This window comes from Miscanthus floridulus, chromosome 5 (assembly GCF_019320115.1).
Source record: "Miscanthus floridulus cultivar M001 chromosome 5, ASM1932011v1, whole genome shotgun sequence".
Lineage (NCBI taxonomy): Eukaryota > Viridiplantae > Streptophyta > Magnoliopsida > Poales > Poaceae > Miscanthus > Miscanthus floridulus.
In genome coordinates this window covers 68,257,459-68,329,547 of record NC_089584.1, presented here as the reverse complement: position 1 = coordinate 68,329,547, position 72,089 = coordinate 68,257,459, and the positions used below count along the sequence as shown (strand labels likewise).

The following is a 72,089-nucleotide window of genomic DNA, read 5'->3' as shown; positions in this document are numbered from 1 at the left end:
GGCGGTGGCTCGCCGGGGAAGAAGGAGAGGCCAGCGGCGCCATGGCCGGTGCGACTGGAACTTGGGCTACGGCTTCCTAGGGCGCCAAAGCAAGATCTAAGGGCACGGAAAGACAGAGGGGCTCACCGTGAGTTGTCTAGAGGGGAACGCGATGTCCGGGAAGGCTCCGAAGCTGGTCATCGACGGCGGCCGTGAACTGGAGAGAGAAGAGGCACGTAGGTGAGGATGTAGCCAGGCAAAACAATGCCAAAACGCGAATTGGGGAGTACCTACGGGCGCGGGGAAGTCCAGTGGTGCTTCGGGTGGCCTTGGCGTCGGCGTTCGCGCTCGGGAGGGGGGGTTTCACCGGCGGCGGTGGCTCATGGCAGCGGGCAAAGGATGGAGAAGGGCACAGGGGAGGCTCAGCCTTTATAGGTGGGCGGCTGCGGCGTGAAAGGAAGGGAAGCAGGGCGGGTTCGGCACTTTCCAAACGGGCGCTGGTGGCCTTCCATCGGAGCCGCGCCATTGACGGGCAGAGAAAGGAAGGGTGTCGGGGAAGAAAGGAAGGTGGACGATGCAGCTAACAAGCGGGGCCAGCATGCAGCGAGGGAGAAAGGAGCGGTGCATGTGGGCGAAGCCGAGGCGGGCTGCAGCCTAGCTAGGCTGCGCTGGTGGGCTGGCTCGGTGATGAAAGCGGCCGAGCTGATGTGCGCGCGGGGTGCGGGCCAGCGTGTCAGCGCGAGGCAGCCGCCGGGTGGGCCGCGCCAGGCAAAGCAGGCCGGGAAGGGGGAGGAAGAAGGCCGGGCTGGCTGGAGTTGGGCCAGAAGGTGACTTTCTCTTTTTTTCAAATAAAATGTTTATCCAATTCTATTTTCTCCATTTTCATTTTTAAGCCAAATTCAAATAAGTTTTGAATGCAAATTTCAAATCATCTAGCCCTACACTCAATCAAAACCCATATGACTCGGCATGAATGCAACAAACAAGTTTCTAAACTTATAGTTTATTTTATTTATACAATATTTATTATTTGGCCTATGTTACAAATACCTAGAAAATGTATAAATAGGGCAAGAATTTAATTGCTAATTGTAGTAGAATTTTGGGTGTTACAAACCTACCCCCCTTAGGATGAATCTCGTCCTCGAGATTCGGATGGTTCAAAGAGATTGGGATAGTCAGTTCTTAGATCTTCCTCTCTTTCCCAAGTTGCCTCATCCACTGAGTGTCTGTTCCATTGAACCTTGCACATTCTTATTATTTTGCTCCTTGTGATTCTATCCACTATTTCCAGGATTCTTACTGGATATTCTTTGTATGATAGATCCCCTCGGATATCTAGTTCTTCCAAAGGTAGTTGTTCCTTAGGTACTCTCAAACATTTCTTAAGTTGTGACACATGGAAAACATCATGAACACCTGAGAGCTGCTCCGGTAACTCTAACTGGTAAGCAACTTCTCCTCTCCTGTTGATGATCTTGAATGGTCCCACATACCTGGGTGACAACTTTCCCTTGGTATGGAATCTCTTTACTCCTTTCATAGGTGAAACTTTGAGATAGACAAAATCACCAATTTCAAATGCCAAATCTCTTCTTCTTATGTCCGCATAGCTTTTCTGTCGGGACTGTGCAACCTTTAGGTTTTGCCTTATTGTTTGCACTTGTTTTTCTACTAGTTGCAAAACATCTGGTCCAAAGACTTGGCTTTCCCCCGTTTGATTCCAAAACAATGGTGTTCTACACTTCCTGCCATACAATGCCTCAAACGGTGCCATCTTAAGACTCTTTTGGTAGCTATTATTATAGGAGAATTCGGCATAAGGTAAACTCTTATCCCAACTTGTCCCATACTGCAGAGCACAAGCTCTTAGCATATCCTCTAAGATCTGATTTGTTCTCTCAGTCTGTCCATCTGTTTGAGGATGGTAAGCTGAGCTAAAGTTCAACTTTGTATCCATTGACTCATGCAATTTCTACCAAAAATGTGATGTGAACTGTGTACCCCTATCCGAAACAATCTTCTTTGGTACACCATGTAAACATACAATCCTTTCCATATATAACTCTGCCAACTTTGCACTCAAATAAGTTACCTTGACTGGAATGAAATGGACCACTTTTGTCAGACGGTCAATAATCACCCAGATAGAGTCAAATCCTCTCTGTGTACGAGGTAATCCAACTATAAAGTCCATTCCAACTTCTTCCCACTTCCACTCGGGTATCTTCATAGGCTGTAGTAAACCTGCTAGCCTCTGATGTTCTGCTTTCACTCTTTGGCACGTATCACATATAGCCACATGTTCAGCTACATCTCTTTTTAGTCCATACCACCAGTATCTCTCTTTAAGATCAAGATACATTTTAGTACTTCCTGGGTGTATGGAATAGGCTGAGTCATGAGCTTCCCTCAAGATAGACTCCCTAATAGATTTTACTTCTAGCACACAAATCCTTTTACCAAACCATACTGTCCCTTGATCATCCATATGGAATCCTGGGGCTTTACCAATCACTATACGCTCTGCAATATCCTTGATCCTCTCATCACCCAACTGTCCTTTACGAATCTCTTGTTCCAGAGTGGATTCCACCACTAACTCCATGGTGTTGGCCACAATACCCAAATTCAAGTATTTGAACTCCTCACATAACTCTTCAGGTAGTTGAGTTGTATAGGCCATGTTCACATAACTCCTTCTACTCAAGGCATCTGCTACAACATTAGCCTTTCCCGGGTGATAGTGGATATCCAAATCATAATCCTTGATTAACTCGAGCCATCTACGATGCCTCAGATTTAGATCTGACTGCATGAATATATACTTCAGACTCTTATGGTCCGTATAAATCTCGCACTTATGACCAATCAAGTAGTGCCTCCATATCTTAAGGGCATGCACCACAACTGCCAATTCCAGATCATGAGTCGGATAATTTAACTCATGTTTTCTCAGCTGTCTAGATGCATAGGCAACAACTCTTCCTTCTTGCATAAGAACACCTCCTAGACCTTGCCGTGAGGCATCACAATAGATAGAGAAACTTTTGGTGAGATCACGTAAGATGAGCACTGGAGCAGAAGTCAGTCTCTTCTTCAACTCCTCAAAACTGTCCTAGCATTGTTTAGTCCATACAAATTTGTCATTCTTCTCTAACAACACAGTCATGGGCTTGGCTAACTTAGAGAATCCCTCGATGAATCTCCTATAATACCCAGCCATACCCAGGAAACTCCGAATCTCACTAACATCTTTGGGTGGCTTCCAACTCAACACATCTCTAACCTTCTTGGGGTCTACTGCTACTCCTCCATTAGAGATTATGTGACCAAGGAAAGATACTTCTTTTAGCCAGAACTCACATTTGCTGAACTTGGCATAAAGTTGATGTTCTCTAAGCTTCTGCAACACCAATCTCAAATGTTCTTCATGCTCTTCTTCATTCTTAGAATACACTAGTATGTCATCAATGAACACGACGACAAACTTATCAAGGTACTCCATGAACACTTTGTTCATCAGATACATAAAGTAGGCAGGTGCATTTATCAGACCAAAAGACATGACTGTGAACTCATACAGTCCGTAACGGGTCACAAAGGCGGTCTTGGGGATGTCAGTACGCCTTATCCTCAATTGATGGTATCCAGATCGAAGGTCAATCTTGGAAAACACACAAGCCCCTTTCAATTGGTCAAATAGGTCATTAATTCTAGGTAATGGGTACTTGTTCTTAATTGTGACCTCATTAAGTGATCTGTAGTCTATGCACATCCTTTGTGTACCATCCTTCTTTTCTACAAACAGTACTGGTGCACCCCAAGGTGATGAACTAGGTTGAACATAACCCTTGTCTAACAATTCCCTTAATTGTTTCTTAAGTTCTGCTAATTCATTCACTCCCATTCTATAGGGTCTCTTAGCTATGGGTGCAGTTCCAGGTAAAAGTTCAATTATAAACTCAATGTCTCGATCAGGTGGCATACCTAGCAATTCCTCAGGGAAGACATCCGGGTACTCATTTACTATCCTTATATCTTCTATGGTTGTGCCTTCCAACTGATTAACCCAGCAGATTTCTGCAGCTGACTGAGTTGCCACATACACCACTTCTTCTCTAGTTGAAGTGATAAGATTCACATAACTATTACCACAGTTAATAACTGCTTTCTGCAACCTTAGCCAATCCATACCCAAGATGACATCGATACCAGTGGAATTTATGACTACAAGATTTGCTTGAAATTCTACCCCCTTATGCTGAGACTAGCAGCGAAGCATATCCACTCTGCTTTCATTACCCCACCAGGTGAGCTTACTAACATGTGTTTCTTCATAACACTTACTGGAATACCATGCTTCTTTATGAATGTATATGTTATGAAGGAATGCGAAGCACCAGAATCAAAAAGTACTGTAGCTGAGTTTGAGTTGACCGGAAACGTACCGATCACCACATCCGGTGCCTCCTGAGCTGTTTCAGCGGTAACATGGTTCACCTTTCCCCGAACGTAGTTCTGCTGTGAGTTAGTCTTCTTGGGGCATCTATTGGAGTAATGTCCTGGCTCTCCACAATTGAAGCACTTGTTGTCATTAACTGCATTTGGCACTTTTGGTGTGCCATTCCTCTACGGAGCATTGGGGGTATTATTCCTCACTAGTATATTGTTGGGTTGCTGCTGGCGCTGAGCTGGTGCCTTGTACTGCTGTTGCTGCTGTTGTGCACGCTGCTGCTGCTGGTTGCGGTTGGGACCTGTCTGACCTTGATAGCGCTGCTGAGGTTGAGTTTGTTGAGGGTTAGTATGGAAGCGAGAGTTGCTCCCAGATTGCTGTCCTTGAAATTTCCTCTTCTTGTCCTCCATCTGGCGGCGCTTGTTCTCAATCACTAAAGCTTTGTCCACCAGCTGCTGGAAGTTAGCAAAGGTATGTGACAACAGCTGGTACTGGAGACCATCATTCAAGCCCTCCATAAACAGCTCCTACCGCTTTCCATCCTCGTCTACCTCAGTAGGTGCATACCGTGACAATTGTATAAACTTGTCACGATATTCAGCAACAGTCATGCTCCCCTGCTTGAGAGCCAAGAACTCCTTCTTCTTCAGCTTCATCAGTCCTGCAGGTACATGGTGAGTGTGGAAGGCACTGCAGAACTCGGCCCAAGTTATGGGATTAGCTTTAGTGCGGCTGAAGCAGAATGAATCCCACCAATCCTGTGCAGCTCCCTGCAACTATCCAGAAGCATATAAAACTTTCTCCCTATCATCACATTGGGCAATCTCCAGTTGCCTCTCAATGGCACGTAGCCAATCATCAGCTTAGAGTGGATCGGCAGAGTGCTTGAATACAGGTGGATGTCCTTTCAGAAATTCTCCCCTCTTATCTCTGACATGAGGGGGTGCATTCCCATTCCCTTGCCCCATGTTCTGCATGTTTTAGGCCATCTGTTGAAGCAACTGGGTCTGCATCATCATTAGTTGCTCCATAGTGACTGGGGGTGGTGGCGGCGGTTCCTCGCCTCCCTGGTTGTTCCTCCTGGTGTTCACCATCTGTAGAGGCATCATATAAGTCTCACATGTCCAAGCATATAACTCTTACAAGATACTGGTGTAACAAGAGTAGGTGTAGACAAGAGATATATGTAGGGTATGCAAGAAGATATTTGTTCTGAACTTTTCCAGCAAGTTGGATAACAGCTGTGCTGTAAAATGAGCATATCTTACTCTCTGATTGTCATATGACTGCATAGCATACCTTTCTGGAAAGCTTATGATATTCTCTACAACTTTTGTTTAGAACACTTTTTCAGATTCTGATGTTTACTTAGTCAAATACAAACGATAAGTAGTACTGTTCCAGAATCCTGACAGCGCAGAAACCTCAACTTACAACAGCTGTATCTCATAATTTACAATAGATATTGAGGTGATTCCAGAGCCAAAAGAAAGATGTTGAAGTCTACTTATCTCCATAAAAATTTCATGACCTTTCAGTATCTAGATTACGAGATATGAACTGATAAAGACAGACTGTTCCGAATGATACAGAATGGACAGCATGATAAAACGAAACCCAACTATTTATTCATAATATCCTTAAACCTTAACCTTAACTAAATGACCGTGGACATGCCCACAAGTCATCACAATCATATCAAAGATCCAAATCAAACATTATTCATAATGATAAACATCCAACCATGCAACTAACACTTGTCCAACCATTAAAAGAAAGAAACTAAATACTCTCTCGCGTAGCTACGCGTGCTTATTACATATTTTTAAGACTCTCCTATGGGTACGGGTCGATGGTGGTGCTGGTGCTGGGGTCTCCAGACTCTCCTCTGGTCCTCGGGGGCGACTGAGCGGGTACTCCTGAATCTTCCACATCTGGACCTCCTAGTTGCTGCTTCAGTGTAGCGTTCTCACGAGCCAGCTGCATGTAGGCCCTCCCCATGACATCGAGCTCATCCAGGGCCTGATCCAAGTCAGTGTGGGTCTCGGCCAAGCACAACAGGGTAGGCCTTAGCCTCAGGTTTGCCTCTCCAAGTGGTGTAGCGATGTTGCACGTAGATTGTCCGCTCCGACGGCGGGGAAGATAGCGGCATCCTCCCAGGCGATGTCGTCGAAGTGACGGTCGTGGTTGACCATCAACGCCTGTCGAGCTGCATCCCTGATGACGGCCGCACGTGTGAGCCGTGCAGTGGTGGCACGGTGGATGTAGCGCACCCGAGTCCCCTCTCGGATGTACACTTCTGTCTCCCAGAAGCCAGTGTAGTCGAGGTGGGTCCAATGCTCCGTCCTGTACTGTACAGTGCCTCCGGGGTGGTAGCGATGCACAAGTGCGAGAAGCCTAGGGTGGTAGTAGCCATCACCCTCCAAGTCATAGTGGATCTCCGCAGTCCATCCCTGAGCCAACGGTGCATTGTGATCATCATCATTGTCATCATCCCCATCGTCTCCACCGTCTCCATCGTCTCCACCATCTCCACCATCTCCACCATCATCACCTCCATCAGCATCAGAATCATCAGAACCATCTCCATCATCAGGGTCACCTGCTCCATCCTGGCCACTTTGTTCCTGCATTTCCTCGGGATCTTCCTCAGACTCCTCTATCTCAATGGGTCCCTCGAACATGGGTCCCTCCTCTGTTTCTTCATCCATTGGATCCTCCAACAAGTCCTCCAGAGGTTCCCCCATGGGCACCTCCATAGGTGGTTCCTCCTCTTGGTTCCTTAGAGCCTCCACAAGGTGTGCCGGGACACGCTTGCCCAAAGTGAACCTGGTCATCCTAGTGGGCATCAGGATGGTCCTCTTGCGTGGGGTCTGCTTGGTACAGGCCATCTACAAGAATGAAAAGGTTGAGTGTTAGAACAAAATAATTTTGGCAACAAATAAAGAACAGAATATAGGCAAAAATTTTATAGCAAAGTAAAAGTAGTAAAATAAAGATAATGAAATCCTAAAAACGTCCATTTCATTCTAGGTTGTTCGTCCTATAGTCAGTTATAGCTTTGATACCAATTTGTCGCACCCAATTTTGCAAAGCAAAACCAAGTACTCATATATGTGCGCCCAGGATGTCCAAACACACACATATATCACAAATTGCAATAGTATCAAAGTAAAGTACTTATTACATCGCATATCTCATCATAAAGTTAAATACAAAGTTTGCTCGAAGGTAATATTATTACAATCACAGCGGAATATCTAGCCCAACTGCCACAGGGACTCCAACTGGTGAACGTCTCCGTAGTAGTCCTAGACATCCTCCAGAAACTCTTCATATCCATTATCTGTTACCCATCTGGAATTTTCATTGGATGTAAAGCAAGTGTAAGCTCACCATGCTTAGCAAGTATATCAAAGGGGTCTATGAGGCTCAAATAGGCTTGACACTGTTTGACTGCGGTTCGCAATTTTAGTTGATCAATTTTTAGCAACCTGAATTACTACTTTAATGAACAGTCCCAATTCCCAAGTGGTATTAAAGTATCATCAAGCTTTATCTCAATTCCCAACCATCCATCACCCACAGTAACCACTAATCTCGAAGGATCCAGACCGCTCGTATCCGTGAGCACGGCTGTTATAACAGGTTAATTATTTCTGCAGAAATTGTACATCTTTACCCATCGAGCCATGATTCCCAATGCCGGGGTTCACGAGACCCACTACACCTCTTCCTAGGAAGTGTGGCAGAGTTTCACTATGAAACCCTTAGCTAGTTGCACTAACAGATCGTAGCTACAAAGGAATGGCACACGTGGGCATCGCAGCACGGTGCACACCCTAACAGAAAAAGGAAAGATACCCTCTTACCCCTTACTAGAGCTACAGACGAGCTAGTACAAACTAGATAATAGGTTAAAGTCAGAGCCATTTGACACTCGGGGTTGTACGGTCCCTCCTGGGTTGCCGCTTTAGGATTAAGTCCTTATGGAGAGGCACTAGAGTACTCAACCCTGTACTCCAGCCCCCTATCTATTGTTAAAAGGTTCCATTTTATCACATTGCATATAGTCTTTAAATATGTTTAACAATTACTTCATGTTAAGTACTGCAGCATCTATCCAAAATGCCTACCCAATAAACCCAGGTATCAAGGATATGTGGTACAAAGAATCATCTAGGTAAAAGTCCTTAAAGGCAATTCAAATTAAACTCATGCATGAATGTAAGTGGTAGTAGTTCATAGGTAACAAGGGGCCTTTGGTACACTTGCCTTCCTCAAAGTCGTCCTAGGAGTACTGCTGATCCTGCTGGGGGTCCTAAGTCACCTCGAATGGCTCACCCTCTAATCGTGATCCAATCATCAATCAAGCATCATTCCAATCATTACATGCATACAAGATAGAACTCCATTAGAACAGTACACCAAATAGTGAAAACATATGTTGAAAAGCTTACAAATCTGTTCTACGCATTGCTACGAACACATGAGCAAAAGAATCACTCAAATCAGACTTAAAACGTGAAAGTTATGCATGAAATAAGATGTAATGGCAATTTTGTAAATAAACTAACCTATTTTTGAATTAAAATAATTAAAATCTGAATTTAAATGAAATTTGGACCGGGCATACTATTTCTGGAAATGTCAGGGTTCTAAACGAATAAAAACAGGACTGAATAAAAATTAATTTGAACTGGACTAGACTGCGGTTTGATTACTGGAAAAAGCGGGGGCTTTTCTGCAAAACGTGCTCGGTTGACTAGGGGTTTGACCCGACGATTGACCGGGGCTACTGACTCATTGACATGTGGCGGCTGTTCACTGGGCGTGGTGCACCACGTGGGCGTGGGCGTGGGCGCGCTGACGCGGCACGGTGCGCCGAGTCCATGGTTCACCGTGGACCGGCCACTTAATCCCCGAAGGGGTATGCAATCGCGTCCGTTCGTTCCAAAACCAACAGCGTAGGGGTGAGGGCCGGGCGGTGGCTTGCCGGGGAAGAAGGAGAGGCCGGCAGCGCCATGGCCGGTGCGACTGGAACTTGGGCTACGGCTTCCCAGGGCGCCAAAGCAAGATCTGAGGGCACGGAAAGATGGAGGGGCTCACCGTGAGTCATCTGGAGGGGAACGCGACGTCCGGGAAGGCTCCAAAGCTGGTCGTCGATGGTGGCCGCGAACTGGAGAGAGAAGAGGCGTGCGGGTGAGGATGTAACCGGGCAAAACAATGCCAAAATGCGAATTGGGGAGTACCTACGGGCGTGGGGAAGTCCGGCGGTGCTTCGGGTGGCCTTGGCGTCGGCGTTCGCGCTCGGAAGGGGGGGTTTCACCGGCGGCGGTGGCTCACGGCAGCGGCCAAAGGATGGAGAAGGGCAGAGGGGAGGCTCGGCCTTTATAGGTGGGCGGCTGCGACGTGAAAGGAAGGGAAGCAGGGCGGGTTCGGCACTTTCTAAACGGGCGCCGGTGGCCTTCCATCGGAGCCGCGCCATTGACGGGCAGAGAAAGGAAGGGCGTCGGGGAAGAAAGGAAGGTGGACGACGCGGCTGATAGGCGGGGCCAGCATGCAGCGAGGGAGAAAGGAGCGGTGCATGCAGGCGAAGCCGAGGCGGGCCGCAGTCGAGCTAGGCTGCGCTGGTGGGCTGGCTCGGCGATGAAAGCGGCCGAGCTGATGTGCGCGCGGGCGGCAAGCTGGGCCGCGCGGGGTGCGGGCCAGTGCGTCAGCGCGGGGCAGCCGCCGGGTGGGCCGCGCCAGGCAAAGCAGGCCGGGAAGGGGGAGGAAGAAGGCCGGGCTGGCTGGAGTTGGGCCAGAAGGTGACTTTCTCTTTTTTTTAAATCAAATGTTTATCCAATTCTATTTTCTCCATTTTCATTTTTTAAGCCAAATTCAAATAAGTTTTGAATGCAAATTTCAAATCATCTAGCCCTACACTCAATCAAAACCCATATGACTCGGCATGAATGCAACAAACAAGTTTCTAAACTTATAGTTTATTTTATTTATACAATATTTATTATTTGGCCTATATTACAAATACCTAGAAAATGTATAAATAGGGCAAGAATTTAATTGCTAATTGCAGTAGAATTTTGGGTGTTACAATCCTTTGCTTTCAATGCTCACTACATGCTTAGAAAAGATTCAAGTGGAAAGATGAAAGTCATGTTCTTAGGACCCCCAACAAGAGTAGACCTATGAAGATTTGGGTGGCTAAGTCACTTGTTGAGAAGGTGAAGGGTTCTCAACAAGTTTGGATTCCTAAAGTTTGAATCTCATGTGTGTAGGTGAACTACAAGACCGGTGGAAGTCATTGGGTTATTGATAGTGGTTGCACTCAACATATGACCGGTGATCCTCGTATGTTCACCTCACTTGATGAAGAGGTAGATGGGCAAGAGAAAATAACATTTGGAGATAACTCAAAGGGCAAGGTTAAAGGATTGGGCAAAGTGGCAATATCAAATGATCATTCCATCTCCAATGTGCTATATGTTGCTTCATTGAGCTTCAACTTGCTATCCGTTGGGCAATTGTGTGATCTTGGCTTTCAATGCTTATTCACCGAGAAGGAGGTTGTTGTATCCAAGGTAGATGACAATCAAGTGATATTCAATGGATTTAGATACAACAACTTATATCTAGTTGACTTCACCTCCGAAGATGCAAACTTGAAGACTTGCCTATTCACCAAAACTACACTTGGGTGGCTATGGCATAGAAGAATTGCTCATGTTGGGATGAGCTCACTCAAGAAGCTTATGAAGAATGATTTGGTGAGAGGGTTGAAGGATGTGAAGTTTGAGAAGGACAAGCTTTGTAGTGCATGTCAAGCCGGCAAGCAAGTTGCAAACACTCATCCAACCAAAGCTTTCATGTCAACCACAAGAGTGCTAGAACTCCAACACATGGATTTATTTGGACCAACAACATACAAGAGTTTAGGAGGAAATCTCTATTGTCTTGTGATTGTGGATGACTATTCAAGGTATACATGGGTGTTCTTCCTTCATGACAAATCCGAAGTTGCCTCTTGCTTCAAGAAGTTTGCCAAGAGAGCTCAAAATGAATTTGAAGTGAAGCTCAAGAAGATAAGAAGTGACAACGGCAAAGAGTTTGACAACACAAACATAGAAGCTTATTGTGATAAAGTTGGAATCAAACATAAAGTCTCCGCAACTTATACTCCTCAACAAAATGGTGTAGTTGAAAGGAAAAACCGGACTTTGATCACTCTTGCAAGGACAATGCTAGATGAGTACAACACCCCCGAAGCTCTATGGGTGGAAGCAAATCAACACCGCATGTTATGCATCCAACCGCCTATTCCTTCAAAAGTTCCTTGGCAAGACACCTTATGAGTTGCTCAATGGGAAGAAGCTGGACGTCTCATTCTTTAGGGTGTTTGGTTGCAAATGCTACATCTACAAGAAGCGGCAACACCTAGGGAAGTTTCAAAGACGTTGTGATATAGGTTTTCTTGTTGGTTACTCATTGAAGTCCAAAGCATATAGAGTATTTAATCATGCCACCGGCTTGGTTGAAGAAACATATGATGTGGAATTTGATGAATCTAATGGCTCCCAAGGAGCACATGAGAATCTTGATGATGTAGGTGATGAACCGTTGAGAGAGGCTATGAAGAATATTCCGGTGGGAGACATCAAGCCAAAAGATGATGAAGATGATGTACAAGTCATTAACCAACCTTCTTCATCAAGTGTACCACAAGATAGTGAAAAAGATGGGAGAGTAGAAAATGAAGATACTCATATCTCCCATGAGCAAATGGTGGTACAAGCATAAGATGTTGATGCTCCACAACCTCCTCCTCAAGTGGTCAATAGAAGAAATACACCTCTCCTACAAGATCATCCACAAGATCTCATCATAGGGAGTCCATCAAAGGGTGTAATGACTCGATCTCAAAAACTTACTTCATTTATTGCTCATCACTCTTTTGTCTCTTGCTATGAGCCTACCAAAGTAGAAGAAGCTCTTAAAGATTCGGATTGGATCAATGCCATGCATGAAGAGTTGAACAACTTCACTCGCAATGAAGTTTGGACTCTTGAAGAGCGACCAAAAGGTGCAAGAGTCATTGGAACAAAGTGGGTGTTCCGCAACAAGCAAGATGATCAAGGTGTTGTTGTGAGGAACAAGGCTAGACTAGTAGCAAAGGGGTTCTCTCAAGTTGAAGGTTTGGATTTTGGAGAGACCTTTGCACCGATTGCAAGATTAGAAGCCATCCGTATCCTTCTTGCATATGCATCACATCATGAAATGAAACTATATCAAATGGATGTGAAAAGTGCATTTTTAAATGGCTTTATTAATGAACTAGTCTATGTTGATCAACCTCCCGGGTTTGAAGACCCTAGATATCCTAATCATGTTTATAGGTTGTCCAAGGCACTATATGGGCTTAAGCAAGCCCCAAGAGCTTGGTATGAGCGCCTTCGAGACTTCCTTATTGAGAAGGGCTTCACTATTGGGAAGGTCGACACCACACTATTCACCAAGAAGCTTGATGGGCATATCTTCATTTGTCAAGTATATGTTGATGATATCATCTTTGGATCATCAAATGAAGACTCATGCAAAGAATTTGGTGAATTGATGTCGAAGGAGTTCGAGATGTCAATGATTGGTGAGCTTACATTCTTTCTTGGTTTTCAAGTCAAGCAAATGAAAGAAGGCATCTTCATCTCTCAAGAGAAATACACAAAAGATCTTCTCAAGAGATTCAAGATGGATGAATGTAAGCCAATCAAGACACCAATGCCTACCAATGGACATCTCGACCTAGATGAGGGAGGTAACCCGGTTGATCAAACTCTCTACCATTCTATGATTGGTAGCTTGTTATATTTAACCGCATCTAGGCCCGACATCATGTTTAGTGTGTGTATGTGTGCTAGATTTCAAGCTAGTCCTAAGGAAACACATTTAATTGCCGTAAAAAGAATCCTTAGGTATCTTAAGCACACACCAAGCATTGGCCTTTGGTATCCCAAAGGAGCTTTATTTGAATTAATTGGCTATTCCGATTCGGATTACGCCGGATGCAAAGTTGATAGAAAAAGCACATCCGGAGGGTGCCATTTGCTTGGTAGATCACTTGTGTCTTGGTCCTCTAAGAAACAAAATAGTGTGGCTTTGTCCACCGCTGAAGCAGAATACATTGCCGCGGGTGCTTGTTGTGCACAAATATTATACATGAAACAAACTTTGCTAGACTATGGAGTAGTTCTAGAGAAGGTACCTCTTTTGTGCGACAATGAAAGTGCCGTAAAACTTGCAAATAATCCGGTTCAACACTCTCGCACCAAGCACATAGATATCCGCCATCACTTTCTAAGAGATCATGTTGCTAAAAATGATATATCACTAGAAGGTGTAAGATCCGAAGATCAATTAGCTGATATCTTCACTAAACCGCTAGATGAGGCTACATTTTGTAGATTGCGGAATGAGCTCAATGTACTTGATTTTAGCAACTTCACTAAAAATTGAGCTTGTGTTGTCCCTTGCATTCATTGTAATATACAACATGTTTAAATTTGTGGCAATGCATATAGGGCTTGTCTAACATGGTTAAGATAACCGCTGAAAAGCGTGTGAAGAAGCTTAACCTTGGATCAAACTTGATAAGCAACTAGATTTACTTACAAGTATTGCATATGCATGAATGTTGTTCTGTCGTTTTGTTCCATTTGCCCTCTTGTTGCCTATTTTCTTAAAAAGAATTATAGCCTAAGGCAAAATATTTTGAAAAATATGAGGGTTTGAGAGAGGTCACTCACATCAGTCCCAATTGGTGCTTATTTGGATCTCATTCAAGTTGGGACTTGATTGGGAACAGGCAGCGCAAAGGAACTTTGAAGATTTGCTGGAAAATGTGCATCAGATGCTGCACCGGACACTGCTGTCCAGCGTCCGGTCAGTTCACAGGAGGTGAACTGCTGCCGAAGGAGTGACCGGACGCTACGTTTGTGCGTCCGGTCAGGAGGGGATCTAGCGTTCGGTCGATCGAAGGAAGAATAGGCTGTACTGACCGGACCCTGCCTGCGTCCGGTCATGGACCACCGGACGCGTCCGGTCCCGATTCTAGAGGAATTGGACCTCTCTGGAATTGACCGGACGCTGGGTGGTAGCGTCCAGTCGCTACCACCGGAGTGTCCGGTCAGTGGATCTCGCGCGATTTCAGGACTCTTTTCTCCATTTCCTTCTCTGTCGCGTTTGGGACCCTCATATAACCACAGCCTTCGGGTTCTTTCTCCATGACCTAACCCACGCCGCCAAATCCCGCCATGCCCATGCCAGCACCGCTGCTCCCGCACCTGAGCTCACCGCGCCGCCGCAAACCTCCGTGCCGTGCTCCTTGCGTCAGCCACGCTCGCCACAGTGCTACCGGAGCCGAGCTCGCAGCCGAAGTCGCCACCTCGCCTGCCCTTGCCCGAGCTCGCCCCTGCTCCGCTGCAGAGCCGTGTGACGCCTGAGTCAAGACCGAGGGGGTCTCAAGGCCGATTCAACTGATGCCGTTGGTCTCTCTACCACCAAGGGCAGTTGCTTTGCCCTAGCTTCCCCCATTCGATTGCTAAGTGCCGATCCGTTCCTCCACAAATTTCTTCGCACATGATCTAGTTCAAAGTTCAATGCACTGACCTAAATCATTTAGGGCCGCCAAATTCTTTGAAGCGGTTCGCGATCCCTAACCCTAGTCGGTTCCGAGGTTCCCCTCACGACGTCTTTTCTTTTCTCGGATCACCGGATCGTCAGGTAGCTTGCCCGTCGTCTCAATTTCGTACCTACATTGCTTGCTTCCTAGGCTTTCGCATCTAGTAGATATATTGTATTTATTCGTATATCTATCTATTCTATCGTGCAGCGAGTCGGTGCTGTTGTGGTTCTTGTGGCAGTTGGTAGTCAACTCGGAGCCAAGCTCGCGAGTAAGGATCGAGGCCAAGCCTCGAGAGTGTCAGTTTGTCTGTTGATCTTCATCAGCGGCAGTTCACCCTCTTGTCAGATCAGATGGCTCGCACCAAGAACGTTGGTGGTGGTCCAGGTGATGATGATTGGAGGCCCCTGCCTCGCCAGCCTGCAGGATTGAAGGGCAAGTCAACCAAGCAGGTGACATCCAAGAAGCGCAAGTATCCCGACGCAGAGACAGCAAGAGCAGCAGCTATTGCAGAGGCCGCAGAGCATGCTGAGAGAGGCGGTGCCCGCAGTGGAATCATCATAGCAGATTAGCTGGCACCAGATGTGCAGGACAGACTGAGGGAGATTGAGCGGCTTCATGGTAGTCCACCTGGGACTGTCATGATGGCAGGACATCGTCTAGTCATTGAGGAGCCTCAGCATTAGGGGGAGTCCTAGTAGGAGGCACAGTAGCAGCCCCCACCAGCAGAGCCTCAGCCAGCCCAGGAGACTCAGGGGAGTTAGCAGACCGAGGAGACCGAGCCGGCACACCAGCTACGCCGCTCAGGTCGTACCAGTGCTATAGTTCCACCAAGGCCAGCTACACAGCGCAGGGGGTCACGCCCTCCGCCTAGACCACAGGGTCCACCTCCAGTGGTACACCTCGACTTGAGGGCCACTACAGCCAGGCAGGTTCGCTAGCTGCGCTTTGTTGAGTTCGACGTGTGGTTCCCTCTGAGGAGGGATGAGAGAGCAGCTGAGGGGTTCTATACACTGCTCCAGGAGGACTTCTACAATGCCTATATCAACAGTGGGGCAGTATTCAGATCTCAGAGGGTCTGTAGTTTGGAGTCTATTGTGGCAGCAGCTGGAGAGCACATCCGCCCCTACTTGTCATATTTACCGGGGCTTGCAGATCTAATTGGCCGGACAGGAGTATATGTACCATCTTGGGTCCGGTAGTTCTATGCTTCACTCTATGTTGATCCGCATCACAACTTCATTCATTTTGCATTCAATGGCAGAGATTATCGGGTGAGGAGCTCCAGGGCCCGAGAGATACTATGGCTACAGGATGAGCCTATCAAGCTGCATGAGGTATGCTATGGACAGCAGGAGCCTCCCAAGCGTCCTCATGGAGGGTTGGTGCCCCCTACAGATTTAGTGCGACATTGCTTCAAGGAGCCCTTTGGTGAGGGGTCAAGCAAGAACCCCAGTGACTTGACTCCTACAGCGAGAGTGCTAGAGGCCATTATCAGGAGGACACTGCTTCCCAGGTTGGGATACAGAGAGGGCCTGACTCGCTTACAACTCTGGCTTCTTAATGCCCTGATGCAGCAGACCGTATTTGACATTTGGGACCTCCTTCTATCAGAGATGGAGGATACTATTGCTGAGGGTTTCAAGGGTCGCCGACAGCTTCCTTATGCACATTGGGTCACATTCATGATGCTCAAGTGTGTGCAGGTCAGGACTCCTAAGCTAGTTGCTGAGTACAGGGCTACCACCACAGAGTTTCCAGCATACAATATGGCACAGAGGATCAGGCACAGCACTCCACAGGCACCAGCTCGGCCCAGCCGTCGTCCAGATGTCCCCGAGTCAGCAGCTCAGCAGGACGAGATCATTAGAGGCATCGCCGCTACAGAGGAGGAGCAGCTTGAGGCACAGCAGGAGATGACCGAGTCTAGTGATAGCTTGGATGATGACTATCTGCCGATTCCTCAGATGCCTCCACGCAGACATGATGCAGAGGCCGGTAGTTCCAGCTCAGCTCCACCAGCACCGCAGATGGACCCTGCATTGATAGCTATTCTTGAGCGGATGCAGCAGGACCAGGCACAACAGGCACAGGAGACCGCTGCCAACTTCGCACAGTTCCAGGCTCGTCAGGACGAGTTCTAGAGGCAGCAGTAGCTTCTCCAGCAGCAGCAGTAGCAGATGCATCACTAGCAAATACTTATGCAGCAGCAGCTTATGGGCTTCATGCAGCATGTCGTGACAGCACTTGGGGCTCCACTGCCACAGTCTTCGCCCTAGCTTGCTCAGCCTGCCTCCACCACGATGACTCCAGCTATACAGCCCAGTGGGCTTCAGAGTCAGGGACAGCCTCCAGCTCAGTTTGCTTCACCTACAGTTCAGGTGTCCCAGTGGTTGTCCTCACCGGTGGTTGCCCCGCAGTTCACTCCATATCACACGGGCTTCTCACCAGAGCAGTCACCCTCGCTATTTGTGCCTGACATGTCAGTCTCCAGGAGTCTTGGAGCATCTTTCAGTGAGCTGACCGGCATGCCTACACCACCTCATATGCATGTCGCTGGTCCTTCTACAGCAGCCCCAGTCGCAGTGACTACTCAGAGGCTTCCTAGCTCAGTCGCATCATCAGATCCTACAGATGTACTAGCAGCTTCACAGGCAGCACCTGTCCTAGCTCAGACCCAGACCGCTTCAGCGACACTTCCTACCACAGAGGGTCAGTCAGTTCAGAGCTCAAGGTCAGATGATGATGGTGCCCAGTTCTAGCTTGCCCCATGTACTTCAGCGCCCGACTCATCCGCTGTAGCCCCACCGACCGACCCTTAGTTTTTGGTGTTTGACGCCAAAGGGGGAGAGGGTTCGAGTATGTAGACTCAGGGGGAGCGTGATCTAGGGGGAGCTAGTTATATAGTATTAGCGTATTATATACATTTGGAGTTTTATTTGTGAGATACACTTACTTATGCATTCATGTGATTACTTTCATGCATATTATTATATCTATATGACAGTGCTATCTACGTGATTGTGATATATGACCTGTGTGCTCTCTACTTTACATTATTTATGTGTCATATCACTTGTGTCATGCTCATTTGCCTTTGCTTCCGTAGTTTTACTCTGATGCAAATGAGCTTTGTTACTCGTACTCATGCTTAATTCATATTCTTTGAGTACACTATGTTGGCTTGGGTCATATAAGCTTGACTAGCACTTTTGTTCTTATCGACAAAAGCTTATATGAACTAAGCCCGTCAAAAATCTCACTCTTTCACATACTCGAGGTGGTATTGTCATCAATCACCAAAAAGGGGGAGATTGAAAGCATCTAGGCTCCTAGTTGGGTTTCGGTGATTAATGACAACACAAGATTACTATGACTAACGTGTGTTTTGCAGATGCAATTAAGTTAGGTCATGGTAATGGAGATCGATCGGGCAATCAAAGTTGTCATGCCCCTACGATGGAAATCGTTTCGGTTTTCAAAGGATGGATGACAAGGTTAAGGATGACTAGTTCTAAGTGTCGATTGGAGTTGGAGAGACACTTAGAGTAGTTTAGGACTTTGTTTTTCCTTTGGCCATACTATTAAGGGGGGTATGGACGGGTAGCTTGACCTAGTTGAGCCTAGTGAGTTAGGTGTGGTGCACACTTGTTAAAACTAGCTCTAGGTAGCTCCTATGAATGCCTAAGATCCTTTGGAGCAAACTTCATTCACATATGATCGAGAGTTGGAAGTGAATGGAGGGTCAAATGCTGACCGGACGCTGGCCGCAAGGTCCGGTCAGTTTATTTGATCAGCTATCTGTGTTTGGTGCGACCGGACGCTGAAGGGGTCATGTGACCAGACGCTGAAAGGTAGCGTCCGGTCGACTCCAGTAAGGTTCCAGAGAAGGGAATCTGTGACCGGACATGTCCGGTCAGTGCTGACTGGACCCTGAGGGTTCAGCGTCCGGTCGAGTCCAGTAAGGTTCCAGTAAAGGTTTTATGCGACCGGACCCTACCAGCGTCCGGTCAATACATTTTTACTGGTTCACGGGTTGAACTGACCGGAGCATCCGGTCAACACGACTGGAGCATCCGGTCACCCCGCAGAAGCTCATAACGGTTCATTTTTTAGGCTGCCTTATAAATAGAAGCTCCACTCGTGTGTGGAGTTACTTTTGCTCATTCCAACAGCTGAGAAACACGTTTGTGAGTGCCAAGAAGAGCAAGGTCCTAGTGAGGTGTTTGTGATTTGAGAATCCAAGAGTGAAACCTCATTAGTGAATCAAGAGTAGACAAGTGTGCATCCATCTTCTCATTAGGCTTCGCGTGGTCAAGTGAGAGTTCATGCTTGTTACTCTTGGTGATCACCATCACCTAGATGGCTTGGTGGTGATTGGGAGCTTGGTGTTCACTCGGCGGAGCTTGTGGGTGACCCAACTCAAGTTGTGAGCGGCTTTGGATGATTTGCCACGACGGAGTGTCAAAGAATCAACCCGTAGAGAGCACTTGATCCTTGCGCGGTGCACACCTATTTTTGTGTGCGTGATTTAGCCACTAAGGGGCCATGTTCGATGTGCCACCGATAGCCATTCCGATGCCACTCAGGCAGTAGCACCAAGTGCAAAAATGCCTCCTTCTTAACCTTGTTCAACACCTTTGCAAATGTGCTAACACCACCAAGTGATCAACAACTTGTGCATGTGTGTTAGCTTTTCACAAACATTTTCTCAAAGGATTTTTCTCTTTTCACCACACCACTTGATCCTAGTAATGTATGCAAAGTTAGATTGCTCAAGTGGTACTAGATGACTGATATGCAAATAAGTTTGTCCTTCTTGATAGTACAATCATCTATCCTAAATCCGATCATGCACTCTACACAACTTTTGACCAGTGAAATGAAATGTCCTACAAGTTATACCTTTCTCTTGCCCATTTCATTCCAACTTCTTCAATGTTGATGCCACACAAGCACCAACCTCCATCAAGCCGCTTGATTATAAACCCATGTCAACACTTGGCTTGATCTACCTTGAATGATATGATTCACTTCATATGATCATATGACCTTATTGATTCATCAATCTTGACATCACTTGCTCTTCACCGTTGCTCTTGTCCATCGATGCCAAGTCCTCACTCAAGCTTCTCTGCCACATACAGTGTATCGCTCCAAAGCCTCTTACTTGCCCTTCACACTTGCAATCGGTCCATCGGCGCCAAGCCTTGTCTTGATTTTCTCCACTTAGCCACATGACTCCATGTCATGCATCATATGCAATAAGCTCCTTCATCACATGTGTGATCATTGCAACATATCAAGCAATTTCCACCACTATGGCATGGTTGCTCACACTAGTGTACATGTGGACTAATTCACATATGTATCTCACATAAGCACATATCAGTCCACCTATGTTGTCACTCATTTACCAAAACCAAACAAGGACCTTTTAGTATGCACCACCATGGCCAATGTGGTTAGCGCCGCATCAACCTCACACAGCGCGCTCACACATCCTCAAGGTGCAATGCTATTGGACCTTGCTATGAGTGTAACGGTTATGGACATTTTGCCTGTGATTGTCCCAATAAGAAGAAGAAGAATGCCCCACGAGCACCAGCACAGCAGCAATAGCCATGTGCAAACCAAGTCCCAAAGAAGGGCCGCCTTAACTATGTCACCACTGAAGAAGCATACATTGATGAACAAGTGATTGCTGGTAAGTTAAACAATTTTGTGTCAGAATGAGTACTTTTTTATTCCAAAGCATCGCATTCATTCATACATGAGGGCTTTGTTTGGGAATAGTTTGTCGATTAGAGAGGTCAACCATGCTTTTCAAGTAGTTGCACCAAGAATCACACATGAAACTAAGTGGATAGTTAGCCAAGCGAAGATGGAAATAGTAGGCTTGGATTTTTAGGCCAATCTGCTTATTTTGAAGTTGGGATATTTAGATGCAATTCTAGGAATGAATTTGATGTCCGAACATCATGTAATTCGATGTGCACCAAAGTCAGTAGAGTTGTAGCACCCTTTAGGCCAATCCGTTGTTCTTTATGCTTCTAAGAATCACCACATAGCCTTGCATAAGGTTAAGGTGTCCAGAGGAGTAGAGTTAGTGCCAGTGGTATGATAGTTTTCATGTCTTTCCTGAAGAGCTCACAAGAATGCCACCTGAAAGAGACATAGAGTTTGTAATTTAACTTGAACCAAGCACCGCACCAATCTCCAAGGCACCATATAAAATGGCACCCAAAGAATTAGGAGAGATGAAGAAGTAGTTGTCAGATTTGTTGGACAAGGGCTACATTCATCCTAGTTCCTCACCATGGGGATGTCTAGCTTTATTTGTGACCAAGAAGGATCACAATTTGCGTATGGTTATCGATCACCGACCTCTCAATGTGGTCACTGTAAAGAACAAATACCCCCTTCTAAGGATTGACATTTTGTTTGATCAACTCAATCAGGCCAAGTTCTTTTCAAAGATTGACTTGAGGTTGAGTTATCATCAAATCTGTATAACAAATGAGGACATACCCCAAAAATAGCTTTCTCAACCCATTATGGTTCTTACGAGTACATGGTCATGTCATTTGGGCCTACAAATGCCCTAGCATATTTCATGTATCTCATGAATTCCATATTCTTCAAAAAGCTAGATGTGTTTGTGATCATCTTTGTTGATGACATCTTGATCTATTCCAAGACCGAAGAAGAGCATGTAGAACATCTGAGGAAGGTATTACAAAAGTTGAGAGATCATCGGTTGCATGTGAAAGCATCTAGGCTCCTAGTTGGGTTTCGGTGATTAATGACAACACAAGATTACTATGACTAACGTGTGTTTTGCAGATGCAATTAAGTTAGGTCATGGTAATGGAGATCGATCAGGCAATCAAAGTTGTCATGCCCCTACGATGGAAATCATTTCGGTTTTCAAAGGATGGACGACAAGGTTAAGGATGACTAGTTCTAAGTGTCGATTGGAGTTGGAGAGACACTTAGAGTAGTTTAGGACTTTGTTTTTTCCTTTGGCCGTACTATTAAGGGGGGTATGGACAGGTAGCTTGACCTAGTTGAGCCTAGTGAGTTAGGTGTGGTGCACACTTGTTAAAACTAGCTCTAGGTAGCTCCTATGAATGCCTAAGATCCTTTGGAGCAAACTTCATTCACATATGATCGAGAGTTGGAAGTGAATGGAGGGTCAAATGCTGACCGGACACTGGCCGCAGGGTCCGGTCAGTTTATTTGATCAGCTGTCTGTGTTCGGTGCGACCGGACGCTGAAGGGGTCATGTGACCGGACGCTGAAAGGCAGCGTCCGATCGACTCCAGTAAGGTTCCAGAGAAGGGAATCTGCGACCGGACGCGTCCGGTCAGTGCTGACCGGACCCTGAGGGTTCAGCATCCGGTCAAGTCCAGTAAGGTTCCAGTAAGGGTTTTATGCGACCAGATGTGTCCGGTCAGTGCTGACCGGACTCTACCAGTGTCTGGTCAATACATTTTTACTGGTTTGCAGGTTGAACTGACCGGAGCATCCGGTCAACACGACCGGAGCGTCCGATCACCCCGCAGAAGCTCATAATGGTTTGTTTTTCAGGCTGCCTTATAAATAGAAGCTCCACTCGTGTGTGGTTACTTTTGCTCATTCCAACAGCTGAGAAACGCATTTGTGAGTGCCAAGAAGAGCAAGGTCCTAGTGAGGTGTTTGTGATTTGAGAATTCAAGAGTGAAACCTCATTAGTGAATCAAGAGTAGACAAGTGTGCATCCATCTTCTCATTAGGCTTCGCATGGTCAAGTGAGAGTTCATGCTTGTTACTCTTGGTGATCGCCATCACCTAGATGGCTTGGTGGTGATTAGGAGCTTGGTGTTCACCCGGCGGAGCTTGTGGGTGACCCAACTCAAGTTGTGAGCGGCTTTGGGTGATTCGCCGTGACGGAGTGTCAAAGAATCAACCCGTAGAGAGCACTTGATCCTTGCATGGATCAAGGGGGAGCTACACCCTTGCGTAGGTGCTCTAACGAGGACTAGTGGGGAGTGGCGACTCTCCGATACCTCGACAAAACATCGTCGCGTTCCTCTCTCCATTTACTTTGAGCATTTACTTTAAGTATTTACTTTGAGCAATTCAATACTTATCTTTACATTCATAGAATTGCCATGCTAGAGTAAGTTTGGAACATAAGTTGCAAGTCTTTTGTGCGTTAATTTGATAGAAACACTTTTCTAGGCACAAGGGGTTAATTGGGCCATCCGTTGGATTTGATTATTGCAAGAAAATTTAGAATTAGCCCAATTCACCCCCCCCCCCTCTTGGGCATCTTGATCCTTTCAGCATGCCAAGTTCAGCAAGTGTGAGTTCTGGCTCATAGAAGTTTCATTCTTGGGCCATATCTTGTCTCACAATTGCGTATAGTCAATCCAGGCAAGATCAAGAATGTTGTTGAGTGGGTAACACCAAGGACTATGAAATAGGTCTGTGGTTTCTTGGGATTGGCGTGTTACTACCATTGATTTGTTCCTAACTTTTCTAGGATAACCAAGCCACTCACATAATTGACTAAGAATGATGTAAAGTTTGAATGGACACAAGCTTGAGAAGAGGCTTTTCAGACCCTCAAGCAAAGGCTTGTCACAACACTAGTTTTGGCTCAACCCGACACCACCAAGCCTTTTTATGTGTATTGCGATGCATCAAATGTGGGTTTGGGTTGTGTGCTAATGAAACATGGACACGTCATTGCTCATGCCTCAAGGCAACTAAAGTCCAATGAAGTGAATTATCCTACTCATAATCTTGAGTTAGATGTTGTGGTTCATGCTTTGAAGATTTGGAGGCATTACTTGTTTGGGCAACCATGCAACTTTTTCACCGATCACAAGAGTTTAAAGTACTTCTTCACTCAGTCAGAGCTGAATATGGGACAAAGAAGATGTGTTGAGTTGATAAAGGCCTATGACTTGAACATCCAATATCACCCTGGGAAGGCCAATGTAGTGGTCAACGCACTTAGCCGTAAGGCTAGTTGTGATTGCCTAAAGGTGGAAAGGAACATGGATTCCTTGTGTTAGGATAGGCAAAGGATGAATATCAAGGATCGCTATCCATGTTGCAAGTGACTTCTTACTTGTTAAAGGACATCAAGCTTGAGGGCTTGCTTTGCTTGTAGAGGAGTGATAATCCAAGGACTCACCTAAATGAGAATGTAGGTTGCCGGCAAGCAACCCAACCTTGGGATAAATTCTTGCATCGCTTGCCCTGTTGGTTTTCCCTCTAATACACTTAAGCTATTTAATTTTTTCTTGTGCTTGTGTAGCTTGGCTAGTCTAGAAGTGTAATTCGATAAGTTGTTTTTTATGTAGCTCGATTGGTTAAGTAGCATAATTTGAGTAGCTTGAGTGCTTTAGTTGGTAAGTAGTTATTCCTCTTTCTACTAAAATTATGTAGAAAAGGTTTGCTTGTTTGTGTTAGGCTAGGCATGTAGAAATATTAGGGATCACCTCCTTTACTAATATTGTGCCTAGTTGTATCTTTGTCTTTGAAGGAAATTTTATTAGGCTATTCACTGCCTCTCAAGCCATCCATAGATCCTTTTAGGAGTTTTGTATCACCCGATTAATTCTAGTGGAAAGCTCAAGTTGAACTTCGTGGTCACTCGAGATGCAAGGAGGTGAGATAGACTTCAACCTTGGTGATCACCTCGACAATGAGGATGTAGGCACTCCTTTCTGGTTTGGACAAACCTCGGGATAAATCTTTGTTTCCTGCATGCTTGTTGTTGTTGTGATTACTTGCAATTACTTGGAGCTTCGGAACATTAACCTAGTCAAGTTGTTTTCACATGATCAAACCCATCTTTTCGGTGTGTACCAAAGAGATTGCACTGGAGCTTTGAAATAGTGCATTTGCAGGGGCGACAATTTCAAAATCATGCAACGGAGTTCTCTGGTGTGGCATTGGGCAGGTGCATTGGAGAGTGACAACAGAGAGGGTGTTGTTATAATGGCTACTCATAGTACAAGTTATAATTGGAAGATTTCTGCTATGCTTATTAGAGCTTTTCGGTGCATGTGTTTTTTGCTCGGTAAAGGCATAACGGCTAGTTGAGTGCTTGGAGCTATTGTATAGATTGACTCTTACAACTTGGCTAATAGTCAAACACTTGGCTCTATTATTGGACTTGCTTTTACAACTCACCTCTCTTCTCCCTCATCTCTCTCCACCTTATAAAGTCCGCTAACAGGCCCTTGTTATACTTGCTCTAAACCAAAAGCGAACAATTTTGCTTGGATCTTTCATAATTTCTATTGTAGTTCTGAAATGAAAATTCTTCCCAAAATGTTATCTTTTAGTTTTTGGCTAAGTCGTTTAGCTCCAAAACAATTTCTAGAAATCTATGAAAAACAAACTCTAAATCCATGATTTGAGAGTATTTTTTTATCAACAAAATGTCCTGGTTCTAGCATATGTGTTGTGGTGAAGTTTAAAGTTCCTTAACATGCACATGCTAAAAGAATAAGGTGTTTAATTGATTAATCTTTCAAAAGCAGTCAAACCTAGATCAAAATTGCCAAACGCCATTGTAACCCTCTATGTAGAACTGATGAGTACAGGCCCGATCTTCCGAGAGGTAGCCGGTAAGTTCGATTTATGGAGATCTCGACGTTGGCGATCCGGCTTCAAATCAGACACGATTCGAACCCTGCAACCATTACACCACTGCTCCGTTGGTTATCAACCAAGCACAACTTGATTGACCTCGCCAAGAAGGCTTTTCCTGCAAGCGAATCGAAGAGCACAAGCAAGAAGGTAAAACACGCAATCTGAAATTGCAAATATGAATGACGCGAATATCAATAGAGGGTTCAAGAACTCGGTTCCAAAGGACTAATCGACACAGTGGAGGAGATCAAGAACGGGGGCCCTGGATCACTGTAAAAGGATTTGTCACCACAGTTACAATGAACGATTCAGTTTCTCGATGGAAAACTAAACTCTAAACAAAACCCAATTGTGTAGCAGCGGCGGCGGCTGTGTTTATAGTCTAAGACTCGACCTAGGGTTGGGGACGGCCAGGGGTTGGGCGCCCACAACTTGGGCTTAAGGCCCGACACGATACATGGCCAAGTTGGCCCAAATAGGTGATGCAGCACCTTGCCGTGGTCACACAGAATGATCCACAGACCTTCTGGAGCTGGGACCAGATCCAAAACGACGGCGTCGTCGTCCCCTTTCCAACGCATCCAAGAACGGCCCGTTTCGATGTCGTATGAGGAAGTTATGACCGAAACAGTGACGACGTGTCTGCTGAATCCGAGGGCGACGTGGCAGCTGAGTTGGGAACGAATTGGAACTTGGGGAAGACCATGGCGTCGGTGTGTCCAGCGTGGCGATGTCCTCATCATCCTCCCCTTCTCGAATTGGAGTCGTCCTCGACTCCATCTTGGCGATGTCCTCATCAAGAACCTTGCATGAAACAGACTAATAACCTAGCGCCACGACGTGAACACGCCACGGAGGCATAGACCGCACAGACGCATGGGGCATGGCCTTGTTCCTTGAATAATATTTGTTACGAAAACTAACTATAGATGTTGTTGATGCTTCGCTAGGCAATCCAGAGTAGCGGCTTAAGTACAATCAGAGTAGTGTGTTATAGCCTTAATAGTTCACCCCCGTGACGCATCATGTCGCGATCTGGGCACGGTGTCAAGTGATCCAGGATCGGGTCGTCGCATCCTTAGTGGCACGCTACATCGGCGCCCGGGTGTAGTGAAAAATGAGCAAGGGTCTTCACATCTGATTCGATGGGTGCGAAGGGTAAGGAAGCTAGTCGAACCAACTAGGATCCGTTTAGGCAGTTGGAATGTAGGGTCGCTTACAGGTAAGTTAAGAGAATTAGTTGATACCACGACTAGGAGGCGTGTAAATATATTATACGTTCAAGAGACTAAATGGAAGGGTCAGAAGGCGAAGGAGGTGGACAATACAGGTTTCAAGCTTTGGTACACAGGGATAGTTGCGAATAGAAATGGAGTAGGAGTTTTGATTGATAAGAGCCTCAGGAATAGTGTGGTGGGAGTGAGAAGGCAGGGAGATAGGATTATCTTAGTCAAGCTTGTCATTGGTGATATGCGTATGCCCCCCAAGTAGGCCTCGACGAGAGTGCTAAGAGACAGTTCTAGGAAGACTTAGATGGCCTGATTAGAGCTGTACCCAGTAGTGAGAAGCTTTTTATAGGAGGAGATCTTAATGGGCATGTAGGTACTACAAGCATGGGTTTCGAGGCAGTTCATGGAGGTTTTGGGTATGGTAGTAGGAATCAGGAGGGGGAGGAAGTTCTAGACTTCACGGTAGCTTTTGACCTGATGATAGCCAACACTTTCTTTAGAAAGAGAGAATCTCATCTAGTGACCTTCAGTAGCGGACAACACTCTAGCCAGATTGACTTTGTCCTCACAAGAAGAAAGGACAAACGAGCATGCTTGGGTTGCAAGGTGATACCAGGGGAGTGTGTTGTTTCTCAACATAAGCTTTTGGTGGCAGACTTTCGTTTTCAGGTGCGTGCCCGTAGGGATAAACAAGCTAAGATTGAAAGAACAAAATGGTGGAAACTGAAAGGAGAGACGTCAGAGGTATTCAGGGAAAGGGTTATCAAAGAGGGCTCTTAGAAGGAAGAAGAAGACATAAACAACATGTGGGAGAAGATGACAACCAACATTCGGAAGGTGGCCTCAGAGGTGTGTGGAGTAACCAAAGGAAGCGGAGGCGAGGCTAAAGATACTTGGTGGTGGAACGAGGAAGTCCAAAGGGCTATTAAGGAGAAGAAAGAGTGTTATAGACGCTTGTACCATGATAGGAGTGTGGACAACATAGAGAAGTATAAGGTGGCAAAGAAGACTGCAAAGCGAGCTGTAAGTGTGGCAAAGGGTAGAGCGTACGAGGATCTTTACCAACGTGTGAGTACGAAGGAAGGAGAGAAGGACATTTATAGGATGGCTAGAGTTCGTGAGAGAAAGACAAGGGACTTCAACCAAGTTAAGTGCATTAAGGATGAAAGGGAGCATCTCTTGGTGAAGGAGGATGAGATCCGACATCGATGGCAAGAGTATTTTGACAAATTGTTCAATGGTGAGAATACGGACACAACCTTTCAGTTGGATGACTCTTTTGATGACACCAATAGGCGTTTTGTGCGGAGAATCCAAGAATCTGAGGTCAGAGAGGCATTGAAAAGGATGAAAGGAGGTAAGGCGATGGGACCGGATGGTATCCCAATCGAGGTGTGGAGATGTCTCGGGGACATAGCTATAGTATGGCTAACCAAGCTGTTCAACTATATTTTTCGATCGAACAAGATGCCTGATGAGTGGAGGAGAAGTATATTGGTACCAATCTATAAGAATAAAGGGGATATTCAAAGTTGTACTAATTACCGGGGAATTAAGTTGATGAGTCATACTATGAAGCTATGAGAGAGAGTTATCGAGCATCGCTTGAGAGCAATAACGCGGATCTCTATGAACCAATTTGGTTTCATGTCCAGAAGGTCAACCATGGAAGTCATTTTCTTAATAAGACAAGTTATGGAGCGGTATAGGGAGAAGAAGAAGGACCTACACATGGTTTTTATTGATTTGGAGAAGGCTTATGATAAAATACCAAGGAATATTATGTGGTGGGCTTTGGACAAACATAAAGTCCCAACAAAGTACGTCGGGCTCATTAAGGCCATGTACAACAATGTTGTGACTAGAGTTCGAACAAGTGATGGAGACACGGATGACTTCCCGATTAGGATAGGACTACATCAAGGGTCAGCTTTGAGCCCTTATTTATTTGCCTTAGTAATGGATGAGGTCACAAGGGACATACAAGGGGACATCCCTTGGTGTATGCTTTTCGCGGACGATGTAGTGCTAGTTGATGAAAGCCGAACAGGAATAAATCAGAAACTGGAGTTATGGCGGAAGACTTTGGAGTCCAAAGGTTTTAGACTCAGTAGAACTAAAACTGAGTATATGAGATGTGACTTCGGCACTACTATTCGGGAGGAGGAAGATATTAGTTTGGAAGGTCAAGTAGTGCCTAGGAAGGATACCTTTCGATATTTAGGATCAATGCTACAGAGAGACGGGGATATTGATGAAGATGTTAGCCATAGAATCAAAGCAGGGTGGATGAAGTGGCGGCAAGCATCTGGTGTCCTATGTGACAAAAGGGTACCACAGAAGCTAAAAGGCAAGTTTTATAGGACGGCGATTAGACCTGCTATGTTGTATGGTGCAGAATGTTGGCCTACGAAAAGACGACATGTTCAACAGATAAGTGTAGCGGAAATGCGTATGTTGCGTTGGATTTGCGGTCATACAAGAAGGGATCGAGTTCGGAACGATGATATACGTGATAGATTAGGGGTAGCATCAATTGAAGAGAAGCTTGTCCTAACACCGGTTGAGATGGTTTGGACATGTCCAACGGAGACCTCCAGAGACACCGGTGCGTAGTGGAATCCTAGGCCAGGATAGTAACGTGAAGAGAGGCAGAGGAAGACCGAAGTTGACTTGGGTAGAAGCAATAAAAGGAGACTTGAAAGGATGGAATATACCTAAAGACTTAGCCTTAGATAGAAGTGCTTGGAAGACAACTATTCACGTGCCTGAACCTTGATTGCTTCTGCTGGGTTTCAACTCTAGCCTACCCTAACTTATTTAGGACTTAAAGGCTTTGTTGTTGTTGTTGTTGTTGAATTTAACATCTTGCAGTGTAGTGTCAGATGCTATGTGCCTATGTCTACAATAATTCAGACCACAAAGGCATAATAACAGCCTTAACAAAACCTGAGGCAATTTTGAAAGACATTTTTGCTCTCTCAAATTGGAAATTTTCCCGCAAAATTGCACCTGCACGCACACAAGATACAAGCTACGTAACCACCTTGAGGTTAACAACATCCCTTACAGTTCAGATACCGGTAAGGTGTATTTAGTTAAGTATCACCTCAAGCAGGTGCAACAAAGCAAAAAGACAGAAGACAAATCTCCTACAGCATTGTTATCATCTAGCACGCAGCTCAAAAGGTGAACGTTGTTTGAGGATCTTGTATTTTCATCAGTCCGTGAGAGGACTGCAGCAAATTTGTTGAGTGCCCTTGCCCGAGCCTTCTGATCCTGAGGCAGGCCTCTCCTCTTCGAACAACAAATCCTTCAAGTCTCGGAACACCAAAATCCACTTTAGAGAGCAAAAGAACCAGGGTCTAGTTGCAGTTAAAGGTCCCGCGCTAATTTGTACGAGCCACCAGCTGCTCATCTTCTCTGAGCTGCTCCGCGGCAGATAGTAGCAGGTCCACGCCATCATAATTCCAACTTCGCAGTCCTGCATGGTCCTTCCGGTGGAGCTTCGGCGTCCTCTCATACTGTCTCATCCGCTCTTTTGCTCTCTCCATGCTACACGATGAGCAATACCAATGCCCCTTGGGTATCGAAGTACGGCGAGGTGTTATGCAGTAGAGATGGTAAGCCTCGTTGCAGCCATCGCACAGAATGGTCAGGTCATCATCTTTGTCAGACAGACAAACTCGGCAAAGGCAAGATGGGCAGTACCAGCACGGTTGGTCCCGCTGGACATTGCTAGAAATCTGCTTCGATTTCAGGCACCGAATGTGGTAGTACTTGTATAGGCAGTGGACGTGGCCGCATATCAAGAACCTCTTCTCATCCTCTTCAGTATCTCCACATATCTTGCATGAGTAACGTGTATCAATCTCTGGCAGCTCTGGGTCAGCAAAGGAGTCCACACGGGAAATAACCAATTCACTTGAGTTATCATTAGGTGCAACTTCACATTTTGGAGACCTGCAGGTCGCAAGTCTATCGCAGACAACACAATTTTCATGCAAGCAATTTGGATAGTAATGGGCTAAGACCATGTCTCCTTCAACTGGTTCCTTAGAGCCAGCGCTGCAGTTTTTACAATACCACCTTCCAGTTGAAATGGATGAATCAGTAGCCTCAATGCATGAAATGTGGCAAGGCAGCATGCACCTATAACATTTGAGAACACTACCGGCTCTTGCTTCTTTTCCACATTGGATGCAGATACTGTCTTTATATACATCAGAAAGATCAGAAGGCCCAGGTTGATCCAATTGGTTAAAGCCTTGTGAGGTCAAGGGTACCAATGCATTTGATTGAACTAGGTTTTTGGGTTCAGACATGGCCGCCACAGCTCCCTGCAATAGAGGTAGCACAATATTGAACAAGGTGAGGAAATGCATAATTTAAACAGCAGAGCCAATAAAGCAAAACGTTGGCACCAAAGCACTCACATTGAGCTCACCATCATCTGATCCTCTCTCTCTTCCAACCTAGAGAATCCAATATCAGATTCCAAATTTCAGTGCCAATGTATATACCAACTACACAACTGAACCAATTAAATGCAAATATATCTGATATTCAAGGCATTCTTAATAGAACTAAAAAGCAACAAAACGAAGGTCAATCAGAAAGTTTAGGGGAAAATTTTGAGACATATTGAGAATTCAAATAAACTCAGGTATGAAGCACTTGCCAGCTTTTCGTAGGAGTCCTCTGTGAGGATTGATAGATTATTTGCTAGGTGAATAATATCTTGACCAGCCACTTTAAGATCTTCCCATAACTGCAACAATATAAAAATGACGATTAACAAACCACTATGAAAAACTTTATAAAATATATACCCACCAAAAAAAATGTCTGCTCAGCATAGGTAAAAATAGCAGTGCTGAAACACAATGTTTACAAAGGCAGAAAATAAAATAAATTGTGTATATGAACTTTTTCTCGAACAATGCAAGAGAGCTGCGTGTCACATTAAGATAAAGGAGTACATAATGTACAAAAACAAGGGGGAGGCTTGGACCCCCCTCTTCCCACCCATCCACAACACACACCACTCAAAACTCACAAAAAAGAAAAATTACCATGGCCAACAAACCACACTACAACTAAGGGCCTTGAAACCGAGATTGTGTACCTGAACTACAGAGATATATATACCAAAGAAAACTACTATATAATGTAAGATCTAGGTACTGGACGCGTGTGCGCAACAACACTATGTTTGCAATTTAATAGGAGTCTAAAATTTCAAAGCACATGACACAAAACTAGAAGAAATATCAACCCAAAAGTCATGAAGTTGGTACCAGTTTCAGATCATGCACGAATAATTCAGGTTCATGCCCATAATTTCCATTTTTCATCCTTGAATCAATCACACCAAAATCAAAATATCTAGTTCTTTCCCCATCTTGATGTACAGTTCTGCAGAGTACACTGCACAACAAAGCAAAGTTCTCCGATCTTAAAACGTCCATAAGAATATTCTGGCACTTAGCAGTGTTCCCATTCACTGTTTTATCACGATCCATTTCCACTTTGTCAGCTACCTGATATAAGTCAAGAAAAAGATTACTCAAGATGATATCATGATGATTTATCATTTAAATATATTATTACATCTACAGTATTATAAAAAAAAGGTGTTGATGACCTACTGTTTTATCCAAAGAGTATGTAGCATATGATAATTCATTGTTCTATAGATTACTAAATGCTAACATAATATAACAATGCAAGAATGTCTGTGATTTTCCCACTTACTGTGCCAAATTCAGCACAACCATAGAGAAGAGCATCGCGGATGCATGTCCCAATTCCAGCATCCTCTTGTACATCAGGCAAATGCATTAGTCTATCCAACACATATCTCCAGCAGTCACTAATTCCAAAGTCACTTCTTTGTTCCTCCAACTTGTTTGTGTCACCACATAATCCATTCCCATGAGGTCCTTCTTCCATCATTGGCTGCACAATGAACACTTTTTAGTACTTAACACGTTAGTCCAGCAGAAATGTTGTAAAACAGCAACAACAACGAAGTCTTTTAATCCCAAGTAACATGAACCACCAACAAAAAGGAAAAGATTATATCAAAGGGCATTAATAATAGTAATATTTCCAAGGGATCTAAAGAATACTTCATGGTTCAGGAACGTGGATTGCTGATTTCCATGCGATTATACCTAAGGAAGGCAAGAAGGTGCTATTAGTGTTTACTTCTACATAGATGACAAGTCTTTCAGTAAGAAAAATGTTCCAGTTAGTCAATATAGTGTTGACTTACTGCTAGTATCCATGTTGCTAGTTCTAACTAATGGTGCACCAAAGGAGTCATATATGATTTTCACCCTTGTACAGCCTAGAGATCCAACTACAGCTGATGATGAGTTCCAGTAGTATGAATAGCTGATACAGCCAAGAATCGTACAAACAGTGTTGCATGAATTCTGGCTGTAGACTCCTATTAGATCACCAAAGATGTACACTGCATCTGTTAAGTGAGCATAGCTACTATATAACTTTATAAGGGCCACATAATCTAGGGTTAGCTACCTTGTACTACATTCTACTAAATAAAGTGTGCAGTTGTGAATAATCTCCATTTCTGAAATTAACATGGTACCAGAGCTCTAAGGTTACTACACCTTATTTTGCAACTGCCACTGCATCCTCTGACCTTGCTCACAGCCAGGTTCTGAAGAGGTGGCAACCTTGTTCCTCTCTTGCTCATGACACACCCGAGGATCCTCATGATGCACCTGAGGATTGGAACTCTCTTGTGAAAGAGTAGTAGTACTGGATAACATGTTGCATCCTTTTAATTCACTGTTAGCTTGGTCAAAAGCCTGTGAAGAACATCTGTCATGTATTGTTGCATTGAGATGGTCCTGATCAAGTTGTGAACTCTTAGAAGAGCACAGCACGTCACAATAGCCATTACCATCAAATAAACCTGATCTCGCTTTCTGCTCCTCCTTCGACATCATTTGATCCTTCATCTTTTCAGCAACATCCATTGGAATATTTGGGCACTGAGGGTGGTTCTGCCATCCAACAAGATGACACTTCAATCTAGTTAAACCATGATCACCCTCAATACTGCACCACTTGCACTTCCAGTTTCCGTTTTCTTTCTCATATATCAGAGAATGTTCCCATGCACTGTCCCTTAGCACTGCAGGGTAATTGTGTACCTAAAAATTCAGAGAACATTCCTCTTAAGTACGAACTTAAACTAAGGGATAAACAGCAGCCTGAAAAGTAAACAAATACACCCTTCGGTGAAAGAATGAATTCAATTAAAGACTAAGTTGGACATAACAAACTGTAACAGTCTATGCTTTCACTCAAACAGTTTCCTGTTCTGTTTTTTTTTTAAAGTTGGAGATATGATTCTTTTAGGAATTATCTTCTCAATCAGAATGCAGCTAAAGGTCTGCACCCGACTTTCTTTTGTATAATACTCAATGGCTAAAATCAACATGGCCACTAAAGAAGAAAAACCTCAGGATTCAATCAGATTGTGATCACTTGTTCTTTGGTTGCCAGTTTAGACTGAGAACCTTTGGGGTTTTGAATAGGACTTGAAGCAGCTAGAGTAATTGTTCATCATAACAAAATGGCCTTCATAGAGCTCATAACTCCTGGATGCTGGCACATTAGTTACAGAGAAACAGATGCATCTTTGATGAGGTGCCTCCAAACAAGTATTGATTGAAGAGATTGGTGTTGGTTGGCATGAATCTCTTGAAGTTAAGAGCTCCTAGGAAATTCATATCGCATCATTTATCCTGGCTACAGGACAATCTTATTGTATAGCAATTTCTTGAGCAATGATCTGCGCATAGACAGATTAGATTCTTTGTTATCATGGTCTTGTTAACCTATGTATAGTTAAAAGAAACTTGTAAGACCATTTTGTACTTAATTAGTTATTATCATTACTATAAAAGTCACATGTTTTTTTTCTTCTCGAACACACAGGAGACCTGTGTACATTGTATTAAGAAGAAAAATGGGGGAACCCTTACAAAACACCACACACATCCAAAACGACTACAAATCACCTTTGCGCCAAGGGAATAAAAGGATACAACCGCAACCTTAAAAAGCAAACACACACACACACTACTGTGACAACTACGCGAAAAGGTAAAAAAATACCTTTAGCCCCAGCCAAACCCCACAACTGGATTTCCTCACTAGCAAGCAAAAAGGCTCTAGCCAAACAAGGAGGTACACCATCAAAAACACATCTATTGCATAATGTCAATATTATTTCATATCCAATAAGATTTTTCTTTGGGGAAAATTTAAGTGCAAGTTCCCAAAAAATTTAAGTTATCTTGTTGGTTCTTAGCAATTTCTCGTCTGATACAGCTTTATATTAACATCTAAAGTCAACCATACAAGAGACACAAAATGTTGTGCATAAAAGCTATAGAGATTGTCACCATACTATAAGTGGGATTGCACTTTGCCAAAAACACCATCGAGTGTGTCAATGACATGTGGGGTCAGGCCCCACTTGTCATTGACATAGCTCAATGGCATAGTGGCAAAGTAGGGTTCCACTAGTTTTGTTTCCAAATAGTACGATAAAACAACATGCTCCACTGAATAGCAGAAAAAGGGCAGAAAAAATCAATGGAAAATTGAGAGTCATCTATAAGTCACTTCAGCTCCAATCAGCAAAATCCCAGCTTAACCCTGGATCTGACAGTTTTCAGATGTGTTTAAAAGGAGCCAATACACATCGTGTTAATCAGGGAAGCTTTGCAAATAAAACTTAACATCCTGGTACTTCTGGGTATTCAAGAAAAAAAAACTAGAATTCTGATTAGTATACATGATTAATGCAACTTCAACTGTGGAAGAAAGTTGCAAAGGGACAAGATATAGATCTAGTGCATAGAAGACCGGTGATCTTGCACCTCTATAATGAACAGATGAAGGATGGCACATAGTGGATTGTTATTCCAATTCTCAGAATAATGAACAATTATATGGCATCACAGGATCAGTAGAAACAGGGAAAGTGAGTACAAATAGTAACAGTACCTCCCTAGGTTCATTGTTTATTGACAGTTGAGACTGACTCCCACATAATGGATCATTGTTCTGCAGTCCTTCACTGGATTGGCCAAGAATATGTGGACTGGAAGGAATTTGTTGCTCAGCTTTATTCTTTTTTAGCCTTCTCTTTGTCAGAACATGGCGTCTTGCTTTTGCAAAGACTTCTCCAGGAACATTTGGACACTTAGGCTGACGAAATGCACCAGCTAGATGATAATGGAGCAAAAACCTTTTACCATACCCATCCATGCCACAGTATCTACACCTCCAATGCCTACCACTTTGATCAACAATAATTATGTGCTTCCTTGTGTTAAACTCACTTTTCCGGCATGGTTTCAACATCTACAAACAATTTTAAAGCTCAAAGCATAGTATATTTTTTTATTTAAAACAGAAATATTTTATTTATTAAAATAAGAAAAAGACCTAATAACTCAATAACAGGGGGAGAAAGAGACAGCTTCCTCCAGGGACAACCAATTTTCATTTTCCTCTAAGGTTTATGAAGGTGAAGTACCTTGGTATTTTTTGAATTCTCAGTATTCTTGTCCAAAATCTGGTTCTTATTGCTAGTCACTTGATCCATCCTGCCATAATCCATTGTGCACTGCTCTTCAGGCTGATCACAACACTCAACTGGTTGGCCACTACTTTCTGCACCACATTGCTTGCTTCCAGCTGCTATCTTCTCCACACACAAAAAAGGGGGGGTAAGTTTTATGTTAAAACAAATAGCTAAGTTCCAGTGATGTATGTTTCGTCCACATCACTGGAAATAATGAATTCAGGTAGCAGGATTGTAGAACATCCCTCCCCCTATGTCTACTAGTTGCGTTGGTCATGCTAAATATAGAGGTTCATACAAGATATATATGCCCCTAAATAACAGTATTTGAATAAAAAAAAGTCAAACATTGTAAATTTTGACCAATAGTCAAAATTATGTTTAGTGCACAAAAGATGCATCAACAGATTCATATTTCACATGTCTTTAAGTATGCCGTTAGTTTGACGTAATTGATATTATATTGTAAGAGAAATTATTAATCATAGTATATCTGGAACTTAAAAGACTTTCTCAAATCCTAATATGCCTTATAAAAGAAATAGAGGGAGTACTACATTCCCAACATGCCAACCGCTTGGTAACAACATCCCTTAGAGGCTCAAGAATAAAGATTTGATGCTTAGGTACAAGGGGAAAATGTTGAAAAAGAAATGAGAATCTGCCATCAAAGTCTCACAAGACATTTGGACTCACTAATAATCCTCAGAATTCTCTTTTTCTTTCCCTATGACATGGCTACTGCATTGAGCACTAATGATATGGCAAAACTGTAAGGTGAAGACATAAGGACAGCAAGGATACCTCATTAATAGCACCCTTATCTAATGTTTGCACATATGCAGCATTTCTCGAAGGTTGTTCATTTACATATTCTACAGTCACTTCTCCTTGAACTTGTGTGTTGAAATCCTCATCAACATTAGAGACATAATTATTCAAAAGAAGGCGTGTTGCTCTTTTCTCTTCAATGAAGTTTGATACTTTCTTCGAAATTTCCTTTGGAACGTTTGGGCAGCTGTCATCAATGAGATGAGACTTCAAAGTAGTTACACCACCACTTCGACAAAGAGAACAGAACTTGCATTGCCACCGTCTTTTATTTCCATCAAGATCCACAGCATGCTCCCAGCCAATATCCCTTGCTCGCAACATCGGAAACTGCAAACCAATTTGAATTTTGTGAACACAAAGGATTAATGGTAATGTCAGTATTCACAAGAAACCAAAAGTTTGTTGAAGATCTGAAATTAGTTAAGCGGTTGCTGATATTAAGTACTTAGGTACAAGGAGTGTGCAAAAGGTTAACAGTGGCCAGTTTATCATCCTAAGCATTTTTCCCTTCACTGCTAGTCTTCATGGATACAATTTAGACAAATTTACAATCTCACAGGTACGAAGTAATTTTATATTTCATTGACACCATTGTTATCACAAATGGTCAATGCATAATGGTTTAGCCAAATAGGATCACCCTTTATAGTTTGCCCATTTTTTCTTTCCAAAGATTGGAATCATCTGCTAACATGGCTGCACATGTTACTAAATTTAAGTGATTCAGCCCCAGCCCCCACCCCCCAAATCCCAAACAAGTAAGAATCAGTAGGTGTTAACACTGAGTACAAAACAAATCAAAGAGAAAAAAGAAAAGGCTTATTGTCCATTTATATACCATGGGAGTAGTATCGTGATGAACTGAACTCGTTTGGTTAGTAACTTCTTCAAGAACATTAGTGCCCGTTCCATCGGGAAGCACTGAATCAGAAGGTAGAAGATCCTTCTCAACATCAGCATCACCAGAAGGGCTCTTAGTCTTTACATTGTCACCACCATTTTGTGCAGCTCGCTTCCTCCGTCTCTCTCGTTTCTTCCGCAAATGCTCCCTTATCTCCTCAACAACATCTGCTGGAACTTTAGGGCACATTTTGACATCTAAATCACCAGCTAGATGCCGTTTGAGTCTAGATACACCACCACCGTACCTAATTAGGCCACAATACATACACTTCCAGTGTTGTCTATTTTCATCAATCATTATGCCATACTTCCATCCCATATCCCTACTTTTCCAAAAAGTATCTTTACTCTGCAAAATTATAAAGTTTCAAATCATGGTGTAGAATAGGTAAGATGTAATTTAGCCATATGTATCTGAAGTTCATCAGATCAGTCAAGGCATAGCAAATGAATAGCCTAAAGTAAAATGTATGAGGTATAATCGCCTTAACAAGTGATGAAGCGAAATTCACAATTGCAAGAGAACAGTTAAAGTTAAGCAAAGGAAAATCGCCTACATATAGTATTCTATTTTTGCCCAAAGGCTGAAGTACAAATCAAGGTTTTTTCTTCACCATGGCAAAAATATACTGGTATCAAATTTCCTCGTATGCAAAAGCTATGTGTTAATCAGAAAAATGTTGGCTGTGCAGAACAGAATGTTCTATCTTCAATTGCATTGTGACATTGTAATATCAAGAAATACATGGAACGTTGACAGAATCCTTTTGCCTCAGCCCAGAACAATTCCCCTCTCTCATGATGTTGATGAAATTAACGCAACCATATGATATAACTAATCTATGAAAACGAATCATGAGAAGTCTCCTTGTATCAACACAGCTAACTATGACAAGAAAACTAAATAGAAAATGGCCTCCATACTGAAGGGAAAATTGAAAAACATAAATCCAGGAGTAGATGTTAAAAAAGTTGTAACCAATGTAGTTCTTCAAGAAAAAGATATTACAAATTAACCCAAAATAATTCAATTTTTAGAATAATTTAGTCCTATGGAACCAAAGAACCCACACTTACATCCTAAGAAGGTGAAACCTACAGAGTTTATCAATCAGCTGCAATGATTTTTTTAAAAAGAAGTATATTAAATAAGCAGAAACATTCTATGTTTGATCCATAGTATCCCATTCTTATAGTGAGGCAGAGAGACAGGGAGAGGGCACGCCTCCATTACATCCAGTTTTGCTTGATTCATAATAAACTAATCAGAGCTGAATGTAATTTTTTTCCTCGAGTATGCAGGAGATCTGTGCATCATTGCATTAATAGAAAGAATGATAAACATACAACACCCACCAACACACACACTGTTATGACAATTTCATACGCACCTGCTGAAGGACCAAATGTGATTCTACTCTACAGAATACCAACATGAGCAACAAGTACTAACATGAACATACAAATCAGGAAAAAATGGACTCAGCCATGTCAAGTATCGACTTATGTCATCAACCTAATTTGATAAAAAAAAATATATAAGCATCTAGATAGCAAGCTCTTAATCTACTCACTAATACTTCATCATTTTGGTAACCTTACTCCAGGAGGAAACTCCAACAAATTCATGATGCTTACTGTATTTGCAAAATGCATATTACTGATGCACTGCTTGTATGATGCACCAAGAACATCCTCATCATTCTAACGCAAACCACAGTGCAGAATCAGTCCTTTGCAAACACCAACAATTTCTATGTTATTCGATACTTACAAGATGAATGTGGAAACCTGGTGAGCACATAGGTTACAAGCAGTAGCATTTGCAAATTTCAAGTAACTGTGACAGATTGGAGATGAAATCTCTTTCCATTTCAACACAAAGGTATTTAGGTTTCCTTGTAAAGTTAAAATGATTATACCTGCTGTGCCCGCACATCTCCAGCCTTTGGCTCCAGCTCCACCTGTGGCTGTGGCTCCATTTGCTGCAGCGGCAGCGGCTGCAGCTGTGGCTGTGGCTCCGGTTGCTGCTGCTGTGGTGGTGGTGACTGCGGCAGTTGCTGCTGTGTCTGTAGCTTCTGCTGCCGGCGCCTCTTGTAGGTAACTATAGGGTGCTGGGAGGACGAATCCCTAAAATGCACCTTCTTAATCCCTTGGCTTCCCCCATCGTCCATCATATTCCCTTAGATTCGGCCGCCAAGAAACCAAGAACCTATCGGAACACAGCAGCCAAAATCCTCAGCTCGAGGCCATTCCAAGAACACAAGAACCAAGTACCAACTCCCGGAATTCCCGGACCAAGAATCCGGACTAAAAAGATTCAACCATTTCCCCTCAACCGAACCACCAAGAAATTTCGAAATATTGGGGAAACAAAGCGGTCAAAACGGCAAGAAACAGCGGCTGAAAAAAAAAACACGATTTCAGGTAAAGTACCGGAGCCTCGCTTCTGCCGACGGCACCGGGCCGATCGATGAGGCGGCGGATTTGGGGGCGGGGCGAATGGCGGGGGCCTCGGAATTCAGGCCATGGGAAGGGGTGGAAATGGAGAGGAGGGGATGTGAAACGGAACTGCGGCAATGAAGGTTGGACAACAAGAGACTAGTTAGGGAGGAGACTGACAAAAATCCGGCACCACTTGGCCTCTGAGCGTCGTAGCGTCCGTTTACTGCCTTTTCTTCCTCTCTTTCTTTCCTTCCCTGCTGCCTTTCCAGCCCCCTCCCTCCCCCTTCTTTCCATTGCTCTTTACCTTCTGCAGTGCAGGGGCACCGTTTTCTTCAAAAAAAAAAAAATCAATTTCTGTGTCCCCTCCTCTAACAAATTTGTTAGCCATGGAGTTTGGTAATCCGGTAGCACATGATGTAGCTTAAGAAATCTTGGCTTATGTATGTTTCAGAAGGAGAGAAAGTATTTCGTCTTCGCCCCAGGTTTATGTGCATTTTTGGTCTAGGCTCCAGCACAATCCAAATAATGGCCCTGTTCATTTCGCTAAAATTTGGCTGCTGCTGGTATTGATTCGTTGTGAGAGGAAAACATTGTTCGTTCATTGAAAAGTACTGTTAAAGTAGGGCTGAAAAACAGAGCGAATATTGATGGAGGAGATAGCGGGTTATTGAATTCTAAGTGGTTATCCACGTAAGTAAGAACGAAAGATGTTTGGATCTTATTCTCATTATTTTAGTAAATTTATGTAATCCTTTGTAGATCCAAACACAACCAAACCGAAGTGATATTATGTAAAAGAAGAATTACATTTTGCTTCTTCAATTTTGTCTTGCCTTGTAATTAGTTGATAATTTTGGAGTATAGCAAAAAAAAGGAAAGAAAAGCGTTACTGCATGAGTTATTAAAGGATTAGTTCACTGCTGCATTAGCAATTGCCTAATCAAGAGAGCAGTAATTCATCGGTCCTTGTAGTATTTGTGTTCTGAAAACGATTACTCTCCATTGCTCCTTGTTGGTTCTGGTGCATGTGCATCATCCCCATGGATATACGTGACGCTCGTTGCCCTGTTCGCTTAGCTGATAGTCACGGCCGAAAGTACTATTGACTGATTTGTTATGAGAGAAAAATAATGTTCGTTGACTGAAAAAGTACGGCTTATAAGCCAACGAACGAGGCATGCATGTACTAAAGAATGGCAGGATACAGATACAAGGAACCTACCTTTCGGGGCCAAAATAAATGACCGACAGATTTTAGGACGTGTTTGATCCGGCTACTAAAATTTAGGAGACGTGTCGGGAGGATGTTGCATGGGGTATTCGGATACTAATAAAAAAACAAATTACATAATCCGTCAGTACTCCACGAGACAAATTTTTTAAGCCTAATTAATCCATCATTAGCACATGTTTACTGTAGCAAAACATTATCAAATCATGGACTAATTAGGCTCAAAAGATTCGTCTCGCAAATTAGTCGCAAACTATGTAATTAGTTTCGTAATTAGTCTATATTTAATACTACATGCATGTGTCTAAACATCTGATGGGACAATAAATAAAATTTAAGATGGGCAACCAAACACCCTCTTAGTGTCAAGCTTAATACAAATCATAACTTCTTCTGTGACATATATGTACTAAAGAATGGCAGGATACAGATACAAGGGACCTACCTTTCTGGGCCAAAATAAATGACCGGCAGATTTTAGTGTCAAGCTTAATACAAATCATAACTTCTTCTGTGACGTATATGTACACAGCATTCTTGGGAGTAACTGATCATCTGATATTTCTGTATACTGCTGGTTTCAGTATACGTGCATGCCGCCCTCAGTCCCAAATTATATACCGTTTTGTCTTCTCTAGGCAAATAGTTTTTCTTATACATCTAAATATACAATATGTCTAGATATATCATTTTCCTATACATCTAAATATATAATATGTCTAGATATATTATAAAAGTTATGTATCTAGAAAACCAAAACAACCAGGAACGGAGAGAGTAGTCTGTAACGTGTCCTTTAGGATGCTCCATTTTCATGGAGATATGTTTCAGCGAAGACGATGGCTTACAAGTATTCTTTTCACAATTATGGTGTTGAGATGTCAGTTACATTGCAAGTACAGCGATCCAGCGAGGCCAAAAGTGTATCCATCTGAATGGCTCGTCTCCTAAAGATGCTCTTAGTAGCTAACCTTCCCGTCAGCGCTACGCCGACCAACTGAAGCCATATCTACTCACGATTACTTTTCTTTTTTTGGAAAAGACTTATTTTTTCCTCTGAACACAAATGGGCATCCTGTAAATACTGAGATGCGGCGACACCTACCTACGCTATGGGCGGTAAATGCGTGCAGCGCAGCTTCCTGCACGCTAGCGTTGCGTTTGCAATAGTATTAAATTTGAGTGTGCAGTTTTCAGCGTAGCTGAATAATCGTGGGCATGTTTGGAACAGATGCACTAGCTCTATATCCACCAATTTCAGATCCAGATCTAAAAAAGTTTACTAAAAACCTTTAGCTCCACTAGTGGATCTGCTCCACCAAATTGGTAGATCTGCCCTCAGATTCACCAAATTGATGGATCTGCTCAAGAGGTGCTCCACCAGATGCAACTTTGGTGGAGTTGGCAGAAATTACCCACCACTGCCGTTGGTTACCAAAAAAAACCGATTCGATTCGTTCTATTTCGTGTCTTCCCCGTCGCGAGCACCCCTTCCCTCATGCATCCCCGCGCCTGGCCACCATGCACGTCAGAGCACCACCCACGGCCGTGCTCGCTAGAGCTCCGTCCCAGCCGCTGTCTCCGCGCCCGCCCGATGGCACGAGGGCCACGAGCGCCGCCCCGACCTCGCCCTGGCCGCAGCACTGCTCTGGCCCCGCCCCGCCTTTTCGCTGCTCTGGCCATGCCCACGAGCTCTGTCGGCCTCGCTACACCAGCCCGCGAGCCCTCAGGTGTCGCCGCACCGCGCACCATGGCCGGCCGCGTGAGTTCCAAAGGCCGCTCGCCTGCCCCGGTGGCGCGAGGTCCCGACGTCGGTCGCGAGCTCGAGTAGCGAGGTCTGCCTCGACACAGCTCTTCTCGAGCCCCACCCTAGCACATCGCAGCGCTGCTCCGGTAGTACACCCCCGCCCCGGCCATGGCCTCCGGCCCCGCCCCTCCGACATCGATCATGAGCTCGGGCAACGAGCTCCGGCTTCGAGCTCCGCCCCCACGCGCGATGCTCTGCTCTGCTCTACTCTGATCTGATCTGTAGGAAGAGGAAGATGGAGGGGATGAAGAGCTAACATGTGGGACCCACGTGGAAGTGAAATAGAGATAAAGGTGGAGCTATCACAAACGCCCCAAACTCTGCTAGCTCCACTAGTGGAGTTGCTCCACGGTGGATCTAGGTGAATCCCATATTCAGATCCACTTTTTGGCTTGGTGGAGCTGTCCCAAATAGGCCCAGTATAGTAGTAGTAAGCACTGAATGCATTGCTGGACAGGTGAGGAAAGGCTGCTACTGGAGGACTGGGCCTAGGCTGAGCCGAACGATTGCATAAGCCGAGCCCTAGCTGCAGCACAAGGCGAAATAGGCCTTGGTGGCTGAAAGCCCTAGTTTGATTTTAGATAATTGATAAAACCTAAGCACTAACCTTTGTTATGAGTGATGATATGAGCTAGGTTGGTGCAATCCAAATGAGGAGCATGGTGGCACTCAAATGGTGATGTTGATCACATGAAACGATGAGATGGCCACATGTGATAATGATCAAGTGCTCAACTTGGAAAAGAAGAAAGAAAAAAACAAAACCCTATGGAGATCAAGGTAAAGCTATAATTAGGGATTTTGTTTTAGTGATCAAGACACTATAGAGAGTGTGATCATATTTAGGATAGATGGCCGTACTATTAAGAGGGGTTCTTAACTGGAAAATTTAGTCATTTAGTGCCACTAGGTGTTGGACTTCATGCATTGCATTTAGGGCTAGTGCACATCGGAGAGCAAGCAAAAATATTTATGGAAAATGTTTTGAGAAATGCTAACTTGGCTCTAACATGTTTTTGAGAAAACACTTTGAGAGTTAGCATCGCTTGCAAAGTAGTGTTAGACTGTTTGTGAATCGAATCAAGAATCGAAAATGCAACTAACAAAGGTTTTTGCCTCAGGGTGTTCACCGCCATGGGTGCGGCGGTGCACCGCCCTGGCCTATCCGGTGACTGGCCGGCCAAGGCCGAGAGAAGCTAGTTCGGGGTGATCATCACCTTAGGTGTGGTGGTGCACCGTCACTAGCTGTCCGGTGCCACTGCCACTTTTTAACCGAGGCTAGGACTTGCTGGAGTTAGGGCCAAGAGGGCACCGCCCTGGTCACTGTCATGGGGTGGCGGTGCACCGCCCTAATTATATAGAGAGGGGTGTTTTTGGGGTTCGGCCAGGGTGGCACCGCCACCCCCTGTCCGGTGACCAACTAGCCATTGGTTGACCATTGGAATTTGACCATTGGGGCACCGTCACCCCCTATCTGGTGACCACACCACTCTATCCGGTGCCCTCGCAGAAAGCAGCTCCAAGGGGTAATGGCTCTATTTGCTTGTGTGGCTATAAATAGAGGGTGTGGCCAGCCTTGGCTACTAGCTTGGCACCTCATACACTTGTGCACACCCTTTGGAAGTTGAGCAACACACTCCACTAACTTGTTCACTTGATTTCATCATCTTGAGTGAGATTGGAGAGCCTCTAGTGCATTGCATTGAGTTGCATCATCTTGTGGCACTAGTTGGGTGATTTGGGCTGGTTGTGAGCTTATTACTCTTGGTGTTTGCCGACACCTAGATGGTCTGGTGGTTGGAGGATCATTGAACGGAGTTGGTGATTGTCTCTGGCCTCGATCGGTTGCTTGTGAGGGGTCTTGTGCCTTCCCTAGCGGAGCGCCAAAGACAACTCTAGTATATTGCTCGTGTCATTGAGCTACCTCACTTGTGGGTAGGTTCTTGCGGTGTCTAATTGTGTGGACGAGGTTCGTGCAACACCTCTTAGCTGCCGAACCACCAAGTGTTGGTCGACACAACGGGGACTAGCATGCCGACAAGCACGTGAACCTCGGGAGAAAAATCTTGTGTCTCTTGTGTGATTGGATTTCTCCCAGTGATTGGTTGTCTCTACATTATGATTAGTTCATTCCTCTACGCGGCGGTATAATCACCCTACTCACTCATTTACTTTCCCAAAAACTAGTTGTAGCAAGCTCTTTAGTGTAGCTAGAATTGAGAGCTTGCTTTGTTGCTTAAGTTCAGCTAGTGGAGCTCTTTAGTGTGGCAAGTGTGAGAGCTCTTAGTGAGTAGTGACTTAGCCAATTATGTGCCTAGTGATTATAGTGACTAGAATTGTTGGATAGGTGGCTTGCAACCCTTGTAAAGCTAGAGCAAGTTTGCATTTCGCTATTTGTCATATGAATCAAATTGCTCTAGCCATATTAGGACCTTTCAAGTGGTATCAGAGCCGTGGTCATTGTTTGATTGAAGGCTTAACAACCTCGGTGTCAAATTATGGCTCAAGTTGTGTTCAACCATGTGGGAGCAAACTACCGTTCTTTGATGGCACATGCTATGATTATTGGAAGAGAAAAATGAAGATGTATCTTGGTTCAATCAGTGATCAAGTGTGGGATGTGACCGAGAGTGACTATGTAATTCTTGATCCGGACAATCTCACCAACACCGACACGGCCAAAAAAATGCAATACAATGGCTCTCAACACCATCTATAATGCCATTGATTACAAGATGTTTGAGCAAATCAAGGATTATGAGAGAGCTAGTGAAGTGTGGAAGAGGTTGGAGCAGACCTATGAGGGCACACCAGCGGTAAAGAGTGCCAAGCTATATGTCCTTAAGGACAAGTTGACAAGTTTGAAGATGAAGGATGATGAGAGCATTCTGGAGATGTTCCATAGATTGTAAGTAATTATCAATGACTTGAAGGCTTTAAGAAAGAAGATCAATGATGATGATGTCTCTCATCGGTTCTTGATGTGCTTACCTCCTAGATTTGAGACATTGAGATTGATCATTATTAGAGGAGGATTGAACCAACTCACCCCTAAACAAGTACTAGGTGATGTCATAACACAAGAGACATACCATGTGGAAAGGGAAGGGGTTGACAAGGATGAGAAGAAGGAAGATGAAGACAAGAAGAAGAAGAAGAGTGTAGCATTCAAGGCTAGCTCATCATCCAAGAACAAGGTCAAGTCTAAGAAAGAAGAATCAAGTAATGATGAAGATGCTAGTGACATTGATGATGAAGCCATGGCTCTCTTTGTGCGCAAGTTTGGAAGATTCATGAAGAAGAAAGGCTATAGTTCAAGAAAGAGAAGAGACAACAATAAGAGCAAAGATTATGTGAGAAGATGCTACAATTGCAAGAGCCCTGATTATGTTGTAGCGGATTGTCCCTACAATAGTGATAATGATGAGGATGAGAAGAAGAAGCATAAGAAGGAGAAGAAAGAAAAGAAGGAAAAGAAGATGACCTTCTAAAAGAAGAAGAAGGGTGGATGCTATGTGGTCACTTGGGATAGTGATGGCTCTTCGGATAGTGATGACTCTAGTGATGATGGCAAGAAATCTATCAAGAAAGCACTAGCAAGCATCGCCATCAACAACAAGCCTTCTATCTTTGACACTCCATCAACTTGCCTCATGGTAAAGCCTACCAAGGTAAAATATAATGTGAGTGATGATGATACTTGTGAAAGTGATGATTATAGGAGTGATGATGAGGAGGAGGAGTACACCAAGGAGGAGCTCATGGACATGTGTGAGCAAGTGCACACTTGCTTTGAGATGAAGAGAAAAGAGTGCAAAAAATTGTGCAAGAAGATCAAATCTCTTGAGCAATCCTTTGATGAGCTCAATGCCTCTTATGAGAGTCTAAGGGAAGACCATGAGAAGCTTGGCAAAGCTCACTCTAACCTTGAAAAGGCTACTCCTCTCTCATCGAGCAAGTCAAGAAGGAGGAAGCCAAGAAGGAGCAAGTGATTGTGTCATGTGATGTGGGACTAGCATATGATATTATTGATGAATCTTTTTATAACCCTTCTTGTAGCACTACCACTTCTACTTCACTTTTGAGTGATGGTTTCACTTGTGATGCCTCACTAATGGTGGAAAATGAGACCCTCAAGAAGGAGGTGAATGAGCTCACTCGTGCCTTAGGCAATGCCTATGGTGGAGATGCTCGCTTGCTAAGTGCTTGGGTAGCCAAAGGTTTTCTCTCAACAAAGAGGTATTAGGCTATACCCTCAAAAAAGACAAGGTGGCCTTTGTCACTCCCAAAGCTAGCTTTGTGAAGGGCAATGGTCGGTTTTGCAATAGATACAAGCAAATTGGGAATATAGAGCAATATGGCAAGATTAACAATAACAAGCAATCTAATGTATCCTCAATTAGATTTGATTCTTGTTATATGCTTGTCAAGGGTGTCAATGGTGTAAAGGCTAAGTTCATTGGTACACCAATTGTGGGCCCAAAGAAGAAGGTCATTTGGGTACCAAAGACCTTGGTAACTAACGTTCAAGGATCCAAGCAAGTTTGGGTACCTAAAAAGAATTGATCTTTTTTGTAGGTTAATTATAAAGCTGGAGGAAGGCATTAGGTGCTTGATAGTGGGTGCACATAACATATGATCGGTGATTCAAAAATGTTCAATTCAATCAATGAGAATGAGAGCAATAGGATTGATAGTATCATATTTGGTGACAATGACAAAGGCAAGGTCAAAGGACTTGGTAAGATTGCAATTTCCAATGACTTGAGCATTTCCAATGTGCCACTAGTAGAGAGTTTGAACTTCAACCTATTGTCGGTAGCTCAATTTTGTGATCTTGGGTTCAAGTGCGTATTTGGAGTTGATGATATAGAGATCATAAGTGTAGATGGCTCTAACTTGATATTCAAAGGTTTTAGATATGAGAATCTATACTTGGTTGCTTTCAGTGCTAGTGAAGCTCAATTGTCAATATGTTTGCTCACTAAGTCTAGCATGGGTTGGTTATGACATAGAAGTCTTGGTCATGTTGAAATGAAACAATTGAACAAGTTGATAAAGCATGATCTAGTTAGAGGCTTGAAAGATGTCACATTTGAGAAGGATAAGTTATGTAGTGCATGTCAAGCGGGAAAGCAAGTTGGTAACACACATCCTAAGAAGAGCATGATGAGCACATCTAAGGCATTTGAGTTGTTGCATATGGATTTATTTGGGCCAACCACATACACTAGCATTGGTGGAAGCAAATATAGATTTGTGATATTGGATGATTTCACTAGATATATATGGGTGTTTTTTTCTTATTGACAAGAGTGATATGTTTGCAACCTTCAAAACATTCATCAAGAGAATTCACAATGAGTTTGAAACAACCATAAAAAGTGAGAAGTGACAATGGAAGTGAATTCAAGAATGCAAGAGTGGATAATTTATGTGATGAGTTTGAAATTAGGCATCAATTCTCGGCTAAGTACACTCCTCAATCAAATGGCCTAGTTGAGAGAGAATAGAACCTTAATTGACATGGCAAGATCAATGTTGAGTGAGCACAATGTGAGTCATTCATTTTGGGCCAAAGTAATCAACACAGTGTGCTACTATAGCAACTACCTCTATTATCATCCCATGATGGAGAATACACCATATGAGCTCTTGAATAGAAGAAAGCCCAATATTGCATACTTTTGGGTTTTTGTTGCAAATGCTATATATTGAAGAAATGCACTAGATTGAGCAAGTTTGAGAAGAAATATGATGAAGGTTTCTACCTTGGTTACTCCACTACTAGCAAGGCTTATAGAGTTTGGAATTTAACTAGTGGTACTCTTGAGGAGGTTCATGATGTGGAATTTAATGAAACCAATGGTTCCCAAGAGGAAGATGAAAATCTAGAAGATGTAAGAGGCAAGTCAATAAAATTAAGAACATGGACATTAGTGACATATAGCGTGTTCGGCTGGCTTGTTTTTCCTCTCACATAATCACTGTTCACGTCTTGCCAGAACAGTATTTTTCTCTCACGATAATCAGCCGGAACAGTATTTTTCAGTCCTGCCGAACAGGCCCATAAGGCCTAGAGAGGTGATCAATGTTGAAGATGACAAAGATCAAGTGCTCTCTAACTCAAATGTGCAAGCTAGTGGTTCTCATGACCAAGTTCAAGCAAGTGCTAGTGATGACCAAGTGCAAGATCAACAACAAGTGGCTAGTTTATCATCTCAACCAAGTGATCAATCAAATGCAAGCAATCAAGTGCAAGTGCTCCAACCAACCAATGTTTGAAGAGATCATCTATTGGACTCTATAATTGGTAATATCTATAGAGGTGTGCAAACAAGATCAAGATTGGCATCATTTTATAAACACTTCTCATTTGTCTCATCTATTGAACCAAAGAAGATAGATGAAGCTTTGAAGGATGTTGATTGGGTAAATGCTATGCATGAAGAGCTAAACAATTTCACAAGAAATCAAGTATGAGAATTAGTTGAGAGGCCTAAGGATCATAATGTAATTAAAACAAAATGGGTCTTTCAGAACAAGCAAGATCAAGATGGAATAGTTGTAAGGAACAAAACAAGATTAGTGGCTTAAGGTTACACTCAAGTTGAAGGTCTTGACTTTGGAGAAACATATGACCCGATTGTAAGATTAGAAGCAATTAGGATCTTGTTAGCCTATGCTTATGCCCATGACATCAAGTTGTACTAGATGGATGTAAAGAGTGCATTTCTCAATGGGTACATCAATGAGATTGTGTATGTTGAGCAACCTCTCGGTTTTGAAGATGAGAAGAAGCCCAACCATGTCTACAAATTGAAAAAGGCTTTGTATGGATTGAAACAAGCACCTAGAGCATGGTATGAGAGATTGAGGGATTTCCTACTCTCTAAAGGGTTTAAGATGGGAAAGGTTGACACCACTCTCTTCACCAAGAAGCTTGGCGATGACTTGTTTGTGTTACAAATCTATGTTGATGATATCATATTTGGATCAAGCAATCAAGATTTTTGTGAGGAGTTTGGAAAGATGATGGCAAGTGAGTTTGAGATGTCCATGATTGGAGAGCTTAGTTACTTTCTTGGTCTTCAAATCAAGCAAATAAAGAATGGCCATTTGTGAGTCAAGGCAAGTACATCAAAGACATGATCAAGAAGTTTGGAATGGATGATGCTAAAGCAATTAGTACACCAATGGGGACAAATGGAAACTTGGATAGTGATGCTAGTGGCAACATGGTGGATCAAAAGATATATCAGTCTATGATTGGAAGCCTACTCTATGTGACCACATCAAGACTGGATGTAATGTTTAGTGTATGCACATGTGCTAAATTTCAAGCCTCACCAAGAGAGAGTTATTTGAAGGCAACAAAGAGAATATTGAAGTACTTGAAGCATATACAAAATGTTGGATTATGGTATCCCAAAGGAGCAAGATTTGAGTTGATTGGATATTTGGACTCTGATTATGTGGGATGCAAAGTTGAGAGAAAGAGCACATCAAGCACATGTGAACTATTGAAAAGATCACTTGTGTCTTGGTCATCAAAGAAACAAAATAGTGTAGCACTTTCAACCCCAATAGCTGTCACAACATGCTGTATAAACCCAAGTAGCTGCTGCTGCATGAGGAGCTACTGCTGATGCATGGCCTGCTGCTGCTGCTGTATGGCCTGCCGCTACCGCTGAAACTCATCCTACCGAGTCTAAAACTGTGCAAAAGTAGCGGTGGTCTCCTGAGCCTAGAGAGCCTGATCCGGCCTCATCCGCTCAAGTATGGCAAGTAGAGCAGGGTCTGTCTGTAGTGCAGGTGGAGCTGAACTAGAGCTACCGGCCTCATGGTCATGTCGTTGAGGAGGCATCTGAGGGATCTCGTGGTAGTCCTCATCTGAGGTGTCGCTGGGGTCACTCTCGACCATCCCCTCCTGCTAAGCATCAAACTGCTCCTCCTCTATAGCTGCTATGCACCTGATAGTATCGTCCTGCTGGGCTACAGTCTCTGGCACCTCTGGATGACAACACAGCTGGCTAGGTGCACTCAGTGTACTATGGTGGATCATCTAAGTTAGGTTGTATGCAGGGAACTCTGTAGTGGCACCACTGTACTCTGCTAGCATCTAAGGCGGTCTCACTGTAAATGCCCTATGAATAGGAAATGTGATCCAATGAGCATAGGGCAACTGACGGTGATCTCTGAACCCCTCAGTAATAGTATCCTCCATCTCTGATAGAAGGAGATCCCAAATGTCAAACATAGTCTGTTGCATTAGGGAGTTTAGAAGCCATAGCTGTATGCGAGTCAAGCCCTTGCGATACCCCATCCTTAGAAGCAGTGTCCTCATAATAGCATCAAGTACTCTAGCAATAGGAGTAAGATCACTGGGTGTCCTGCTCGACCCCTCGCCGAAAGGCTCTGTGAAGCACTCGCGGACTAGATCTGTAGGGGGCACAAGACCACCGTGAGGGCATCTAGGAGGCACTGTCTATCCATAGCAAACCTCATGTAGCCATATGGGCTCCTCCTGAAGCCTGAGAATCTCTCTAACCCTAGTGCTCGTCAGCCTATAATCTCTACCTCTGAAAGCAAAGTGAATGAATCTGTGATGCGGGTCAATCCAGAGTGAAGCATAGAACTGACGGACCCAATATGGAACATATAAGCCTATCCATTCAAGTAAATCTATCAGCCCTGGTAGATATACTAGGTAGGGGCGAATATGCTCTCTAGCTGCTACTACAATGGTCTCAATGTTGCACACTCTCTGAGATCTGAATACTGCCCCACTGTTAAGATATGCATTATAAAAATCTTCCTGCAAAGGTGTGTAGAAACCCTCTAAAGCACGCTCATCCCGCCTCGGTGGAAACCACTACTCAAAGTCCACAAATCTGAGCTGCTGAACCTCCTTGGCCGTGGCGGCCCTCAAATCCAAGTGGGTCACTAGAGGCAGACCCTGTGGTCTAGGCGGTGGACGTGAACCCCTCCACTATGTCTCTGACCTCAGAGTGACTAGAGCACGGGTACGACCAGAGCGGCGAAGCTGTGGCTAAGGTGCCTGCTCTATCTCCTTGGCCTACTCTCCCTCCTGAGTCTGCTCTACTAGCTATGGCTCCTATTGTGACTCCCCCTGAGGCTGAATCTCATCCAAGACAACTCGTCATCCCACAACCATGATAGTCCCAGCTGGACCACCATGACGGCGCTCAACCTGTTCTAGTGTAGCCCTCATAGATGGAGAGAGCTGATCTGCGATCTGGACTCCACTCCTAGCACCTCCTGCCTCTGCATGCTCTGCTGCTGCTGCAACTGCGGTTGCTCTAGCTATATCTGCATCTGGATACTTCCACTTCTTTGTTGCAAGCTTCTTCGTCACCTTGCCTTTTGTATCTATAGGTTGGCGAGGCGGGGGCCTTGGATCCTCATCACCAGGACCACCTCCAACATTCTTGACATGAGCCATCTGATGGATCTGAAAAGAACAACTGCCGCTCATAAAGATCAACTGCCAACTGTCACTTCCTAGGCTTGGCCTCGATCCGTACTCGCGAGCTTGGCCCCGAGTTGACTGACAACTACAAATAGGACCACAACGGCACCGACTCGCTGCACGATAGAATAGATAGGATATACAAATAATTACAATATATCTAAAGATGCGAAACCCTAAGAAAGCAAGCAATTCGGTACGAAATTAGAACCACGGGCTTGCTACCTGACGAACCGGCGATCCGAAAAGAAGAGGAATGATAATCGGGGAACCATCGGGGGGCAATGCGAGGCTAGGGTTCCGGCGAAGTGCTACGACAACCGAGAAAAGAAAAATGTAGGGCAGTGGATTAGGGCATGGGCGAGTAGGAAAGCAGCTCTGTTGCTTGCGATGGCAGGGACTTTGACCTAGATCGGATGGCGACGCTGGTGCATGGAGGCGGCGCTGCTGCTGTGAGAGCTCGGCGGCGTGCAGGCACAGCGCGGCGGTGGTGATGCATGGCGTGGGCAGTGATGGCGCGGCAGGGCGCGGTAGTGTGGCTATGGGCAGGGGAGGCGAGAGCGGCGGTGTGAGAGAAGATGTGGAATAGGGATACACGTACGGAGATTTATAGTGGCCCCCACGGAATAGAAAAGGAAACGGAGAAAAGAGTTTGATTCCCGCACGTTTTCTACTGACCGGACGCTCCGGTGGCAGCGACCGGATGCTGTCCAAAACCCCTAGAATCACGACCAGACGCATCTGGTGAACCCCAACCGGACGCAGCCAGAGTCCGGTGCAAGCAGCCTTCATCGTCTTTGATCGATCGGACGCTAGATCGCCATCTGATCGGACACTGGGAAAACACTATTTCAGCGTCCGGTCACTCATTCTCAGCAGCAGTTCACCTCCTGTGAACTGACCGGACGCTGGATTTTAGAGTCCAGTGCAGCGTCCGGTCACTCTTTTTCAGCAAATCTTCAAAGTCCTTCATGCTGCCTGTTCCCAATCAAGTCCCAACTCCAATAAGATCCAAATAAACACCAATTGGGACTGATGTGAGTGACCTCTCTCAAACCCTCAAATTTTTAAAAATATTTTGCCTTAGGCTATAATTCTTTTTAAGAAAATAGGCAATAAGAGGGCAATTGAAGATAAGTGACAAAGCAATATTCATGCATATGCAATGCAATACTTGAAAGTAAATCTAGTTGCTTGTCAAGTTTGATCCAAGGTTAAGCTTCTTCACACGCTTTACGGCGGTTATCTTAACCATGTTAGACAAGCCCTATATGCATTACCAAAAATTAAACATGTTGTATATTACAATGCAATGCAAGGGACAACACAAGCTTATTTTTAGTGAAGTTACTAAAATCAAGAACATTGAGCTCATTTCGTAAATGACAAAAAGTCGCCTCATCTAGAGGTTTAGTGAAGATATCCGCCAATTGATCCTCGGTCCTTACGCCTTCTAATGAAATATCATTCTTTGCAACATAAGCTCTAAGAAAGTGATGGCGGATATCTATGTGCTTGGTGTGAGAGTGTTGAACTGGATTATTTGCAAGTTTTACCACACTTTCATTATCGCACAAAAGAGGTACTTTTTCTAGAACTACACCATAGTCTAGCAAAGTTTGTTTCATATAAAGTATTTGTGCACAACAAGCACCCACGGCAATGTATTCCGCTTCGGCGGTGGACAAGGCCACACTATTTTGCTTCTTGGAGGACCAAGACACAAGTGATCTACCAAGCAAATGGCACCCTCTGGATGTGCTTTTTCTATCAACTTTGCAACCGGCATAATCCGAATCGGAATAGCCGACTAATTCAAATATAGCTCCATTGGGATACCAAAGGTCAATGCTTGGTGTGTGCTTAAGATATCTAAGGATTCTTTTTACGGCAATCAAATGAGTTTCCTTAGGATTAACTTAAAATCTAGCACACATACACACACTAAACATGATGTCGGGCCTAGATGCGGTTAAATATAATAGGCTACCAATCATAGGGCGGTAGAGAGTATGATCAACCGTGTTACATCCCTCATTTAGGTTGAGATGTCCATTAGTTGGCATTGGTGTCTTGATTGGCTTACATTCATTCATCTTGAATATCTTGAGAAGATCATTTGTATATTTCTCTTGAGAGATGAAAATCCATTCTCTCATTTGCTTTACTTGAAAACCAAGAAAGAATGTAAGTTCTTCGATCATTGACATCTTGAACTCCTTCGACATCAATTCACCAAACTCTTTGCAGAATCTTCATTTGATGATCCAAAGATGATATCATCAACATATACTTGACAAATGAAGATGTGCCCATCAAGTTTCTTGGTGAATAGTGTGGTGTTGACCTTCCCAATGGTGAAGCCCTTCTCTATGAGGAAGTCCCGAAGGCACTTATACCAAGCTCTTGGGGCTTGCTTAAGCCCATATAATGCCTTGGACAACCTATAAACATGATTAGGATATCAAGAGTCTTCAAACCCAGGAGGTTGATCAACATAGACTAGTTCATTAATAAAGCCATTTAAGAATGCACTTTTCACATCCATTTGATATAGTTTCATGTCATGATGTGATGCATATGCAAGAAGGATACGAATGGCTTATAGTCTTGCAACTGGTGCAAAGGTCTCTCCAAAATCTAAACCTTCAACTTGAGAGAACCCCTTTGCAACTAGTCTTACCTTGTTCCTCACAACAACGTCTTGATCATCTTGCTTGTTGCGGAACACCCACTTTGTTCCAATGACTCTTGCACCTTTTGGCCGCTCTTCAAGAGTCCAAACTTCATTGCGGGTGAAGTTGTTCAACTCTTCATGCATGACATTTATCCAATCCAGATCTTGAAGAGCTTCTTCTATCTTAGGAGGCTCATAGCAAGAGACAAAAGAGTGATGAGCAATAAATGAAGCAAGTTTTTGTGAGCGAGTCATTACACCCTTTGATGGACTCCCTATGATGAGATCTTGTGGATGATCTTGTAGTAGAGGTGTATTTCTTCTATTGACCACTTGAGGAGGAGATTGTGGAACATCAACATCTTGCGCTTGTACCACCATTTGATCATGGGAGACATGAGTATCTTCATTTTCTACTCTCCCATCTTTATCATCATCTTGTGGCACACTTGATGAAGAAGGTGGATCAATCACTTGTACATCATCTTCATCATCTTTAGGCTTGATGTCTCCAACTAGAATGTTCTTCATAGCCTCCCTCAATGGTTCATCACCTACATCATCAAGATTCTCATGTGCTCCTTGGGAGCCGTTAGATTCATCAAATTCCACATCATATGTTTCTTCAACCAAGCCGGTGGCATGATTAAATACTCTATATGCTTTGGACTTTGATGAGTAACCAATAAGAAAACCAATATCACAACATCTTTGAAACTTCCCTAGGTGTTGCCGCTTCTTGTAGATGTAGCATTTGCAACCAAACACCCTAAAGAAGGAGACGTCCGGCCTTTTCCCATTGAGGACCTTATAAGGTGTCTTGCCAAAGAACTTTTGAAGGAATAGACGGTTGGATGCATAGCATGTGGTGTTGATAGCTTCCGCCCATAGAGCTTCGGGGGTATTGTACTCATCTAGCATTGTTCTTGCAAGAGTGATCAATGTCTGGTTCTTTCTCTCAACTACATCATTTTATTGAGGAGTATATGTTGTGGAGACCTCATGCTTGATCCAAACTTTATCACAATAGGCTTCTATGCTTGTGTTGTCAAATTCTTTCCCATTGTCACTTCTAATCTTCTTGAGCTTCACTTCAAATTCATTTTGTGCTCTCTTGGCAAACTTCTTGAAGCAAGATGCAACTTTGGATTTGTCATGAAAGAAGAATACCCATGTGTATCTTGAATAGTCATCAATAATCACAAGACAATAAAGATTTCCTCCCAAACTCTTGTATGTTGTTGGTCCAAATAAGTCTATGTGAAGGAGTTCTAGCACTCTTGTGGTTGATATGAAAGCTTTTGTTGGATGAGTATTTGCAACTTGCTTGCCGGCTTGACATGCACTACAAAGCTTGTCCTTCTCAAACTTTACATCCTTCAACCCTCTCACCAAATCATTCTTCATTAGCTTCTTGAGTGAGCTCATCCCAACATGAGCAAGTCTTCTATGCCATAGTCACCCAAGTGTTGTTTTGGTGAATAGGCATGTCTTCAAGTTAGCATCTTCGGAGGTGAAATCCACTAAATATAGGTTGTTGTATCTAAATCTTTTGAATATTACTTGATCATCATCCTTCTTAGATACAATAATTTCCTTCTCGGTGAACAAGCATTGGAAGCCAAGATCACACAATTGTCCAACGGATAACAAGTTGAAACTCAATGAAGCAACATATAGCACATTTGAGATAGAATGATCATTTGATATTGCCACTTTGCTCAATCCTTTAACCTTGCCCTTTGAATTATCTCCAAATGTGATTCTTTCTTATCCATCTACTTCTTCATCTAGTGAGGTGAATATACGAGGATCACCGGTCATGTGTTGTGTGCAACCACTATCAATAACACAATGACTTCCACCGGTCTTGTAGTTCACCTACACACAAGAGATCAAGCTTTAGGAACCTAAACTTGTTGAGGGCCCTTTACCTTCTCAACAAGTGACTTTGCAACCCAAATTTTCTTAGGCCTATTCTTGTTTGGAGGTCCTAAGAACATGACTTTCTTCTTTCCACTAGAATCCTTTCTAAGCATGTAATGAGCATTGAATGCAAAAGGTCTAGCATGCTTAGGCAAGGGTTGTGGTGGTGGAGTTTGGCACTCATAGGCAAATGACCTTCTTGTCCACACTCAAAGCATCTCTTTGGCTTTGGCTTTGATTTGTGTTGTTGTTGAGCTAGAGCCTTCTTCTCTTGGTTTGCCAAGTACCCAATGCCACTTCTATCCATCTTCATGATGGTGTTCATTAGTAGCTCACTTTGAAGATGCTTGCCTCTTGTGAAATTGCTCAAACCAATCTTGAGATGCTCTTTCTCTAACTTGAGCTTCTTGTTCTCTTCCTTGAGAGCATCATTGTTTTTCTCTTCCTTGAGCCTCTTGTTCTTTTCTTTTAGCTTCTTATTCTCAAGCATCAAATCACCATCATGATTAAGAGTTTCTAGCACAATAGTGTTGTGGCTTTTGATTTCTTCAAGATGTTTCTTGAGCTTTTCATTGTCATTCTTGAGCTTGACAAACTCATCATAATCATCGGCCTCAACCACTTGCTTGCCCTTGCTACTAGAACTTTGCTCAATGCTCTCAATGATCAAATCATCACATGATGTAGCTATATCAATCTTAATAACATCGTTAGTAGCACCATGTGGCTTATTGGATAGAAATTCTTGAGCAATGATAAGATTATCATGATTAATTTTAAGAGTAGTGTATTCTTCTTTTAGCTTGTTGTGGCTAGTGATGAGCTCTTTGTGCATCCCCTCAAGTTTATCATGTTTATCTTTAAGCTCTTTCTTAGAAGATTTGAGCTCCTTGAGTTTGGATGATATAGCATCATTTGCTTCTCTAAGCTCAATACTAGCCTTTTCCGCCATATCACATTTCGCTAAAAGTAAATCATTCTTAGCTTCTAGCTTTTCATTATTAGCTCTAGTCTTTATAATGATCTTAGTGTATTGTTTTAGCAATCTAGCAAGATCATCATAAGAAGGTGATTCATATTCATCATCATCACTATCGCTATCATCATTACTAGCATGTTCATCACCACTACTATCATCATCATTTGATACCTTACATTCACCCTTGACCATAAGGCATAGGTGTGTGCAGGATGATGGCGGTGGTGGCGATGAAGATGATGAAGAGTCAATAATAATGGCGGCCACCTTCTCGTTGTCACTATCATCATCGGATGAGCCACTAGATGAATCAATGTCTGTGAGCCAATCACCGACGATGTATGCCTTTCCACTCTTCTTCTTCTTCTTGTGGAAGTCCTTCTTCTTGCCATCTCTCTTCTTGTATGGCTTGTTTTTCTTTTTCTCATCTTCTTCTTCATTACTTGAGTCATCTTTCTTGCCCTTGTACTTGTTCTTGAACTTGTCTTTCTTGGGCTTGGTGCATTGGTATGCTAGATGACCAAGTTCTCCACAATTGTAGCAATCCATCTCGAAGATTGGCTTCCTTCTAGAGCTAGTGAAGAACTTCTTCTTCTTGCCATCGAACTTGATGCCACTCTTGTTGAGCTTCTTTAGCATCTTGGTGGTTTTTCTCACCATGAGAGCAAGACTTGCATCATCAATTTCATCATCACTTGAGCTCTCATACTCAAGTCTTGCTTTGCCCTTCTCTTGGCTAGCTTTGAATGCTAAGTCCTTGTCTTTCTTCTTGGTAGAGGATGAGCCATCTTGTGGTGTGATGTGCATATACATCTCATGAGTATTGATCTTTCCCAAGATTTATGTCAGTGTAGCGATGGAAAGATCACCTTGATGAAGCACGGTCACAATATGCCCATATTTGTCAATGGGGAGGACACTCAAAATCTTTCTTACAACATCGGATGGTTGCATTTGAGTGAGTCTAAGCCCATTGACTTCCTCTACAAGAACATTCAAACATGAGTATATCTCATTAGCACATTCTTTAGGAAGCATCTCAAAAGAGTTAAGCTTTTTCATGACAAGATGATAGCGTTCCTCACGCTCACTCTTTGTTCCCTCATGGAGCGCACAAATGTCTGACCATAGTGCATGGGCGTCTTTATGGTTCCTCACCTAGTTAAACACATCTTTGCAAAGGCCTCTAAAGAAGGTGTTTTGAGCCTTTGCATTCCATTTCTCGCAATTCACCTCATCGCCTTATAGGTGTGTAGCATCCCAAGGTTTTGGGAAGCCTTGTGAGGCGGCTCTAAGTATTCCAACATCTAGAGCCTCTAAGTACACCTCCATGCGAATTTTCCAATATGGAAAATCATCCCCCTCAAAGATAGGAGGAGGTCCATCCCCATGAGACATCTTTCTCTAGGCGGTTAAGCCTAAATACGTGAGCACGAGGCTCCGATACCAATTGAAAGGATCAAGATGCCTAAGAGGGGAGGTGAATTGGGCTAATTCTAAATTTCTTTGCAATAATTAAGTCCTATAGTTAGCCCAATTAACCCCTTATGCCTAGAAAGTATTTCTATTGATCTACCGCACAAAAGTTTAGCAACCTAAGTTCCAATCCTACTCTAGCATGGAAATTCTATGAATGTAAAAGATAAGAATTGAATTGCTCAAAGTAAATGCTCAAAGTAAAACGAGAAGGAGGAACGCGGCGATGTTTTACTGAGGTATCAGAGAGTCGCCACTCCTCACTAGTCCTCGTTGGAGCACCTGCACAAGGGTGTAGCTCCCCCTTGATCCGCGCAAGGATCAAGTGCTCTCTACGGGTTGATTCTTCAACACTCCGTCACGGTGAATCACCCACAACTGCTCACAAACTTGAGTTGGTTCATCCACAAGCTCTGACGAATGATCACCAAGCTCCCAATCACCACCAAGCCATCTAGGTGATGGCGATCACCAAGAGTAACAAGCACGAACTCTCACTTGACCACGACAAGCCTAATGAGAAGGGTGGATGCACACTTTGCTACTCTTGATCTCACTAATAAGGGCTCTCTTTGGGATTCTCAAATCTCAATCACCTCACTAGGACCTTGGTCTTCTTAGCACTCACAAAGGTGTTTTTCAGCTGTTGGAATGAGCAAAAGTACCCCCACACACGAATGGATGGAGTATTTATAACATGGGCTGAAAAACAAACCGTTATGTGCCTCTGCGGGGTGATCAGACGCTCCGGTCATGTTAACCGGATGCTCCGATCAGTTCACCCCGAATTCCAGTGATCAAATAGTGACCGGACGCTGGACAGCGTCAGGTCGTGATTTTCCCTCTCTGGAACCTTACTGGAGTCGACCGGACGCTGACCCTTAGCGTCCGATCACTCACCTCTCAGCGTCCGGTCACTTCCAGACGACTTCACCTTGATCAAATGAACTGATCAGACTCTGCGCCAGCGTTCGGTCACACCGAAGCCAGCGTCCGGTCAGTATTTGACCCTCCATTCACTTCCAACTCTCGATCATACGTGAATGAAGTTTGCTCCAATGGATCTAAGGGCTATTTTGGAGCAACCTAGTGCTAGATTTAGCAAGTATGCACCACACCTAACTCACTAGACACACCTAGATCAAGCTACCCGTCCATACCCCCCTTAATAGTACGACCAAAGGAAAAACAAAGTCCTAAACTACTCTAAGTGTCTCTTCAACACCAAACGACACTTAGAACTAGTCCATCCTTAACCTTGTCGTCCATCCTTTGAAAACCGAAATGATTTCCATCGTAGGGGCATGACCACCATGATTGCCCAATCAATCTCCATTATCGTGACCTAACTTAATTGCCTCTACAAAACACATGTTAGTCACAGTAATCACGTATTATCATTAATCACTGAAACCCAACTAGGAGCCTAGATGCTTTCAGGTGGCTTGCAACCCTTGTAGAGCTGGAGCAAGTTTGCATTTCGCTATTTGTTATACTAATCAAATTGCTCTAGTGATCTTTTAGATTTTTAAATAGGTTATTCACCCCCTCTATCCATATTAAGACCTTTCAGTGGCACACGTAGTCCACAGGTGAGGCACGGGTTGGCCAGGCCTTGTTCCACTCAGCGCGCTCTAGAGCCCATGATGCGAGAGCCAATCAGAGGTTCTCGGGCTAAGATGATAAACCCAGTGTGAGCCAACAATGCAATGTTGAAATTAATGTCTATGCTTTATCATCAAATGATTGATGATATCACACTGGGTTACTTGTGTAATGAGGGTGAGGAGTTGATCACCAACTCTATGCCTGAAAGTGTATCTATGATAGTTGCTAACAATATGTTAGCCGGGCATAATGAAGAGAAACCCATATTAAAAAAAGGGATTGACTAGCGATTGGACATCCGCGGCTGCTCCACCCTGTCCGCTTGGATTCGTGTGCTGCCAGCGCCAACTTCGTTTCCTACACTCGCATCCAAACCGCCCAGTTCAGATCCGCTGCCCACGCTGCTCAGATGACTTGCCCCTGCCTCTTCCACACCGGCGCGACACACGTCTCTTCCAAGCCACCCGAGAAGACTCGCCCTCGCATCTTCCACAACAGCACTGCATGGCCTGTGCCTCCTCCCCATGTCGTCGGCAGCGGCCTACGCCTCCTCCACGCGTCAGTGGCTGCGCCTTGGCCCTGCCCGCCCTCATGGAGACCAACGCCGATGGTCTGCACTTACAACATGGAACACTTAAATGCAATATACATTTGAAACAGATGAAACATTTAGGACATACGCATGCAACATGTGTGTGGAACATATGCAACATCTAGATAAAACAATTGCAACATGGAAAAAACTTACTGCAACATAAGACTGAAACAACTGAAACATTTGGAACATAGTGTTGCAACATATGTGTGAAAACTATGCAACATCCAGATAAAAAATGATTGCAACATATGTATGGAAACATATGAAACATTTTGATCAAATGCTTGCAACATGCTTCTGAAACACTTGCAACATATGCAACATCTCCATATCTACTTTTACAACATCCACAGAAACAACTGCAACGTACCTTTGAAACGACTAAAACACCTAGAACATATATTTGCATCATAGGGGAGGGGAAGCCTGGGGTCGGGAGTCGGCGGTGAGCGGCGGCGCACGAGCACCACCGTCACCAGTACGGGGCTTGGCTTGGCGGCAACGGTGGGGGATGGAGGGCGAGGAGTGCCATGGCCACCGGGGTGGGGGAGCTTGGTCGCCGGGGTGAGAGAGGGTGCCACCGGGGGTGGGGAGGGCGCCGCATCGAGGTGGAGGAGAGCCGCCCACTCCCCTGCAACACCGCTGCGCCACCTCTATGGATCTCACGGGAGGCGAGTGGATCTCGCTGGGGTGGGGGAGAGGGCTGTTGGATTTGCGGGCGTTAGGGGCTCCCGGTGGGGGAGGACGTCGGGCGTTGGTGCGCTGCGGTAGGGGATGAGGAGCGCGGAAGGGGTAAGGACGGGAGCGGAGCGGAGCGAAGCGAAGCGAGACGTGCGGGAGTTGATTTTGTTTTTTAGGCGAGGGGTGCATGCAGCAATGAGTGAAGCGAGGCGTCCGGCCTTTCGAACGTCTTAATGGTTGTATTAGCGATCATAAAATGGACCTTGTCTTGTGTGCCTCTTGGGCTGAGATGACGAAGGGTCAACTCATTTCATCCCCTGGAATCAAACAAATTAAATTAGGTTCGGAGCTAGGAGTAACTCCAACTGTTTGACTAAAATTACTAGCTAGATTTCATAGTTTAGCTATTTTATAAAATAAAAAACTTCTAAAAAAAGAAGATGTCTGAAACAACCTTGCTATTTCTCATCTTCAGATAGCTAGCACCCATGGTTGGCTAAATATGGGGATAGCCAGCTTTCTATTGGAGTTGCTCTAGTAGAATTTGAATGATCCATCACTTATCACTGTCTCACTCTTCAAACCAAACCAAACACAAGACGCACAGTTGCCAATGCGGCAGCGACACTTAAACAACCTACGATCCAATCTATCTACCTATTTTCATATTCAGGTGATCGATCGAGGGAGCTACATACTGGACATATTTCTATCCATGCTGTTCGCACCCCAGATCCTGAAACTAATTAACCATGGCTTGTCAATCGTTTGCTAACTAAATCAACCGACAAGACCACCACCATTGGATGTACTATGTACAAAATTCACGTGCGGCACCCCGTTCCATTTCTTTCTCAATTTCATTTGAGGAGCATGTAATCTCCAGCATTATCATTGTTGTCATATTCTGCGTCGTCGTTGTCGTCGCCGGCGGTGGTTCGGCCGCAGAGCATGCCGCCATGGCGTGGGAAGTGGACGAGGGCCAGCGGGAGCGTGCACACGAGGCTGGCGGCGCCGGTCAGGGAGATGGCCTCCTCGATGGTGTACCGAGACCCGCTGAAGAAGAGCCGGTTCGTCACGATCGCGCCCACCGCGCCGCCGCTCGCCGTCATCCCGGACACCACGCCCAGCGACCTGCACCACCCACTCAAAATGAACCAAACCCAAGGCGTAAGAAATATTATATTTCAGCTGGTACCAAAAACATGCTGATCTGTGCACAATTTGAAATTTCCTGACAACAGTTGGTTCACACGTTATCTTAGTTAAGTTAACAAAGCTTTTATTATTAAAAAACAGACTGTAGTTTCCCCATGCCTGCTTGGCCAAGGATTTTGACCAGCCACCTGTAAGTTTTTTTGTTCTAAAACTCGTGCTATGAACGAGATTTAATAAATTAGTTCTGACCAAATGGGAACCGAGACACTGAGAGTGTTCAGCTGGCATTAAATTGCTACTGTAGTAGATGAAAAACACTGTTTATGCTAAAATTTAGTGAGAGAAAAATACTGCTCCGTCTAAAAAAAAAGGTCAGCCAGCCAGCCGAAGCTGACCAGCCGAACACGCTGATTATTTTGAGGAAACCATGCATGCTATTCATTAGATAGATTTTTTTTTAGAAAAAGTTGCTTCAGGCCGTGCCTTTTATAAATAAAATACAAATAATACAAGGGTTAGTGGAATAAAAGAGTACTAATTTGTAACGACAAGTTTGTTTTCCACTGTATATTGTGCTATCGTAGTTTTCCTGTGTTTCTTTCTCTTAGAATGCAGAAAATATGTACGTCACATTTTACACAATACTCCGTATGTAATAAGTCTACTGCTTGGTTGCTATACCTGGAAATAATAATGGGGCTAAAAGCTTCATTGTTTGAAACCTCTCCGATTATTTTCTTCCATAGATATCAGAAGATACGTCAACATCTCAACTATAGTACACCTAATAAGGATTCTACTCTAGATTCTATTATGATCCAAGACAAGGAGTGGTCTAAGTGATGTGTCTGTGTGTTTGTTGAACGGCTATACTCATTCACTTGTGAATGCAGCATATTGCATTCCTTAATCTAAAAATCTATATCTAAATAATCAGACAAAAAAATCTTTATAGGTAATTGATTTATGATACATGCATGATAGATGTTCTTCCTTGTAACTTTTTGGGAGAAAAAAAATCTATATGTGAATATATAGTTCTTGATCTATCTATATCTAAATAATCAGACACAAAAAATTCTTTAGGTAATTGATTTATGAAACATGCATGGATGTTCTTCTTTGTAACTTCTAGGGAGAAAAAAAATCTATATGTGATTTGTGAATATATAATTCAAGATCTATCTATATCTAAATAATCACACACAAAAGAATCTTTAGGTAATTTGATTGATTGATCGATGAAACATGCATGCATGATAGATGTTCAAAGAAGAAGCTTGTTCGATTTCACCTCTTGGAGACGAAGGGGACGATTCCGAAGGTGAGCCCCGACGCGGCCTGCATGAACGTGGCGCACGCCACCATCACGGCCATGGTGATCGCGACCGACGGCGCCTCCGCTGCGCCCATCCTGCCGACCAGCACGCACAGTGCCGCCCCGGCGGTCTGCACGGCCCAGAGCAGCCACAGCCTCCCGCGCATCCCGAACAGCCTCGCGTCCGCGTCCGACGCCACCCCGCCCGCGGCCCGCGCCACCGCGTTCATCGCGCCGAAGCACGCCGCGGCGGCGCCTGCAGCCTCCATGGGGAGGTGGAAACGTTTCCGGAAGAAGTCGGCCGCCACGTTCTCCATGATGAGCCCGACGCCGTAGCAGTAGCCGTAGGTGAGCGCGAGCACCCACGCGCGGTAGTTGTCCACCCCTCCGCGCACCACCTTCCAGAAGCTCTTGCCGGTCTTGGCTCCGCCGCCGACGCCGGCGCCGCGTGGGAGGTCGTCGTAGGGGAAGGCGAGGACGGCGAGGCCCGTGGTGATGAGCAGCGCGCAGGGGAGGAGGTAGGTGACGCGCCAGGCGACGGTGATGGGCACGCCAAGGCGGAGGGCGAGCTCGTAAGCGAGCGGCATGACAAGCTGCGCCGCGGCGCTGCCGACGTTGGCCCAGCCGGCCGCGACGGCGTTGGCGAGCCTGACGGCGGAGGGCACGAAGATGCCCGACATCCAGTGCTGGTTGGCGACGAAGTTGGCGAGGGAGAGGCCCGCCACGAAGCGCAGCGCGACGAAGCCCGCGGGCGACGACGCGGTGACCGCGACGGCGAGCGCGGCCAGTAGGCTGGCGAGCCCAGACGCGCGGCGCGGGCCGAGGAGGTCGCAGGCGGGGCCCATGGCGAGCCTGCCGACCAGCGTGGCGGCGACGGAGCCCACGGCGGCGGCGGCGGCGTTGGAGGGAGCGCGGGCCGCAGCGCCGGGAGGATGGGCGGCGCCGCGAAGGCCGCGAAGAAGCAGGCGAAGAGGGAGAGCCAGGCGAGGTGGAACGCCTGCGTGTGCGGCGACGAAAGCGCCAGAGGGCGAAGATCCGTCGCCCTGCCCTCGGCGTCGACGCCGCCGACGCCGTAGGCCGTAGCAGTTCTCTTCGTCGTCGGCCAGCTGCTTCTTCCCCATGGTCACCATAACTAGCTACTAGTGACGTGTCTGCCTGGCCTCGTGGCCGTGCAGGAAGAGATCTACCAGTACCACACACAGCCAAGCAGAGAATGCCGAATGGAACTCTAGTGGCTACTAGTTCCAGGTCTGTGGGCGACCAGTGGGGTGAGAGGTTTAGATACACGCACGCGGGTGGTTTTAAGTGCGTGTGGTGGGCGTGGAATCGAAGGTGGTGGATGGGAGGCAGAGGCAAGCGATAGAGCGGTGCATGCAGGGCGCCGCGTTGCATGGGCGAGTGGCTTTTGTACGTGCCTACCGGCTACCACGGCGATTTTTTTTAAATTTTAACCTTTTTTAATATAATTTTAAATCTGATATTTTTTTAAAACTAAAACTTTTGGCCGCGCCTATTTCTAACACTGTTGGATATTTTTTTAAAAACTAAAACTTTTGGCCGCGTCTATTGCCCTGACGCGGCCAAATGCCTGTGCCGTGCCATGCATGGTGGCGCGGTAGAGGGCTGACGTGCCGTGGGCCGGCCTGGGGGACCGATGACGTGGTAGGTCTTACCGCGCCACCGAACTTGGCGCGGCAGTGCCGCGCCCTGATCCGTGGCACGGCTGGACCAAATATATACCGCGTGCGAGCCCGCCCGTCAGCACGCACCCCTGCCCTGCCCGCCCACCCGAACGCCGCCACCGCCAGCCGCACGCGTCCCGCCGCCAGCGCCCTGCTTGCGCCCACACGCGCCCTAGCCGGTCGCGCCATGAACGCCGGCGCGTCAAGGCCGCCCGCTCCTAAGGTACCTCCCTCTCGATTTCATATTTTTATTATTATTATCTAGTATAGTTAGTATTTTTTGTATCCTTACGGTACCCCCACGTGCCCTCACAATCCTCGAGCGACCAGCGCAGAAGCAAAAGAGTTGATGATGGTCTGCTAGTGCTAGCATTTCTAGGAGTATGTAGGGGCATCGAGGCTATTTTCATTGAGTATTAGTGTCTTTGCGATATCTTAGAACGACTATTATTATATGACGGAGGAAGTACCCCTTCTGTCCTAAATAAATGCACATCTCGCTTCCTGAAGTTAATTTTTTTAAAAAAATTTGACCAAATTTATATAATAGCGTACTAATATTTATGATACATAATAGGTACTATTACATTAAGCATGGAGTATACTTTCGTAATAAACTTATTAAGAGATACAAATATTGATACTGTTTTTTTAGTTTTGATCAAACTTAAACATATTTGACTACTCGAGAAGCGAGATGTGTATTTATTTTGAGATGGAGGGATTACTTGTAATTTTGGAACCAAAGTTTTATATGGATTGATTATGTATTTATTATCTAGTATAGTTAGGATTTTGGGTTTAGGGATTTAGGCTAGTTAGGTTAGTGAATTTGTTTGTGAACTTACTAATGTTAACTTGAATTTTATTAATTTGAATACTATAACGCTTTGTTTATCAATTTGTAACAGGATGGCCCCTCCCACGCAACACCCGTTGTACCCCATTCTTGAGGTGGAATACGACGATCAGCACCGAGCACACATCTTGAGTGACAACGATGCAGAGGTGTCCTTGCCTCCTTTGAGGCCCCGTACTCACACCAGGGCGCATCAGTGGGACGAGCGTTATATGCCGTACATACGGCGTGCCCGCTTCCTTAAGCTTGTCCGTGTTGTCAACCACGGTCTTCCGCCCCTTGACCCAGCACTACTTACTGCAGTTATAGATAGGTGCGAGTGTATTCTTTATGCGTAAATTTTCTTGTAATAAATTGGAGGCAGCTAACAGTCGTTCTATTCTTATAACAGGTGAAGGCCTGAGACCCACACGTTCCACCTACCTTGTGGCGAGATGACCTTGATGTTGCAGGACGTGAAGGCTATTTTAGGTCTTCGGTTGGGGGGACTTCCAGTGACAGGGATAGTTGACAACGATCACTGGAGGGAGCTGGTGGCTCAGTTTACTGGCTTTCTTTCACCGGACGACGATGCTTCCAAGAAAAATAAGTGAGTAATTCAAGCCTATTTAATACTTGCATTGCTTTACAGCTGGCATCGGGTCTCATTTTCTTTGATCAATTACTGGAAAAGTTTCGGTGTTTCGTCGTCCTGGATCACAGAGCACTTTGAGTACTTGGACCCACAAGCTGAGGAGGCACAGATCGATAGGTTCACTCGAGTGTGGCTCTGGCACTTTCTTGGTGCTTTCTTCTTCCCAGACGCCTCGGGCAACACCATCAGCTGAATCTTCCTTGACATACTTCGCCAGCCGTGGGAGAACATAGCGGGGTACAACTGGGGTAGCGCACTCCTGGCATGGACGTATCGATAGCTATGCGTTGCCTGCCGTCGCACTTCAAGACATGCGAACCTTGGGGGTTGCTCCTACCTACTCCAGGTTTGGTGTTTGGGAACGATTGCCCGTTGGGAGGCCCCTTAATAATGGCTTACCGGTAAGTACTTCGGTTCATTATATTCTTCCAGACAGTTAGATATGATAAGATTATTTGTTGCTAATTCATTATCGTGTTCAATGCAGCGATGGAACAGGCATGATATATACACTCCCTACAGCTCTGTATATCTGGACGGAAGCATAGTTAGTTAGAGGGAATGCGTGGCGCAAGTACAAGGAGTATACGGATGGTCTTGATGTCCTGACACAGCACTAGGTTACGCTCTCTATACTATCGTAGCAGTGTCTTCTTCGATGTACACTATATCACAACCTAACACAATTATAAAATTTCAGGTGTTTTGGTGTCCTTGGGATTCTCCGGAGCTCCAGGGCTATTTGAGTCCTGTCACTAGGGACGAGTCATGAGTATCGCTGCGATGTCCCTCTTGTTTTCTTCCATGTGGTCGAGATTCACTTGCCCATCTGGGTCTGCAGATAGTTTGGAAGAATGACAGGCTGCCCACCACCGCTTTACTCCACTAATCAAGAATTGCACGAGTGCGTTATCGATTTATAACAATGCTACAATTCAGAGGTGTGTTTGGTACAGCTAACATCATTTTGTTGCAGGTTTGACCGCAGGAAGAGGTACAAGACCAAGGATTGGCATGTGACACATAGCTCGTACATCCATTTGTGGCAGACCAGGGTACCACATGCGGTCCTTACGGGTCCTCCACACGACCAGCACACTTTCGACGAGTACCTACGGTGGCTTCATAGGTCTACGAGGACACATATCAAGCCCCCATACACTGACGTGGCGATTGATGAGGACTCGGAGGAAGATGTCATTGAAGATGTGTACGACGTTACCACTAGGGAGGACACACAGCTACAGAGAGCCCCGCTTCAAAGATACATGGTAAGATACTTTAATGGTACAATTTGTTATCCTTTTGGTATTAAGTATGTGTACTAAAACTGTCCAACCGCATTTCTGTACCCAGGCGACACAATTGTCAAGGCTGTCCAATGAAGCAGCGTTCTGGCTTCACGAGTCTAGAGGGCAGGGGCCAGGCGTTCTCGCGGCTTTTGTGGAGGTAAACATAAACTTGTTTGTTTCGAAAATGTTTCTTTAGTGTATATGCATTTGGGTAATGAACTAACTTTAATGTCTATTTATGCAGAAGGTGAAGAAGAGCTGCATGAAGCTAGCTCAGAAGTTGAGCTGCATGGACACTCCTTGTCGGTGCAGAAAGTGACCAACTAGTAAATATTTGTAGTTTTGCTGTACGTTGTGATCGGATGTGGCCTAATGCTCAATGACACAGGATTTATACTGGTTTAGGCAACATGCCCTACGTCCAGTCGGGGTTGGTCGGTGACTTTATTCCTGAGCCCAGACGTTCAAAGTCTGTAGTGGGGGTACAAACGAGAGAGAGAGATGGGGGTGTACAAGAGGTTCGGTTGGCTCCGACCGGAAGGGTTACGGTCGGAACTTGGTGGTCATATGGTTGTAAGGTGTTGATGTTGATCTAGTGAGTCTGAGCTGGAAGAAGTCGACTTGGGTTCGTCCCCCGTGTTTGGAGGAAGCACATCCCCTTTTATAGAAGAAGGGGATGGCTTTACAAGTGAAAGGGAGAGAGAGTACGAATGTTTCTAAGCCTTGTTGCCCACGCCGACGGGGATGGGACAATGGTGGGCGCCCGCAATACTGTTGATGTCGCTGCAGAATGTCAGGTACACGTGGGAGGTTGAGCTGCTTTCTTCAAGACTAGAGGACGTCAGTACCTGCAAAAATGTTGTCTTACCGACTGGAGGCATGGATGTACCACGTTTACCTGGTACGGTGAATTCCGGCGCCCACAATACTGTTGATGCCCAGAGGCACATGGGGGGTCTTACCGTACGGGCGTTTTGACCGGCGCCTACAATACTGTAGAGGTAAATGTTGGCGCCTACAATACTGTTTATGGCAGGGCAGTTGTAAAGTGCTGCTCCATAGGGTATGGTCCCTGGTGCCATGGTTTGACTTGCAAGCCTCGTCTTGTCTTCCTTCGTACGCCTCCTGGTTCTTTCCGAGCGGGCGTCCTTGGTCGGATGGCCCCAGTCGGTTCTGGCGTGCTAGTCAGAGAATAGCGATGGGCAGGGTTTTCTATGAACCCTGGTCGGAGACACGGGGTCAGAGTCGGAGGCGGTCCTTGGGTCAGGCTTTCTGAGTGGAGGCCATGCAAAGGTGGCCGGGGCTTGACGCTAGCGCTCCAATCGGAGAGGCCGTTTGAAGTTGGCCTGAGCCTAAGCTAGTGCTCTAGTCGAAAAGATGGGCCGAAGGTGGCCAGGGCCTGAAGCGAGTGCTCTGGTCTGTTGAGTTTAGACTCTTGGGCTGGTCCAGAAGAAGAAAAGGCCCACCTTCTAGGCCGAGCCCTGGCGTGGAAGCCGATCCCCAAGGGACCCCGGGTTTATGAACCCGACAGGAGCCCCTGAGCCCTCGAGCAATTCAGGCAGAATCGTCTAGGGGATTTTTTGTCTTGCCGGTGGGTGCGCGCGAGCGCACCTACAGGTGTAGCCCCCGAGCCCCCGGGCGGTTCGTGCCAAACCGGCTGGGGGTGCTTCTGAGTTTGTCAGCGGGGGATGTTTTTCTGTTTTGTCGATGGGTGCGTGCGAGCGCACCCGCGGGTGTAGCCCCCGAGCCCTAGGCGGTTCGAGCTAAACCGGCTAGGGGTGTTGTCTTAGCAGGCGTGCGTGTTTTTTAGTTTGAGACAGAATTTTGTTTTAACCACGGTGTCATTGCGC

The 72,089-nt window shown here is 44.7% G+C and overlaps 2 protein-coding genes across 4 annotated transcripts; both read right to left on the bottom strand.

Annotated features, from left to right (window-relative positions):
- Positions 1–30,045: 30,045 nt before the first annotated feature.
- LOC136450036 (uncharacterized) lies at positions 30,046–41,046 on the bottom strand. Of its 3 annotated transcripts, XM_066450292.1 has the most exons (12): positions 40,812–41,046; positions 40,298–40,587; positions 38,311–38,724; positions 37,443–37,799; positions 36,591–36,758; positions 36,056–36,415; positions 33,640–34,188; positions 32,756–32,959; positions 32,299–32,541; positions 31,680–31,769; positions 31,435–31,473; positions 30,046–31,338 (listed from the first exon to the last, which is right to left on the bottom strand). In XM_066450292.1, the coding sequence occupies exons 2-12, from the start codon at positions 40,550–40,552 to the stop codon at positions 30,388–30,390; spliced, it is 3,630 nt and encodes a 1,209-aa protein (XP_066306389.1). In that variant the 5' UTR covers positions 40,553–40,587; positions 40,812–41,046; the 3' UTR covers positions 30,046–30,387. The 3 variants fall into 3 exon arrangements, with proteins under 3 accessions (XP_066306389.1, XP_066306392.1, XP_066306391.1); XM_066450295.1 differs by lacking the exon at positions 33,640–34,188; XM_066450294.1 differs by lacking the exon at positions 38,311–38,724.
- Positions 41,047–63,804: 22,758 nt separating this feature from the next.
- Positions 63,805–67,014, bottom strand: LOC136452294 (probable high-affinity nitrate transporter 2.4). The gene is given in 4 exon segments (XM_066452914.1): positions 63,805–64,430; positions 65,749–66,685; positions 66,688–66,851; positions 66,853–67,014. Coding segments are annotated over 4 exon segments (1,425 nt in total). The 5' UTR covers positions 66,903–67,014; the 3' UTR covers positions 63,805–64,156.
- Between the last annotated feature and the right edge of the window lie 5,075 nt (positions 67,015–72,089).

Coding starts and splice junctions, on each gene's coding strand:
- LOC136450036 (XM_066450292.1), bottom strand. CDS start 40,552: ATGATGGACGATGGGGGAAGCCAAGGGATTAAGAAGGTGCATTTTAGG. Junction 34,189..36,055: donor TAAACAATGAACCTAGGGAG/GTACTGTTACTA, acceptor CTGAATTTTTAG/GTACACAATTACCCTGCAGT. Junction 32,960..33,639: donor AGTGGCAGTTGCAAAATAAG/GTGTAGTAACCT, acceptor TTCATTGTGCAG/CCAATGATGGAAGAAGGACC.